Here is a 60,471-nt window from a genome sequence, read left to right as displayed (position 1 = left end):
CTCTGAAGATCTGTACATGTGTTTCCTTGCTGTGTGTTCATGAAATCCCTGTTTCCAATCCTTGGCTAAATCCATTCCTTTTATTCTGTCTCTAATCTTCCTTTTTTGCTATGCATACTTCATTTAATTATTTTCCACATTTTAAAAAGCCCCAGAGAAAGCAAGTATGACTGGGGGCAAGTGGGACTGGTCTAAGTCACAAGTTCTTAAGCCCTGCCTCTAAATGTTTAATGTGAAGCCTGTTATTTTGTAAACACTGGGGGTATAAATGCAGAGTAATATGGGAGGTTAGTCTGGTTTTGCTAAAACTACTTGATGCACTGATGTTAAGTGCCTAACAGTAAACCTATCATGTTTTTTTTAATCCAGAAGGGAAGGTTTGTTACAAAAAAAAATAAAGGGATGCTTAGACATAAGCAAGCAGAAAGCTGCAAAGGGAAAAGATTTGTGGAAAACACCAGCATAGTCACAGGCAGGACAGCTGCCTCTCCCATCACAATTGACATTTCTGTTTTACCAATTTGAGCTGAGTGATAAAGGCACTGGACAGGCAGCTTCTTCCCCCAAAATCACCTTTTCTCCAATTTGAAATGTATGAAATAATGTCTCTAATTAGCAGTGTTTTGGCGAGGGTGAATTTCATGTGAAAGGCATGTAAATTTACTGAGCTAATTTTCAGAAATGGATTTTTACTTGAAAATCTTACATTAGTACATTGATTTGTTACACTGAATATAAAGATTTTCCTCATTCATCTTTCATGTAGAAGCTATTAACAAATCTGATGGAGGAGATACTTTGTACACTCCTGTGTAATTTATACATGGAAAATGGTAAACCTGTGGTGTAGTTAAGTACACAAATTAAGTCAGCTGGCATCACATTAGAAAGCGGATAAGGAAAATGTTCTAGTTGATCAGATTTAAGAAACAAACATGACAGAACTGTATACAAGACCAAGTCAGTAACTTTAGAACACTGCAGATTATAATGGAGTAACAGGTTTGGGAGGCTGTAGTGCGGAGTAAAATAAAATGGCAAGGAAAATATAGAAAGGCTGGAATGAGGGATTTTCACCAAAGGAAGTTAAATTCTTGACAACTTCCGAAACAAAACAGTTTATAATAATAAACTAGATATGTTATGACAGTTTTTGTGTGGCAGCTAAAGTTAGAATTTCTTCCCTGGTGCATATGCATCATTAGTAGTCACAGTAAAGTTATTTTTGGCATTTGCTGAAATTCAGGTATGTTTTAGGTGGCGAATTAATTTTATATCCTGCAAAAACGTGAAGACAAGGTTCTTTCTGTGCCACAGGATGACCGACGACCTTGTTTATTAATTGCTCTAGCCCCTCCCTACTGCCTTCAATAAAGTTGAATATATTTAGATATTCCATCACCTTCCTCTAAAAGGAAGTTGACACAAAAATGCTTTCCTCGGTAGCAGGGAAACAATGTTGCTTCTCTAGTTTACTTAGTCATTCAAACATCTAACAGCTTCTTTCAGCTGGAATAGAGGCAGATTTGTCTTGACTTTGTAGCTGGTGAAGCGGCCCTACCTGCACACTTGGGTCCAGAGGTGTTGCTGGATGACCCAGGCGTCATTCAGTTTCTGTGATTTTGTGAATCTGCCTTGGGGCCTTAGCCACAGTCTGGCCATTGCACTACTGCAGCCCTCGCCACCAAGGGCTCCCTCCGCGTCCCACAGAGGCCTCCATGCCCTTGGGCACACGCCAGGCGCCAAAGTACTGAAGTCCCGCGGCTCGCAGGCGGGAGGTCACGTGACGATCACCCACCCGGGGGGCGGAGCTCCTCCCCGTGCCCTTGGCTTCCGCGTCTGCTCCAGGAGCCCAGAAGGCCCAGTGTAGACTGGGAAAGTGGACTGCGCGGTCACGTGACGATCACCCACCCGGGGGGCGGAGCTCCGCCCCGTGCCCTTGGCTTCCGCGTCTGCTCCAGGAGCCCAGAAGGCCCAGTGTAGACTGGGGAAGTGGACTGCGACTTGGTGGCTGTGAGGCAAGGTGACAGGGTCTCTCTGTTTCAATGTTTACCAAGATGTTTTGAGTTATGTTAACTTTTATATAGAGGCAGCTATAAAGTTCATACAGTTTTTAAGATCTCTCATTTTCAACAACACAGTGTCCTATGTTAATATAGCATTACAAGTTCATTTTAATTATAAAAGGCATAGAATAGACGGTCCCTAAAAGTCACAAATGCCCAACTGGTCATTGATTTGAATCCAGAAATTTAAATTCGAATTGTTTATGTGAGTGGTTGTCAACCTGGCTGCACGTTGGAACCACATTTTTTTCCCCCTTAAATTATCACTACCTGTACCTTACTCCAGTACAGTTAAACTAGAATCTCCAGAGTGTTCACTGGACAGAAGGAAAATAGAACTAAGGAAAACTATTCTCTTTTTATCATTGGGCCAAAGTCCACGTAGAATATAAAGTGGGAGCAGCTCATTGGTCTCTTTATATCTCAGAGTGGCACTTGTCCTAGTGGGGAGTGTTGTAAAAGTTTTAGATTTCAATCTCACATTTTCAAAGTAAGAGGAGAAAGCTTCGATGGATCTGGTTGTGGTCCTGGTGCTCTGTCTCTCCTGTTTGCTTCTCCTTTCTCTCTGGAAACAGACTTCCGAGAGAGGGAAACTCCCGCCTGGCCCCACACCTCTACCCATTTTTGGAAATATTCTGCAGTTAGATGTGAAGAACATCAGCAAATCCTTAAACAACGTAAGTATGTTTTATGTCCCTCCTGTGGCTTTGAAAGGGTAAGTAAATTAGCTTGAACTTTGACAATTTACTCATTCACTACCCCAATTTTAAAAAGAACAGTATTTTCCCAGTAGCATGCTGTTAAAATAGGTTATTTTAAGTTAAATTTCTCCTTTTAATTTTTGGTATTTCTCTTTCCTTTTCCAGTCTTTTGTTGTTATAAATAGTGGAATGAGTAGACAAAATAGCTTTTTGGGTGGCAGGATCAAAATAATTAAAGTGACAAAAGATGGGAGTGTTGCTTCCCTTCGTTTTACTACCATTTGTTTTTATTTTGGTTGAAGGTAAATGGTAAGGGAAGTGTTTTGTGGTTATAGATTTTATTCTGAAAGTCATCTAATATTTATATAAACCATGTATTTTGTTCCGATAACCTCCCTGAAGAAGCAAATTTTGTTCAATGTCAGCCAATAGCTCTGGGCTCAGGATCAGCATGAGTGAATGAAAGGAAGTAATCAGTCAGGACCCAACTGTAGGAACATCATTTACCTGGTGTCTGATCTCCGTGACAGATGTGTTTCAGGGTGGAAGAAATTGTTCTTCCGTGAGATGTCTTCACCTCGACAATGCCTCTGTGGTGCCCACTCTGTCTGTGATAGTAATACCAGCAGATGACAAGCTGGGCTGGGCATAGAATTACCAGATTTGAATTTTAAATTAAGATTTCTAGTATTCATTACAGGGCTACTGTATCCAGAATCCCACAGGAGGACTCTATATGTGATCCTGAAGGAGTCAGCTGGGTTTGGTCCAAAGGTGAAAACTAGGGATTGATAAGTTAGTCAAGGATTAGAGAACAATTAAGAGGTTCAAATTTGGATCTCCTATTTACTGGCTGTGAGACGCTAGATATGAATTCAGATTGTCTTCTCTCAGTTTCCTTATTTGTAAGTGGGGCAAAGAAACTGTGGGGTATTGATATGGGGATATTTGTAACCAGTGTACCAATTACTGGGCCATTTCCTGCCACCCAGGTCATCCTTAACTGGCAGTTATAATACAATCACTCATATTTATGTCTTAAATTCAGAAATATTTCAGGCTATGTGGGGCAGCCTAACAGATATAAAAATAGAATTCTGATTTAGGCATACTATATTATCAAATAGTGACTTTCTGTGTTATTATATGCATATTCTTTCCCAGCTCTCCAAAGCCTATGGCCCTGTGTTCACTCTGTATTTTGGCATGAAGCCCACTGTGGTGTTGCATGGATATGAAGCAGTGAAGGAAGCACTGATTGATATGGGAGAAGACTTTGCTGGAAGAGGCTATTCCCCAGTGGTCGAAAAACTTAATAAAGGAGATGGTAGGTGTGTGTGTGCACATATACACCATTGTTTATGGGAGTGGGGAGGACAGAAAATGGAGACTTGAATATCTCAGTGTTCTTTGTCCAACCCCATGGATGTCAAGTGTCAGTTTCCTCTTACACTAGGACCCATCCTAGTTTATATGTCTCCTACTAGTTGGAATCGTTTTCAGCAATGGAAATACATGGAAGACGATTCGCCGCTTCTGCCTCATGACCCTGCGGAATTTTGGCATGGGGAAGAGGAGCATTGAGGACCGAGTTCAAGAGGAAGCCTGCTGCCTTGTGGAGGAGTTGAGAAAAACCAGTGGTGGGTGATTCTCTGCTTTGTAGCTGTGACCTTAACATTCTCTAGTGACATAGTTGGGAACATTTCAGGGTGGCAAAGTCTTTCATGAGGAGTAGTGGTTGTTAACTCTTGTGCAGAGATGGAGAATTTGCAGCACAGAGTCAGGGAGCTTTGTATATGTATGCTTGTGTGTGTTGTCGGGGTGTGTGTGTGTGTACTCATGATTACAGTGTCCGTATACAAGGTCATTTCATCTCTTTCTCTCCTGAGGTCTGTTTAGTTTGAGTCATTCTCTGTAAGAGTGAGAGAGCTGTGTTTCATATTGCAGCATATTTCACCAAGGCTGCTAGCCAAGTGTTGTGATGGGAACAAGAGACATGTGTTTTTACTTCTTTGGATATGTTTATATTGTCAGAACTCACACCCATATGACCTTCACTTCCCCAGCCCAGGGCTAAAGTTCTGGCCAGTAATAATGCCATCTAGGTTTTATTCACATAGGCGTGTCTTGGTGCTAATCTCATCAATAATTATTTCTCTTTTTTATCATTTGTTGAGTTTGAAGGTCATTTTCTCACTTTACAAAGTTCTTTGTTCAGTCAATTGCTTTTACTCCATTTCAATAGGATCACTTTCTAGATATTGATTTTATTCCTTTGGAATAGCCATGTTTTCTTCTTCCTTGTATGTTTTGTAATTTTGTGTTGAGATCCAAAAATGTGAAAATAGCCATTTCTGTCAGTCTCTATGGGTTGATTCTGTAAAAGGCAATAGCCTCACCATTCATCCTGTCTTGAGATTCTGGAAACTCTAAACCATTTTTCTTTCGGTGGATGCAATTTTTTTTGCATCTGTGCATATGTTTTTATAATTAGTGAAGCTACTAGTTTGTTTATCAGGTGCTTATGATCTTCTGTTCTTTGTTATCTGACTGCAGCACTATAAGTTCAAATTTCCTGTGAATGAAATCATCCAGTATTTGTCTTTCTACTTACTTTGTGCAGCCCAGTCCCCTTTAGTTCTGTCCATATTGTTGCAGAATTTCAGCATTTTTTTTGTAGCTGAATAGTATTCCATCATCTCTTCTTTATCCATTGCTCTGTTGTTGGATACCACTGTTGTTTTTATGTCTTGGTTACTATAAATACTGCTTCAATGAACATAGCAGTGCATAATATCCCTTTAAATTAGTTTTATTGCATTCTACGGGTAGATACCTAGGAGATACAATGCTAGATCATATGGTAGATCTGTTTTTTTAATAGAAACCTTATACTATGTTCCATGGAAGCTGTGTTAATCTACATCCCCTGATATGTTAATTTTATACATTTTGAATATATTGCTATTGGAGGAATTAATATGCTAGATATTGCTTTAACTTTCTTAAATTATGTTTACCTGTTATCTCAAAACAGTGTTTCTTATATGTGTATATATGTATGTGTATATATGTGTATATATGTATGTGTGTTCACATGTTCACATGTATTTATAAATATTAGTACATATATTTTTTAAATTATGTTTTTAATTGTTTTTGGTTTTTAGGTTCACCTTGTGATCCCACTTATATTCTGGCTTGTGCTCCCTGCAATATTATCTGCTCAATTATTTTCCAGAATCGTTTTGATTATAAAGATCCAATTTTTTTAAACATAATGGAAATACTTAATGAAAACATCAAGATTTTTAGCTCTCCATGGATGCAGGTGAGGCCAAGATCTTGTTTTCCAGAGAAATCGTTTAGGTTCTTTTCTCTAAAAAGTCCTGACCTCTGGATGCACCAAGCTATGAAGTGAATGTGTGAGCAGGACAGTCCTGCTTAGACTTCAGTCTCAGAGAGCGGGAAAGATGACCTAGACAATTACAGATAGATAGAAAACATATGCTCAGAATACAGAACTGGAGTCCAATCCCATTGATCCTATTTCGTGTTTCGTTTACTATACTCCAAAACCCAGATTCCTAGTCCTCAAGTGCTCATTCTGTGTTTAAGGCAACTAGACATATAGAAATAGCTGGATGTACTCCGCTTTATAACAGGTTGCCCAACCTCCGTTAATCTCTGTTGTCTGAATTATACTAATTTATGCCATCCTATATCTCCAGAGTTGATGTCAACAATGAGAGAATTGATATAAAGATGCCTTTATACTATCAACATGATGTGTGATAATAGGAAATGATTATTTTGATTCTCTGGCCAGAAATTTTTCTCTCTAATATGTCTATCTGCAGATAAAATTAAGTATGTATAAAATAAAAGTTTTCCCTTAAGACAGATCATTAACATTTATAGTAATCTCTAACCTAGGCTTGGCACATGGCATAATTCTTCACGAAATATTTTGTTTTTTAATAAACTCTAATTTTCTCTTTTAGATCTGCAATATGTTCCCTGTTTTTCTTGACTTTTTTCCAGGGAGTCATAACAAATTATTTAAAAATATTGCATATATAAAAAGTTATATTTTGGAGAAAACAGTGGAACACAAAGCATCTCTAGATGCTAATAATCCTCGGGACTTTATTGATTGTTTCCTTATCAAAATGGAACAGGTAAAATATTAATGACAGTTGGGTTATTTGATTGCTTGTGCATGTTGTGGTTCATGGAATTGTTCTGTATTTACCTGGAATGTTTCAGTGGTCAGGCAGTTAATGCCTCCCAGCTCTTTAGTACCTACTGTGTATGTGCCTCTACACTGAGCATTATGGAAGGGGTAAAATTAATTTTCTAAATAAGTGGAATGCATTGATCTTGTTCTTTAGGTTCTTAATAATCTACATGGGAGGGTCAAAGTGACACTTCAGGTGAAATGGAAACAATTACAAACAATTTAGAAAATGCAAAATCTCATGCCATGATATGAAGATGGGCACGGTCTTTGCATACAGTATATGAGAGAATGGAAGAAGTGACTCAGCCTGGCTGGACTTCTTGTATGTCTGCTGATTGGAGATAAATCTTAATATACTTCCAGTAATGACAGGGTAGGGAATTTTACATATGTAAATGATATATGCAGAGGTACAGAGGTGTGTGGTGGGTAAGAGCTGATGGAATGAAGAGAGAAGTTAACTGATAATATTGGCACAGATATGGTGTTGGAGGTTTATATCTGTAAGCACAAATCCTGTACCATTTGTTGAAAAGACTATTTTTCTCACATGAGACATCATGGCGCTCTTGTCAATAATCAGTTGACTGAAAATGTAAGGGCCCTTTTTTGTGTTGATGAAAGGTATTTCCTAGGTATTTCATTCCTATGTCATTAGTACATCCTCTGGTAGTCTTAAATGCTACCTTTATAGAAGTTTTTTTTTGAAATTAAGAAACCTGAGTCCTTTTTTGGAATTTTTCAGAATTATTTTGACTGTGCTGGCTCCTTGAATTTCATTATGTTTAGAATAAAGTTGTAATTTCTGCCAAAAAGCCAGTGAAGATTTTAATTTATCTTGCTTGCCTTAGGGGTGAGCATTGGAAAATGATGGTTGAATCCACTCATTTCCAGTGTTTTATACCATATCGGAGTTTTTCTAAAACTGTTTATTTTTGCCTTACTATTTATTTTGGGGGTGAATTTTATAATAATATGACTTACTTTGGATTAACTGTAATTTTGGCAAATTAATTTGCTAAGTAATTTCATCAAATCATTCCTAGGAGGAGCATATTCAAGAAGTGAAGTTAACTTTAGGAACCTTGGCAATTACTGTACTTGATTTGTTTGGAGCTGGGACAGAGACTACAAGCACCACCTTGAGATATGCTCTCCTTCTGCTGCTGAAACACCCAGAGGTCACAGGTATGACAGAGTGAATTTCAGGGAAGTTGCTGAAGGACTTTGCAAGTGCTGCATTCTCTCCTCTTTCTCTTAGAAGCTTCATTATTTATCTATCTGACCAGCTTAATGTTTCCAAGTTTAATGAAGAAATAATACAGGAGATTGAGTAGGAGGAGTGAAGACACCATGGACAATAGGAAAATGCAGTGACTGCATTTCATGAGAGCTTGTTTATGGCAGTGTTTATACTGGGAGCCAGTATGAATCTGCCTGGGACTGCTTATCAGGGATGCTGGTAGAAACAGGAAAGGAATGACGTGCATAGAGCCTACCTGAATGCCCGGGGGTTAACATCTCAGTGCTCTCGAGCTGTAAGCAACTATGGTGACATGAGTTCCATCCCTGTCCAGGGAGCTAACCCACATGGCCTGTCTCACCCACTGCTCCCCTCGGCAGTGTATTTCAATAGATGCCTGTTCTGCTCCCCACTCTGTCTCTGGTAGATCCTGTCACCCCCTGCTCCTCTGGCCTACACCCCAGTTTTTCTATGTATAAATAAATTAAAATGAATCTTTTTTTTTAAATATTTATTTATTATTTTATGCACACAAGAGCTGGGGTACAGGCCAGAGATGCAGGGGGTGAGAGGATTCGCAGAGTCAGAGTGGGGAGCAGATCAGGCAGAGTGAGTGAAATATACTTTTGAGGGGAGCAGCAGGTGAGACAAGAGAGGTCTACTGCACCATGTGGGTATCTCCCTGGTGGGCCAGGATCATACTGGTGCTGCAGTGGCTGCACATTGCTTCATAGTGCAGTGCTTAACCAGGGAGAAAAAAATAGCAAGTTATTTTGATTTATGTATGACATAATTGGGTCATATGTGAAGGATAAGGCTTAAAAATAACTATCAAATTTGCATGAATTAAAAGAGGATGTTAGCAGAAATGTATATTTGAAAAAAATGTTCTTCCTCTTTTCCTTTTCTATCCTAATTTCTGAAGTCATGTCAGAGGGAAAATTGGCTCCAGGAATCAGGATGTATTGTGAAAGAAAATGAATATCAAACGGGTTGCTAGAGGGCCTCCCTGGTGGCGCAGCGGTTGAGCGCTGGGTTGCAAAGCTGCCCGCAGCCTCTGCAGTGCTTGTTCAATCCCCGGCTGCTCCCCGGCCCCGGAGGAGGGTCCCACATGGCGGGCAAACCTCTCCTGCCGCCCGCTGCTCCCCTCAGCAGTGTGCTTCAGTCCTTCTGCCTGCTCTGCTCCCCACTCTGGCTCTGGTGAATTCTCTCACCCTCCCGTGCTTCTGACTGTACCCAGTGCCTGTATAAATAAAAAAATAAATCTTTAAAAAAATGATCTTTAAAAAAATATATATATACACCATAAATGAAACATAATTATAATCATCTTATAGGAAGAATTGTTTGTATGTTCAGAATGGTGGTACAATGAATATTCTAACAGTCAAAATTGTGTGAACATATTAGTGGAAAAGGAATAAAGGGAGAGAGCAAGAGAATGTGCTTGTGTGTGTGTGTGTGTGTGTGTGTGTGTATTTTGTATGAGATGGGTATGGAGATGTAAACTCTTACCTCCCATTCCAGAAAATCAGATACTTTCTAAAAACAGGTTAAGAAATAGAAACAGAGGTCCCTGTTTAGAAATGGAGCATAAATTTCAGAAGAAACTGCTAGAAAATTGGTAGCATTTGGCACATGGTAGGATGAATAGTCCTATTATAAGTTGAACACATGCATACAATATAGATTCATGTAGATTCAATATAATTCATTTTTCAACTCTTGTGTTATTTTGATGTTTGATTCCTTTTTTCCTGCAGTGTCTGTAATTTCTTGACATAATTATTTTCCTTTTTTTGAGCTATGAACTCATAGACATTTATTTTACAAATCAAATTTAAGACATGTTTATGTGCATATGTGTTTTTGTATATATCTATTTCCAACTATAAAACAGTTTATAACATGCAACTTTCAAAATAATGATCCTTATGACTATGTGATGCTTTGTGTTGTGTATTTATTTGATTGAATTGTCTGTGGACATTTAGGCTGCTTTCATGTTCTTGCTATTTTAAGTAATGTGCTGTGAACATTGTGGAACATGTAGGATTTTTTCTCGATGGTGTCATATTCTGTGTATATGTACCCGAGTGGAATTGCTGAGTTATGCATTATTTCCTTTTTAGATTTTTAAGGTAATTCTATATTGCTTTCCATAATGATTGCAACAGTTCACATTCCTACCAATAATAGTATACTATTGGTGTACAGCATTCCTTTTTCACCCCATTCTCGTCAGTATGTTTGTGGGGACCTTTTTACCATGAGCCATTCTCACAAATGTGACTTGCTATCTCATTGTGTTGAATAGTTTTAATATGCATCTCTCTTTTTAGGCTTGATGATGAACCTTTTTTCATGCATGTTTTGGCCTCTGGGTAACCTCTTGGGTGAATTGTGTTCTTATCTGCTGCCCATTTATAATTGGATTATTTGTTTTTTTTTTTTTTTTAAAGATTTATTTATTTGTTTATACAAGCACTGGGTACAGTCAGAAGTGCGGGGGGTGAGAGAATTCACCAGAGCCAGAGTGGGGAGCAGAACAGGCAGAGTGATGAAATACACTGCTGAGGGGAGCAGCGGGCGGCAGGAGAGGTCTGTGCGCCATGTGGGACCCTCGCCCGCGGCTGCGGCCGGGGATCGAACCGGTGCTGCAGAGGCTGCGGGCAGCTTCACAGCCCGGCGCTCAACCGCTGAGCCACCAGGGGAGGCCCGGATTATTTGTTTTTGATTGTTGAATTGTATAAATTTATTTTTGAATTTATATATCTTGAATATTAATTCCTTATCAGTTATATATTATGTGAATATTTTCTCCTGTTTAGGATGGTGTCTATTTAATCATCTTATATTTTCTTGAAGCTCTTTGATAAGGTAATCTCAATTGTTTATTGTTGTTTTTAATTCCCTTGCCATGGATAGTAAGTCACCAGAGGTATCTTTACTGTTGATAGGATGGAACATATCACCAGTGTTATTTTTTTGTGTGTATTTCATTGTTGTAGGTCTTAATTTATATCTTATATATCTAAATTTAATTCATATAGAGGTTTTCTTGTGAAGTTGAGTAATGAATGCAACTTTATTTTTTTTATATGGCTTTCGAGTTTTCTCAGCACCATTTGTTCAAAAACTGTCTTGTCCCAGTTTTATGGTCATGAAAGTTTTATCATAGATTTGATGCTTGTACCTCTATGGATTTATTTCTGGGCTTCCAAGTCTCTCTCATCAGTCTGTGTATCTGTTTTTGTACCAGTAACATCTTGTTTTTAATACTGTTGCTTTGTAGTAAAGTTTTAAGTCAGGTAATGTGATATCTAGATTTCTCTCCTTTATTCTTTGGGTTACTTTTGCAATTTTAGACCTTTCATGGTTCAATATAAATTTCACTATTTTTTGTTTCATTTCTTTGAGAAGTATTGCTGGTATTTTTATGGGGATTTCATTAAGTTTGTGAATCATTTTAGACATGATAGTCATTTTGATTCTATTGATTTTCCTCATCCATAAGCATGGGGTACCCTTCTATATCCTTTTGTTGTTCTCTAGGTGCTTTAATGACATTTTCTACTTCGCATTGTATTGGTCTTTTACCTCCTTTGTCAGGGTGATTCTGAGGTGTTTAATTCTTTTTGAAGCAATTATAAATGGAGTTATTGTCTTAGTTTCTTTTGCTACATATTAATTATATATAAAAGACCATTGTTTTTATATGTTGATTTCGTAACATGTCACTTTGCTGTATTCACTTAATTGTTTCTAATAATTTTTTTTAATAATAAATTTTATTTTTATATTCCCCATACAGTTGCACAATTGCAACCCCCTTATTTCGACCCCAATCCCTCCCCTCCCTCCCCTCCCACCCTCTACCCCCTATAGAGTGTCTCTGGTTCCTAGATTTTGTTGATTTTCGCTTTCTTATAGTTATTCATTTTCCTGGTCCCTTATTTAAGTTTTCTAGATTCCTGCTATGAGTGAGAACATCCGGTATTTTTCTTTTTCTTTCTGGCTTATTTCACTGAGCATGATCCCTTCCAGCGCCTTCCATGTTGCTGCAAATTGCATGTGTTTATCTTTTTTGAATGCTGAGTAATATTCCATGGTATATATGTACCACATCTTCTTGATCCAGTCATCTATTTTTGGGCATTTGGGTTGTTTCCAAAGCTTAGCTATTGTAAATAGTGCTGCTATAAACATAGGGGTGCAAGTGCTCTTTGGTATTGATGTTTCTGTGTCCTTTGGGTAAATACCTAGGAGTGGAATTGCTGGATCATATGGAAGTTCTATGTTTAGTAGGTCCAGAAATCTCCACACAGCTCTCCATAGTGGTTGGACCAGTTTGCACTCCCACCAACAGTGCAGAAGAGTTCCTTTTTCTCCACACCCTCGCCAACATTTGTTGTTGCTAGTTTTTTTAATATGTGCCATTCTCACTGGTGTAAGATGGTATCTCATGGTAGTTTTGATTTGCATTTCCCTGATTACAGGTGATGTTGAACATTTTTTCATATGCCTGTTGGCCATTTGCATTTCCTCTTCAGAGAAGTTTCTTTTTAGCTCTTCTGCCCATTTTTTGATTGGATTATTTTCTTTATTGTTGTTGAGTCTCATCAGCTCTTTGTAGATTTTTGTGGTCAGTCCTTTATCATTAGTGTTGTGTGCAAAAATGTTCTCCCAGTTGGTGGGTTTCTCTTTGTTTTGGTTATTGTCTCTTTTGCTGTGCAGAAGCTCTTTAGTTTGATGTAGTCCCAGCTGTTGATCTTTGCCTTCACTATCACTGCTTTGGGTGATGAGTCTGTAAAGATGTCTTTGATGTGCATATCACGTAGTGTTTTGCCCATATTTCCTTCTATGTATTTTATGGTTTCAGGTCTTATGTCTAGTTCTTTAATCCATTTTAGTTGGTTTTTGTGTATGGTGTGAGGTAGTAGTCAAGCTTCATTCTTTTGCATGTAGCGACCCAGTTTTCCCAGCACCATTTATTGAACAAACTTTCTTTGCTCCAATGCATAGTCTTTGCTCCTTTGTCAAAGATTAGTTGACCATAAATCTGTGGGTTTATTTCTGGATTTTCTATTCAATTCCATTGGTCTGTATGTCTGTTCTTGTTCCAATACCATGCAGTTTTGATGATTATGGCTTTGTAGTATAGTTTGAAGTCTGGGAGTGTGATGCCTCCATTTCCTTCTTTTTTTTTTCAGGAGAGCTTTGGCTATTTGGGGTTTTTTGTGATTCCATATAAATTTCATCAGCAATTGTTCTATTTCTTTGAAGAATGACATTGAAATTTTGATTGGAATAGCATTGAATCTGTATATTGCTTTTGGTAGGATGGCCATTTTTATAATGTTTATTCTTCCAATCCATGAGCAGGGGATGTCTTTCCATTTCTTTGTGTCTTCTTCTTTTCTTTTAACAGTGTTTTATAGCTTTGTTTGTATAGGTCCTTTACCTCTTTTGTTAGATTTATTCCCAAGTATTTGATTTTTTTTTTTGATAATAAAAGGGATGGTTTTTTTGATTTCTTCTTCTTCAGATTTGTTTTTTGTGTATAGGAAGGCTACTGACATTTGCGTGTTGATTTTGTATCCTGCCACTTTACTGAACTGATTGATTAGTTGAAATAGTTTTTCTGTGGCGTTTTTGGGGTTCTCTAAGTATATTATCATATCATCTGCAAATAGAGATAGTTTGACTTCTTCTTTTCCTATTTGGATTCCTTGTTTGTCTTTCTCTTGTCTCATTGCTCTGGCTAGGACTTCCAGTATTATATTGAAAAGCAGTGGTGAGAGTGGGCATCCTTGTCTTGTTCCAGATCTTAATGGAAATGCTTTCAGCTTTTCACCATTGAGAATGATACTGGCTGTTGGCTTGTCATATATGGCCTTTATGATGTTGAGGTATGTTCCTTGTATCCCAAGAATTTCAAGGGCTTTTATCATGAATGGGTGTTGCACTTTGTTGAAAGCTTTCTCAGCATCTATTGATATTATCATATGGTTTTTATATTTCTTTTTGTTGATGTGTTGGATAACTGATTGATTTTCAGATGTTGAGCCATCCTTGTGTCCCTGGAATGAATCCTACTTGGTCGTGGTGAATTATCTTATGGATACATTGTTGGATTCTGGTAGCTAAAATTTTATTGAGGATTTTTGCATCAGTGTTCATTTGGGAGACTGGCCTGTAGTTTTCCTTTTTTGTGTGTCCTTGTTCAGTTTTGGCATTAGTGTAATGTTGGCTTCAGAGAAGGTGTTTGGTATTGTCCCTTCCTTCTCAATTTTTTGGAAGAGTTTGTGAAGAATAGGCACTAAACCGTCTCTGAATGTTTGGTAGAATTCATTTGTAAATCTATCAGGTCCTGGGCTTTTGTTTTGGGGGAGGTTTTTGATTATCATTTCATTTTGCTGCTTGTAATTGGTCTGTTTAGGTGTTCTATTTCTTCTTACTAGCTTTGGGTGATTGTAGAGTTGTAGGAATTTGTCCATCTCCTCTAGATTGTTGAAATTGTTTCCATATAACTGTTTACAGTAGTTACTGATTATTCTTTTGATTTCTGCTGTGTCCGTTGTGATTTCTCCTCTTTCATTTATGATCCTGTGTATTTGTGCTTTCTCCCTTTTTCCTTTGTGAGCCTGGCTAGAGGTTTGTCTATTTTATTGATTTTGTTGAAGAACCAGCTCTTGGTTTCATTGATATTTTGTATTGTTTTTTTAGTTTCAATTTTATTCATTTCTGCTTTGGTTTTTATTATTTCTTTTCTCCTACTGGTTTTGGGGTTTTTTTGTTTTTCTTTTTCTAGAACTTTGAGCTTTGAGATTAGGTTGTTTCTTTGAGTTCTTTCTTGTTTCTTGATGTGAGCCTCTATTGCTATATATTTTCCTCTTATTACTGCTTTTGCTGCATCCCATACATTTAGGAAATTGGTGTCCTCCTTGTCATTCAACTCAAAGAATTTTTTAGGGCCTCCCTGGTGGCACAGCGGTTGAGCACTGGGTTGCGAAGCGGCCCGCGGCCTCTGTAGCGCCGGTTCGATCCCCGGCTGCTCCCCGGCCACCGGAGGAGGGTCCCACATGGCGCGCAGACCTCTCCTGCAGCCCGCTGCTCCCCTCAGCAGTGTACTTCGGTCCTTCTCCCCGCTCTGGCTCTGGTGAATTCTCTCACCCTCCCGTGCTTCTGACTGTACCCAGTGCATGTATAAACAAAACAAACAAATAAATAAACATGCCTCTATTAATAAAAAAAAAAAAAAGAATTTTTTAATTTCTTCTTTGATCTCCTCATTAATCCAGTGGTCTTCCAGTAGTGTGGTTTTCAATCTCCACGAGGTAGGAGAGTTCCTTGCCTTCTTTTTATGGTTTATTTCTAGTTTGATGCCTTCATGGTCAGAAAAGATGGTTGGTATGATTTCAATCTTGGGGTATCTGTTGATGTTTGTCTTGTGTCCCAGTATGTGATCGATCCTGGAGAATGATCCATGTGCACTTGAGAAAAATGTGTACTCCGTTTTTCTTGGATCTAAGCCCAAGATCTCTAGATCCTTATTTAGAGCGTTAGTGTCTTTACTTATTTTTTGTCTCGTTGATCTATCCATTGTTGATAGTGGTGTGTTGAAATCTCCTACTACATATGTGTTTTCTCTGATGTCTGTTTTCAGAGATGACAATAGTTGTCTGATATATATTGGTGCTCCTTTGTTTGGTGAATATATGTTAATGAGTGTTATTTCTTCTTGAAGTATTGTCCCCTTGATCATAATGTAGTGACTGTTGGGGTCTCTTTTTATCTTTTTGAGTTTGAAACCTGTTTTATCTGATATAAGTATAGCTGTTCCTGCTTTCTTTTTTGGTCCATTTGCTTGTAGGATTGTTTTCCATCTTTTAACTTTGAGTCTATTTTTATCTTTTGTAGCTAAATGTGTTTCCTCGAGACAGCAAAAGGTTGGATTTTGTTTCTTAATCCAGCCTGCGACTCTGTGTCTTTTTATTGAAGAGTTTAGTCCATTTACATTTAGAGTTAATATTGATATGTTAACGTCTGTATTTGCCATTGTGTTTGTCTTTCCTTTGATTTTATTTATTTATTCTTTTAATAACTTTTTTTTTTTTGGCCTTCTTTCGTTGTTATTCATCCCTCTGAGGTTCTGGCTTTAGGATTCCTTGTAGTATTTTTTGGAGTGGTGGTTTAGTCGTAATGAAATTGCAGAGTTCCTGTTTGTCTGGGAAAGTCCTTATTCTTTCTTCATAGTGGAAGGAGAGCTTTGCGGTATAGAGTATTCTTGGTTGGCATATATATATATATATATGATGCAATTACCTCTTTATGTCTAGGTGTATTTCTTGGTACATATTGATGCTAATAATGATGTCGGGGGACTGATATAATAGGTGTTCTCTTTTCTCATCAGTCTTACTTGTGTTTTGTCAGCTAAGGCGCAGGAGGAGATAGAACGAGTGATTGGCAGACACCGGAGCCCCAGCATGCAGGACAAGAGCCACATGCCCTACATGGAAGCCTTGGTGCATGAGGTCCAGAGATACATTGACCTCCTCCCCGTGAACCTGCCCCATGCAGTGACCCGTGACACCAGATTCAGGAACTATCTCATCCCCAAGGTAGGTTGGTTGTATCTTTACTGACATCATGATTCTGCTCAGAAGTTCCTCTTTTCACAGCATGGGTCCAGTCCTCCAGACAAGCTGAGCAAAATATAAAAATCATATATGTGACAAGTTGATGAGTTTTGTGTTGTTTACATTTGAGACCACGAAGTTTGATGTTAGTTTTGGGCATCGGCACTATAAGTCTTTCACATTTGTTCTGTCTCTTTAATGAGTGGCTACTCTTACTATTTATATTACCAAATAATGTTAGCACCACTGAGTCAATATTCCAAAAGGGAGTTCTGGATTATATTAGATCAATTCAGAGTTATTGAATTTTTCTTTAATATTCTCTTTATTTTAGTACATTGGCTTGTAAATTTAGTTTTTGATTTTTCCTAAATACTTAATGTTATTGTTGTCACAATAATCTTTTTTTTTTCCTTAAAGATTTATTTATTTATTTATACAAGCACTGGGTACAGTCAGAAGCGCGGGAGGGTGAGAGAATTCACTAGAGCCAGAGCGGGGAGCAGAGCAGGCAGAAGGACCAAAGTACACTGCTGAGGGGAGCAGCAGGCGGCAGGAGAGCTCTGCGCGCCATGTGGGACCCTCCTCCGGTGGCCGGGGAGCAGCCGGGGATCGAACCGGTGCTGCAGAGGTTTTGGGCAGCTTTGCAACACAGAACTCAACCGCTGCGCCACTGTGGAGGCCCTTGTCACAATAATCTTTAAGTCCCTTTACATTACTTTTATCTGTCATAGTGAAGTAAAATCACTTTCAAACTCTGATGACCTTACACGGACAACCTTTTTATTTTGTTAAGATTTGTTTATTTATGCATACAAGAACTAGGGTACAGGCCAGAGGTGCAGGGGGTGAGAAGATTCACCAGTGACAGGGTGGGGAGCAGAACAGGCGGATTGACTGAAATACACTGCTGAGGGGAGCAGCAGGTGAGACAGGAGATGTCTGCTGTGCCATGTAGGTCACCTCCCTGGACAGGGATCAAACTCATGCTGCAGAACTCGTGCTGCAGTAGCTGCGGATTGCTTCATTGTGCTGACACTTAACCACTTGCGCCACCAGGGCGGTCCAAAAACCTTTTAACTTTAGAGTGATTACTGATACTTTGTTCCTAGACTACTTTGTAATTTCTGCATATATCATGCTGCTATCTTTATTTCCTTTCTGATATGTAGGAGAGTGGAAATTTATCATCTCACTGTTGGAAAGGTTGTCTTTTGTATATCTTGGAAGATACTCTTCATCATATTAGGAACTGTATCCTCTTATTTTTTATCATTTTTTGTCAGAATGTATATCAAGTTTATAATATCAGTTTCTGTCTCTGTTGGTATGGCTTTCCATATTCGCCTCACTTTTCCTGGTAGATATCTCTTTTAAGTATACACACGGCTTGATTTGAGTGGCTACATTTTGTTCAGGACTTTCCTATTTCTATTTGTAAGAGACTTCTGTGAGATGGTGGTCTACTTTCATTATTTTGCATGGGGCTGTCCAGTGTTCCCAGCACTATTTACTGAAGAGATTTTGCTTGTTCTATCATTTACTGTTGACTTCTTGGTCTTGATTAATTCTCCTTATGTGTTGGGGTGTATTTCAGGACTCTCAGTTTTCTTCCATTGATCTGTGTGTTCTTATTCCATCCAGTGCTTTCTAATGCATAATTTCTGTGTCTATTCACACCTCCCACTTGGTATTCTGCAAACTACTATTTAATTTGAAGCCAGGATATTTACTATTAAAATTTAAAATGAGGGCCTCCCCGGTGGCGCAGCTGTTGAGCGCTGGGTTGCGATGCAGCGCAGGTTCGGTCTCTGGCCACCGGGCGAGGGTCCCACATGGTGCAGCAGACCTCTTCTGCCGCCCACTGCTCCCCTCAGCAGTGTATTTCGTCAGTCTGCCTGTTCTGTTTCCCGCTCTGGCTCTGGTGAATTCTCTCACCCTCCTGTGCTTCTGACTATACCCCGTGCTTGTATAAATAAATAAATCTTAAAAAATAAAATAAAATAAAATATATAAAAAAATAATAAAATTTAAAAATGAGATAAATTAACATTAGTATTTTGTTGAGGAAAGAATATAATAAGATGCAAGACTAATGCTCGTCTTTGGAGAACAGAGAATTAATGGCTTTACTAAGAGATCATGGGACTTGCCTGATAATTGCAGCTTTGTTTCAAGGATTAGGATCACATTCACTGTTTTCACCAAAGGACATAATGAAGAAAATACTTCCTGTGTTTATAGTTGGGTCAAAGAGTCATTGAACTCATTCTCCTATTTCAAGGTCAATAATAATAGGGCCTGGGGGTAAGTAGGATTGTCCATCTTTCCCATTTGCTCTGATTGGGAATGATCATTCCCCTCTGCTTGGGATACACTGACATAGAATATGCAATACTGCGCAGCTGAATGTGCCTTCTATCATTACATAATGATTTCTGCTCTCAAACCTGGATCCATGGACCAAGGTATGGTCTAAGACAGACGTTGGTAAAAACTTTCTCTAGTGGGCCATACTGTAAACATTTTAAATTTTATGGTGCTTGGAGCTTCTGACACCAGTGCTGATCTGCCATTGTAGCGTGGAATCCATCAACGTTTTACCTCCTTTGTTTAGTACTGATCCGTTCAAGTAATTTTTACTTTGGTAAAAGTAGTGTTGAAACAGTGGTCATGATTCTGTATGAATATCCATTGTTTGAACAACATTTGATGAGAATATATTTGCTGTATCTTTTTATTTTTGAGGGAGAAAAGGTGTTTTTATTTAATGGGTATAGAATTTGTTTTACAAGATGAAAGAATTCTGGAGATGTGTTTCACAACAATGACATATTTTACACTACTGAACTGTACACTTACAGATGGCTAAGGTGGTAAGTTTTATGTTTATTATCATAATTAAAATAAAGTACACTCAAAAAACATTTTTCATTGCTGATATGTTGATAGTAAATTTGGTGTTGTCCACAAATATGTTGACCTTGATCTGGAAAGATAGCAGGGACACCGATTTTCTCTCACTTCCTCCCTGTCTTTTTTTTTTTTTTTTTTTTTTTTTTTGGATAAGAGAGTATAACTATCTTTAATCTGCCATGGTTATTTTGCTGGCTTTTAAAATTTTTAAAAAAATTTTCTTACATTGTTCTATTTTGTGCCGCTTTTTTTAAAAAAGATTTATTTATTTATGCATACAAGAGCTGGGGTACAGGCCAGAGATGCAGGGAGGGAGGGTGTGTGTGAGAGGATTCACCAGAAACAGAGCAGGGAACAGAACAGGCAGACTAACTGAAATAAACTGCTGAGGGGAGCAGCGGGCGAGACAGGAGAGGTCTGCTTCGCCATGTGGGTTGCTCCCTGGCTGGCCGGGGATCGAATTCGTGCTGCAGAGGCTGCAGGTTGCTTCTTAGTGTGGTGCTTAACCCCTTGCGCCACCAGGCAGGCCCTGTACCGTCTATTTTTATATTCTTACATTATTCATTTTCATACTATATTTGATTTCTCAGCTCAGGTCTAGTCCCCATAAATCTCCCACCACCACACCACCCATGAACCATCACTACAGTCCCTTGTGCTCTCCCCTCCCCTTATCTGAGCCATCTCTCTCCCCCTCCCTTGCTGCATCCCTACATCTATAGTTTGCCTGCAAATTTTCCCTTTCTCTTTTTTTTGACCCTTAGTTTGGTTTCCCTATATTCTTCCTGTAAATTGAAAACATCTGATATTTTTCTTTTTCCTTCTTACTCATTTCACTGAGTATAATCCCTTCTTGTGCCATCCATGTTGCTGTGAATGGCATGAGTTTATCATTTTTGATTGCTGAAAAGTATTCCTTTGTGTATATATATACACACATCTTGTTAATCCAGGAATCTGTTTTGGGGCATTTAGGTTGTTTCCATATCTTACCTATTATAAATAATGCTGCAATAAACATAGGAATGCAGGGTTCCTTTTCAGTTAATGTTTAATGTTTTTGCGTCCTTTGGTTAGATTCCTAGCAGTGGAATCTCTGGGTCATATGGTAGATTGATTTTCAGTCCTTTGAGGAGCCTCCACACAGTTTTCTATAGTGGTTGGACCAGTTTACATTTGCGCCAGCAGTGTAAGAGGGTTCCTTTTCTCCACATCCTTGCCAGCATTTGTTGTTGCCAGTTTTTTTAATATAGGTCTTTGTCACTGGTGTGAGGTGGTATTTCATTGTGGTTTTGATTTGCATTTTCCTGATTATAAGTAATGTTGAGCATGTTTTTATGTATCTTTTGGCCATTTGCATTTCTTCTTTGGAGAATTGCCTTTTTATTTGCTAAGCCCATTTTTATTTATTTATTTTTTTTAATGAGAAACAGCTCAATTTTTATTTTATTTATTTTATATATTTTTTACATCTTTTTCATTTTTGCACAGTACGCAATATGCATTTTCATCTTGTTTATAGTCCCCATACAGTTCCTGCCCACCTTATTTTGACCATAATACCTCCTATCACCCTCCTCCCCCCATATAGTATGTCTCTGGTTTATAGTTGCTTGTCGATTTTGATTTTTTTCATTATTATAATTAGTCTTTTTCCTGGTCCCGTATTTAGGTTTTCTAAATTCCTGCTATGAGTGAGACCATCCCGTATTTTTCTTTTTCTTTCTGACTTATTTTACTGAGCATGATCTCTTCTAGCTCCATCCATGTTGCTGCAAATTGCATGAGTTTATCTTTCTGATTGCTGTATTCCATTTTGTATATGTACCACATCTTCTTGATCCAGTTATCTATTTTAGGGCATTTGGGTTGTTTCCATAGCTTAGCTATTGTAAATAGTGCTGCAATAAACATAGAGGTGCAGGTGCCCTTTTGAATGAATGATTCTGTGTCTTTTGGGTAAGTACCTACAAGTGGAATTGCTGGATCATATGGAAGCGCCATCTTTAGCAGGCTGAGGAATCTCCACACAGCTTTCCATAGTGGTTGGAGCATTTTGCACCCCACCAGCAGTGCAGGAGTGTTCCATTTTCTCCTTGCATTTGCGCCAACATTTTTTAACTGGGTTGTTTATTTTTCCTGAGTTTTGTAAGCTCTTTGTAGATCTTTGATTTAAGTCCTTTATCGATTGTGTGGAGTACAGATATTTTGTACCAATCTGTGGATTGTCTTTTTGTTTTGATATTGTCTCTTTTGCTGTACAGAAGTTTTTAGTTTGTAGTAGTCCCAGCTGTTTATCTTTTCCTTCATTTTCTGTGCTTCTGGGATGAGTTCTGAAAGATGTTTCTGAGATGTATGTTGTGGAGTATTGTGCCTATGTGTTTTATTCCATATATTTTCTGGTTTCAGGTCTTACATTAAAGCCTTTTTTATAAAGAATCATTCCTTTATTGTAAGATTTTTATTTATTATATTTATTATGTGTAGAAGAACTGGGGTGTAGACCAGAGGTTCAGGGGGAAGGGTGAGAGGATTCAACAGAAAGCGTAGGGAACAAAAAAGGCAGATCTACTAAGGGGAGGACTGGGTAAAACAGGAGATTTCTGCTGCCCCATGTGGATTAGTTCCCTGGCTGGGGATCAAACTCAGGCGCTCTCCATGGGCCTTCATGGTGGTAACGCTGAGACTTAACTGCTAGGCCACATATACATTTTTCTCCAGGTGGAGTTGATTTTTTTTTTTTATAGCTTTTTTTTTATGCATGTAAGAACAGGGACATAGGCCAGTGAGTAAGCAGATTCAGTAGAGACATATCAGGGAGGAGAGCAAGCAGATCTATTGAGATACTCTGCTGAGGGGGGCAGTGACCGAGACAGGAGAGGTCTGCTGCAGGATGTGGGTTAGCTCCATGGCTGGGGATCAAGCTCACACTGCAGTGGCTGGCAATAGCTTGATAGTCCTGAAACTTTAACCTCTACGCCACCAGGGAGGTCCCATCTTTTATTTATTTATTTGTTTATTTTTTTAAAAATTTATTTATTGTCTTAATGTGGGATCATTTTTTTTTAAATTTTATTTTTATATTCCCCATACAATTGCAGCCCCCTTATTTTGACCCCAAATCCTCCTTTCCCCGACCCCCACCCCTCATAGAGTGTCTCTGGTTCATAGTTGTTTGTTGATTTTGATTTTCACTTTCTTATAGTTATTCATTTTCCTGTTCCCTTATTTAAGTTTTCTAGATTCCTGCTATGAGTGAGACCATCCAGTATTTTTCTTTTTCTTTCTGGCTTATTTCGCTGAGCATGATCCCTTCCAGCTTCATCCATGTTGCTGCAAATTGCATGTGTTTATCTTTTTTGAATGCTGAGTAGTATTCCATGGTGTATATGTACCACATCTTCTTGAGCCAGTCATCTATTTTGGGGCATTTGGGTTGTTTCCAAAGATTAGCTATTGTAAACAGTGCTGCTATAAACATAAGGGTGCAGGTGCTCTTTGGAATTGATGTTTCTGTGTCCTTTGGGTAAATACCTAGGAGTGGAATAGCTGGATCATATAGAAGCTCTATGTTTACTAGGTCAAGAAATCTCCACACAGCTCTCCATAGTGGTTGGACCAGTTTGCACTCCCACCAACAGTGCAGGAGAGTTCCTTTTTCTCCACATCCTCGCCAACATTTGTTGTTGCTAGTTTTTTTAATATGTGCCATTCTCACTGGTGTAAGATGGTATCTCATTGTAGTTTTGATTTGCGTTTCCCTGATTACAAGTGATGTTGAACATTTTTTCATATGCCTGTTGGCCATTTGCATTTCCTCTTCAGAGAAGTTTCTTTTTAGTTCTTCTGCCCATTTTTTGACTGGATTATTTTGTTTTTGTTGAGTTTCATCAGCTTTTTGTAGATTTTGGTGATAAGTCCTTTATCAGTGTTGTGTGCCAAAATGTTCAGGGAGGCCCCATTTTAAGTTGAATTTTGTGTGTGCTGTGAGGTAATAATCTAGTTTCATTCTTTAGAATTTAGCGGTCCAATTTTGCCAGCACCATTTATTTAAAAGATTTTCCTTTTTGCACTGCGTAATCTCTTTTCCTTTGTCACAGATCAGTTGACCATATATGTGTGGCTTTATTTCTGGGTTTTCAATTCAGAGTTATGTTTTCTAGAGACTAGATTCCCATTATGATTTTGCCAAGAGAAGCACATAAGTGCTCTGTATGGCCCACTGAAACCCAATGAGGCAGCTGAGGGTACCTGAAGTCACTTATTCCATTATGGCCATGCTATGTTCCCCTCATGATAACATGGTACTTGTCAGATCTCTCCCTTGGCAAAGGTTGTGGATTTTACATTCATTAATCAAAATCTGTGTTATGGTGCTTTAGGAATATGTGAGTATCGTGCTGTCTAATCATTCCTCCAATACTAGAATCCCTTGATCACACTCGATTAAATTAGTGATCCTAACAGAATTGTTCAAAATGACTATATTTCTAATTTTGTCATCCTTTCTGTGTTTGTGGCTGGGATCAATCTGTGATGAAATCAATGCCATATATTTTTTTGAAGTTTTATTTATTCATACAAAACTGGGGTACAGGCCAGAGATGTGGGGGGTGAGAGGATTCACCAGAGACAGAGTGGGGAACAGAACAGGCAGATTGACAGTGCAGAGGGGAGCAGCGGGCAAGTCAGGAGAGGTCTGCAGCGCCATGTGGGTAGCTCCCTGGCTGGTGATCGAAATTGTGCTGCAGTGGCTGCAGATAGCTTTATAGATTGCGTCTTAACCCCTTGTGCCACTAGGGAGGTCCTATGCCATATTTTTGAATTAATACAAACAGCTCGCTGGGGCCATGATAAAAAAGCAATGAGTTGTTACTGTACTTACTTTATTATCACATAAGTTATTTTTAATTCGATTGTCTATTTACAAAAGGTCTACAACTCCAAACATTTCAAACTTGGATAAAGATTTCCATTTGCGATCATAATCCATGTATGAGATGAGTAAACACTGAAATGATAAAATCAAGATACTGGCAAGGAAATACCCCCAGGTCTAAATGTGATGAGCAGGATGGCTTCAGAGGTCTGGCACTGAGGGTCTGGGTACTCAATACTACAGATGCCACTTAGCAGCATCAGGCCACTGGTGTTATGCTGGTTCTTATTTATTGCTTGTTCTCTCTGACTTAGAATGTCCTTTCCTTCGTGGTTAGGTTTTTTCTTCTTTAAATGGTAAGATTTGACTGACTGATTTGTACCTTTTCGTGGGCATAGTTTAAATAATTTTTTCCAGGGCACAACCATATTGACGTCGCTGACTTCTGTGCTGCATAGTAGCAAAGAATTCCCCAACCCAGAGGTGTTTGACCCTGGCCACTTCCTGGACGAGAGTGGCAACTTTAAGAAGAGTGACTACTTCATGGCTTTTTCAGCAGGTAGTGTATCTTTTGTATTCTTTGTGCATCTGAAGACAAAATACCTTGTGAGGATTGTTTGGAACTTCCATAGAAACCTTCCAAGGCTGGTGCAGGTGCTCTTGACCATTAGCAGGACATCCCTGTGTCCATGCACTTTCCCTCCTCATGATGCAGTTTTTTTATTGAGCCAGATCACTGCAGAATTGGGGAATTAATCCAGTTCTTCAAATTGAGAATTGATTTAGATCGAGAAAATATAAGATTATAAGATTAGTGCATCTGAAAATATAAGATTAGTGCATCTTGTGCAAAGGAACAGCACTGTAATATAAAACCTGAAATTTCACGGTGTGTTGGAGATTGCTAAAGAGCAGGTCTACTTGGAGTGGAGAACTGAGACTATGAAGACGAGGAAGATCATGAACACCAGATCCATGCAGCAGAAAACAAAACAAAGTATGTGTTTCTAGAAAAATATTGATGGAAAATTGAGTTGTTCAACAGGTGATTGTAATGTGAGAATACTTAAGTGTTTGGCACAGTAATGATAATAAGTAAACATTTGTTGAAAGGAGGATACCTATTCATTAACATTAGATGGATTGCACTCCTGTCCGCCCTTTGTCCATCTATCTATCCAACCATCCTGCCTTCCATCATACCTCAGCTTTCATCAAATAGTTATTGCACATTCTCTTTCTGAGGCCAGAAACACAGTGTTCAAGGATCATCTCCTCTGTGTGCTTGTTATTTTCAGGAAAACGGGCATGTGCAGGAGAGGGCCTGGCCCGCATGGAGCTGTTTTTATTCCTGACCACCATCTTACAGAAGTTTACCTTGAAGTCTGTTATTGACCCCAAGGACATTGACACCACCGCAGTTGTCAATGGATTTGTTTCTGTGCCTCCTCCTTACCAGATCTGCTTCATTCCTTTGTGAGGAAGGACAGACCATCAGGCTTCTGCTGTGATGTCCACAAGTCCCATTCAGCTGACGCCCCTGTCATCTCCTTTTCTCTTCCTTCCCCTTCTGGTAATGTTGTCGCCGACCTCTCCTCTCCTTGTCACCCCATTCTGTCAGGATCCAGGCACGAACATCCCATCTCCAAAGTAGGATTTCCAAAGTTCCATGGTACAAATATATGTATAGCTTCTCCTTGCTCTGTAACATTGTATTGGGTAGCTCATATGCCAATACTTATCTGGTATTGAGTAGTTAGTTCTGTGTCATCAGTGGGACAGAGTGAGATGGTTGGTGTATGTAATACAGACATTTCTCCTCTATATGTTCTAAATAAAACTCACAATCTGATGAACCATTTCTCATGCTGTCCTCCTTTGTGTGTAATGCAGATAACAAATGGAAGAAAATATTATAAAAGGAGGCCCTGCTCAGACAAGGACAAAAGGCTTGAGGGCAGACCAGCGTGTGACCTAGAATTACTTGGGGTTTGGATTTGCAAGTGAGAGAAGTTGTATTCAGGAGCAGCTTCATGTGAAGAAAAATATGACATCAGCGATTCAAAAGTGTCTATTTCTATTGCGTTCTAGAAGCGGCAAAAGTAATCCGTCGTTCTAGAATCCCGAGCTGTGTTGATTCAGAGGATGGTTATTCTAGGTAAAGATCTGGGGTGCTTGTTCAGGGTATTGGGATTTTTCTGTGCCTTGATGATTCGTTACTTGGTTGTTGGTGCTTTAGTATGATATTAGCTGTAGTTTTGTCTCAACCACTGATCAGTTGTTGTCAGGGGTGGGATAGAAGAGATGAGTAATGCAGCACCGATTTTTAGGACGGTGAATGTATTCTTGTGATACTATGTTAAATACATGTCCTCCTCTTTTTATCTCTCACCCTCCCACGTTTCTGACCTGTACCCCAGCTATTTTATAAATAAAAAATAAATCTTTTTAATTTTATTTTTATATTCCCCAACAATTGCAACCCCTTATTTTAACCCATTTCCTCCCGCCCCCCGCCCCCATAGTGTATCTCTGGTTCATAGTTGTTTGTTCATTTTGATTTTTTCTTTCTTACAATTACTCTTTTTCCTGGTCCCTTATTTAGGTTTTAAAAAGTAAATCTTAAAAAAATAATCCATAGAATGTGCATCACTTGAGGGAATACTGATGTAATCTATGCATTTTATATATAAGGTCAGTGTTGTTACATCAGTTGTAAGAAATGGAACACAACAGAAGGTGAGGTTCCTAATGGTCGGAGAGACTTCATGTGGGTGGGGAGGGGACATATGGCAACATGTACTTAATATTTAGTTTTGCTTTGACCCTAAAACTTAAAAAAAACTCAAAAACCTATTAAAAAAAGAAAATCCTTAAATCACAAGTCTAGCCAAGGTGAGGTTTACATTACTCTGTGACACCAGAAAGCTTAATGCCCTCTTGTTCGTAGGATAGGGATTGGATGGCTATTTGATATGAGATATCATTGAACTGGGAGGGAAATCTGAGATTAGAAGAATAGAATTTTTTTTTTAGTAAATACATTTTTATATATATAATTTATTTATATATAGTTTACATCATTGTTCGTCTGTACAATGTTTGCTTTCTTCTCTCATTGTAGTCCCTATATTCACCCATGCAACATCACCATAGTCCCTTGTGCCTGCCCTTCTCTGTTTTATTCCCTCTGCCTTCCCCTCCCCTGAAGAATGTCTGATTTATTATTGCCTACTAATTTTTAAATTTATTGTTATTATTTTTTTCCCTGATCCATTTTTGGTTCCCCTATATTCCTTCCTATATGCGAAAGCATCCTATATTTTTCTTTTTGCTTCTGATTATTTCACTGAATATAATCCCTTCTAGCTCCATCCATGTTGCTGCGAATGGCATGAGTTTATGGTTTTTCGTTGCTGAATAGTATTCCATCGTGCATGTATACCATGTCCTTGTGATCCAGTCATCTATTTTTGGGCATTTGGATGGTTTCCATATCGTTCCTATTATAGGTAGTGGTGCAATAAACATAGGTGTGGAGGTATCCTTTTGAATTAATATTTTTGTGTTGTTTGGGTAGATTTCTAAGAGTGGAATTGCTGGGTCATATGGTAGCTCCATTTTTAACCTCCACACAGCTTTCCATAGTGGTGGACCAGTTAATATTACCACCAGCAGTGTAGGAAAGGTCCTTTTTCCCACATCCTCACCAACATTTATTGTTTCCTGTTTTTTTAATATGTACCATTTTTTTTTTTTTTTTTTTTTTTTTTGTGGAACCCTCCCTCGCCGGCTGCTGGGGAACGAACTGGCTCTGCAGAGGCTGCGGGCAGCCTCGCAGCCCAGGGCTCAACCACTGTGCCACCAGGGGAGGCCCAATATGTACCATTCTTACTGGTGTAAGGCGGTATCTCATTGTTTTTTTGATCTGTATTTTGCTTATTATAAGGGATGTTGAACACTTTTTTCATATACTTGGCCATTTGCATTTCCTCTTTGGGAAAGTGTCCTTTTGGCTCTTCTGCCCATTTTTTTGACTGGATTGTTTACTTTGTTTTTGGTGAGTCATGTGAGTTTTTTGTAGATCTTTGTGATCAGTCCCTTTTCAGTTGTGTTGTGTGCAAAATTTTCTCCCAAACAGTAGGCTGTTACTTTGTTTTGGTTAATGTCTCTTTTGTTGTACAGAGCTTTTTAGTTTGATGTACTCCCAACTGTTCATCTTTTTCTTCACTTTCTTTGCTTTGGGGGATAAGTCTTTAAAGATGTTACTGAGATATATTCATGTAGTGTTTTACCTATATTTTTTTCTCTATATTTTGTGGTTTCAGGTCTTATGTTCAATTTTTTTACCATTTTGGGTTGATTTTTGTGCATGATAAGAGGTAGTGGTCTAGTTTCAAATTTTTGCATGTGGTTCTCCAGTTTTCCCAGCACCATTTATTGAACAAACTGTCCTTGTTCCAGTGCATAGTCTTTGCTCCTCTCCCAAAGATTCGTTGTCCATATATGTGTGGCTTTATTTCTGCATTTTCTATTCGACTCCATTGGTCTGTGAGTCTGTTTTTGTTCCAGTATCATACTGTTTGAATTATTATGGCTTTGTAGTATAGTTTGAAGTTTGTGATTCCATGTGAATTTCATCAATATTTGTTCTGAGATTTTTATCAACATTGCGTTGACTCTATATATTGCTTTCATTAGGATGGCCATTTTAGTAATGTTACTTCTTCCAGTCGTGAGCAGGGATGTCTCTCCATTTCTTTGTGTCTTCTTCTATTTCTTTAACAATGTTTTATAATTTTCTTTGTATAGGTCCTTCACCTCCTTCATTAAGTTTATTCCCAGGTATTTGATATTTTTTGTTTCAATTTTAAATTGGATGGTTTCTTTATTTCTTTTTGTTCTAATGGATTGTTTGCATATAGGACAGCTTCTGATTTTTGTGTGTTGATTTTGTATCCTGATACTTTACTAAAGTGGTTTATTATTTTAATTAGTTTTTTTTGTGGAGTTTTTAGAATTCTTCATTATCATATTGTCTGCATATAGTGATAATTTTACTTCTTCTTTCCCCATTTGAATTCCTTGTGTCTTACTTTTGTCTTATTGCTCTGACAAGTATGTCCAGCGTTATATTGAACAGCAGTGGTGAGAGTGGACACCTTTGTCTTGTTTCTGATTTTTTTTTAAAGATTTATTTATTTATACAAGCACTGGGTACTGTCAGAAGCGTGGGAGGGTGAGAGAATTCACCAGAGCCAGAGTGGAGAGCAGAATAGGCAGACTGATTAAGTACACTGCTGAGGGGAGCAGCTGGCGGCAGGAGCGGTCTGTGCACCATATGGGACCCTCGCCCCGAGGCCGGGGATCGAACTGGTGCTGTGGAGGCTGCGGGCAGCTTCACAACCCAGCACTTAACCGCTGTTCCACCAGTGGAGGCCCATTGTTCCTGATCTTCATGAAAAGGCTATTAGCTTTTCACCATGGAGAATCATATTGGCTATGACTTTGCCATAGATAGCTTTTGTCATGTTAAGCTATGTTCCTTGTATCTTTCGAGGGCTTTACTTATAAATGGATGTTGAACTTTGTCAAATGCTTTCTCAGAATGTATTGATAACGATCATATGGTTTTTCTTTTTCTTTTTGTTGTTGTGTTCGATTACATTAATTGATTTGTGGATTTTGTACCATGCATGTGTCCCTGGAATAAATCCCACTTGGTCATGGTGTATCATCCTTTTGATGCATTGTTGGATTCTGTTGGCAAGGATGGGTTTGAGAATTTTTGTCTAAGTGTTCATTAGGAAGATTGGCCTGTAGTTTTCTTTTTTGTGTGTTGTTTTTGTGTTAGTGTAATGTTGACTTCATGAAACATACTTGGTGATACTCCTTTCTCAATTTAAAGAAAGAGTGTGTGTAGAATAGGCACATTCAGAACGTTCATTTCTGAATATTATGTAAAATTCATTTGTGAAGCAGATCTGGTCCTGGCCTTTTGTTTTGGGGGAGGGTTTGTACTGTTTCAATTTCACTGCTTGTAATTGCTATGTTTTGGTGTTCTATTTCCTCTTTATCTAGCTTTGGATGATTATATTATTCTAGGAATTTGTCCATCTCTTCTAGATTGTTGAACTTGTCTGCATATAACTGTTCACATTAACCTCTGATCATTCCTTTGATTTCTACTGAGTCTGTTCTACCTTCTTGCTTTCAATTATTATGCTATTTTTTGTGTTTTCTCTCATTTTTCTTCATTATCCTGATAGAGGTTTGTCTATTTTATTTTTTGAAGAACCAACTTTAGGTTTCATTGATCTTTTGGATTATTTTTCAATTTTATTTCTGTTTATATTTTTATTATATCCTATAGAAGAAAAGGTCTTGTACTAATGCAATGGTGATTCTCTATCTTACTGAGTCACAACTGCTCATTTAAAAAAATAAAGGTTAGTTGCTTTGTATCTTTAAAATATGTGTGACTCTCATAGAAGAGGGATGTTTAATTCTCAAAGGATAAAATAGATGTTCGAAGAATGTGAATTTCTTTTATACAAAATAAGTAGGTGAGGTTCTTTTAGACTATAGAACTATGTGAAGAAGCCATCAAATTGCTGCTTTTCTTTGTTCTGGGCAAGGTTACATTGAGTCTTGGACTTACTCAATTTGCAGGGTTTTATGGGTAAACTTCTCTGACCCCCATTTTAGTTAATAATGTAATTATTAACTAAACTAATACAACTGGAAGGTCACCATGAGGATGAATCATGCAATGTTGATTCATAGCACACATTAAGTAAATATGATGATCTGATGAACTGCATGTTTGCTTGGAGGGGATTGTGCATGACAAGAGATGTGGGTTCTAGTCTCAGACCACTACCTGTAGGTACCATGCCTGGTACAAGTTTTGAAGTTTTCAGGCCAAGTTTTCTCATCCCTAACATGGGACTAAGTTTATCTCTAGGAAGGTAATGAGAGAATCAAAAGAGAAAAGATGGGCATGAAAATTCATGAGCAATAGAATTTTTTAATTTGGTCTTGGAAAACAACCTCATTTTTCTTACCAATGGAGCTTAAAAACTGTACTAATCAAGTTTGAACACGGGCCTCCCCGGTGGCGCAGCAGCTGAGCGCTGGGTTGCGAAGCTGCCCGCAGCCTCTGCAGTGCCAGTTCGATACTTAGCTGTTCCCCGGCCACTGGAGGAGGGTCCCGCATGGCACGCAGACCTCTCTTGCCGCCCGCTGCTCCCCTCAGCATTGTCTTCGGTCCTTCTGCCTGCTCGCTCCGCGCTCTGGCTCTGGTGAGTTCTCTCATCCTCCTGCAATTCTAACTGTACCCAGTGCTTGAATGAATGAATGAATGAATGAATAAATGTTAAAAAAAAAAAAGAAAAGACTGAACAAACATGACCATATCCTTATAGAACTTATGTTTCTATAGCATTGTCTTTACTGACCTAGTAATGTATCATAGATATTCCACTGATATTTAGTCTTATGACCACTAAGTACCATTTCTTTTTTATCTTTATTTATTTATTTACTTATTTTTTCACTCAAATATTTTATTTATTTACTTTTTGTTTGTTTGTTTTTAATTCTATTTTTATATTCCCCATACAATTGCAACCCCTTATTTTGACCCCAATCCCTCTTTCCCTCCCCCGCCCCCTATAGTATGTCTCTGGTTCATAATTCTTTATTGATTTAGATTTTTTTCTTTTTTTTTAATTTTATTTTTATATTCCCCATATAATTGCAACCGCCTTATTTTGACCCCAATCCCTGCTTTCCCCGCCTGTCCCCCCCATAGTGTCTGGTTCACAGTTGTTTATTGATTTTGATTTTTTCTTTTATAGTTATTCTTTTTTTTTTTAAATGAAAAAATTTTTAAGATTTATTTATTTATACAAGCACTGGGTACAGTCAGAAACACGGGAGGGTGAGAGAATTCACCAGAGCCAGAGCAGGGAGCAGAGCAGGCAGAAGGACCGAAGTACACTGCTGAAGGGAGCAGCAGGCGGCAGGAGAGCTCTGCGCGCCATGTGGGACCCTCCTCCGGTGGCCGGGGAGCAGCCGGGGATCGAACTGGTGCTGCAAAGGCTGCGCAACACAGCGCTCAACTGCTGCGCAACCCGGGAGGCCCTCTTATAGTTATTCTTTTTCCTGGTCCCTTATTTAGGATTTCTAGATTCCTGCTATGAGTGAGACCATCCGGTATTTTTCTTTTTCTTTCTGGCTTATTTCGCTGAGCATGTTCCCTTCCAGCGCCATCCATGTTGCTGCAAATTGCATGTGTTTATCTTTTTTGATTGCTGAGCAATATTCCATTGTGTATATGTACCACATCTTCTTGATCCAGTCATCTATTTTTGGGCATTTGGGTTGTTTCCAAAGCTTAGCTATTGTAAATAGTGGGTGCTATAAACATAGGGGTACATATGCTCTTTGGAATTGATGTTTCTGTGTCTGTTGGGTAAATAACTAGGAGTGGAATTACTGGATCATTGGAAGCTCTCTCTTTAGTAGGTTGAGGAATATCCACACAGCTTTCCATAATGGCTGGACCAGTTTGCACTCCCACCAGTAGTGCAGGAGAGTTCCTTTTTACCCACATCCTCGCCAACATTTGTTGTTGCTAGTTTTTTTAATATGTGCCATTCTCACTGGTGTGAGATGGTATCTCATGGTAGTTTTGATTTGCATTTCTCTGATTGCAAGTGATGTTGAACAATTTTTCATATGCCATTTGTATTTAGTCTTAAGAGAAGTTACTTTTTAGCTCTTCTGTCCATTTTTTTGACTGGATTATTTTCTTTGTTTTTGTTGAGTCTCATCAGCTCTTTGTAGATTTTTGTGATCAGTCCTTTATTATTAGTGTTGTGTACAAAAGTGTTCTCCCAGTTGGTGGGGTTTCTCTTTGTTTTGGTTATTGTCTCTTTTGCTGTGCAGAAGCTCTTTAATTTGATGTAGTCCCAGCTGTTTATCTTTGCCTTCACTATGACTGCTTTGGGTGATGTGTCTGTAAAGATGTCTTTGATGTGCATATCACGTAGTGTTTTGCCTATATTTCCTTCTATGTATTTTATGGTTTCAGGTCTTATGTCTAGTTCTTTAATCCATTTTGAGTTGGTTGGTTTTTGTGTATGGTGTGAGGTAGTGGTCAAGCTTCATTCTTTTGCATGTAGCGACCCAGTTTTCCCAACACCATTTATTGAACAAACTTTCTTTGCTCCAGTGCATCTTCTTTGCTCCTTTGTCAAAGATTATTTGACCATAAATCTGTGGGTTTATTTTTGGGTTTTCTATTCAGTTCCATTGGTCTCTAAGTACCATTTCTTATTAAGGTCTGCATATGTGGTTTGTGCTGTGGGTCTGTTTAGTAAAGTCCCTGACTCTAGTCCTCCACTGGATGCAAAACTCTTACTCTCTCTCTCTAGTCTCCTTACCTTGATCTGCATACTTCATTATTTTTTCCCACAATACAGATTCAAAAGCCCATTGAAAAAGCAGCTGTGCTGGGAGAAAGCAACTGCAGATCAGGGAAGTCATTCTTTTTTTAATCCTTACCCCTAAATTCTCTGCACTTGGCTCTTCCAATTTCTTATAGTGAGCAAGTTTCACCATAGTGATACAGAGGGGAGAATCTTTTTCCCAATTTTAAATATCTTGAGAATCTATGACCCCTTTATTCTTGGAATCAAGTGACAAGTAAGCCTGTTAATTTTGTGCCCAGAATGGGGGATAGGGGCGCAGAAGGGAGTAATGATTTTGGGAGATTAGTTTTGGTAAAACTGTTCTTGATGCAGCTGGTGTATGAGAGTATTCAATGAACCTCACATCTCATTTTGAATCCTGGTTTAATCAATTTGAGCTGTGTGATAGGACACTGTACAGACATCCTGTTTACCCAGAGACACCTTTCTCCCCTTTCAAATATCTCTTTTATAGTGTTTTCAGAGTTTGGGCAGTAAGAAAGGATAACATGGTAAAAGACATGGAAATCTATTTAGCTAATTATTTTATTTTACTTTCAAATTTTTTATTGAGATCACTTTAGTTTACATTGTTCTAGTATTTTGAAAATATGGGCTCTCCCTCGTAGAGCTGTTACCACAGTGCTCCCACCACCAAAGTACTCATCCTCCACCACCATAAATCATTGTGCTCCCTCCCGCTGTGTCCTCACCACTTCCCCATCCCCTCAATACCAGAATGCCTCAGTTCTCTAGGGAGCTTTCAAGGGTTAGTTCTTAGGTAGTTGTTAGTTCTTAGTAGTTGTGTGCTTGGTCATTGAAGTTTAAGTTAACTATTTTCTATATAGGCAGCTGTAATAGATATACAGTATTTCAAAATATTTAAGGACCCTTCAGTTTCCACAAGAAAATATCCTATGTTAATATAGCTTGAACTTAGTTATTTTCAATATAAAGTTGTAGAACACCAGATTCTCCTGAAATTAAAATATTCCCAGTTGGTGATTGCCTTGCGTCCAAAGATTTGAGTCATTTTGGTATCAAATTATTTTCAACAGTGGTTTTGAACCCTGGCTGCACATTGGAACTGGTTTTTCTTTCTTTCTTTCTTTTTTAAGTTATCAATACAGTCCTTAGTCCAATATAGTTGAACTAAAGGTCCAGAGTGATGACTGGAGAGAAAGAAAACAAGATGAAAGAACAATTTTTTTTTATCCTTATCAGTGGACCAAAGGCCACTTAGAGAAAATATGAGTAGATGTATCTGATTGGCCTCCTTGTATCGCAAAGCAGCGTAAGTTGAAATAACAAGGGGTGTTGTTATAAAAGCTTTAGAATTCACCCTCAGTTTTCTGATAAGAAGAGAAAGCTACAATGGACCTGAGTGTGGCCCTAGTGCTCTGTCTCTCCTGTTTGCTCCTCCTTGCTCTCTGGAAACAGACTTCTGAGAGAGGGAAGCTCCCACCCGGCCCCTTGCCACTTCCCATTATTGGAAATATCCTCCAGTTAGATGTTAAGGATATCAGCAAATCTCTAAGCAATGTGAGTATGTTTTTTGTTCCTCTGTGGCGTGCAAATGGTAAGTAACTTAAATGCAATTAAAAAAAAGTTCTTGTTTGCCCTTCAGTTCTAATAATAAAATATTAGCATGGTGGCATGCTATCCAAGAAGGTTTTGAAATTCAAATGCTCCCAGTCATTTTGCTATTTCTCTGCATTTAGTGAGTAGACAAACAGGTTTTGGATGGTAGAATTGAAAATATAAAGTGACAGAAGGGAGGAGTGTTCTTTGTTCTGCTGCCATTTGCTCTGATTTTGGTGGATGGTGAATGGTGGAAGAAGTGTTTTGTGATTACAGATGTTATTCCAGAAGTCATCTACTACATGGCTGTGTGTTTTGTTGAGATTGTTACTAAATTTAACTTCTGTAAAGAAACACATTCTGTCTGTATTAAGAGACGACTCTGGGCTCAGGAAGAGCGTGAGTCAACCAAAAGATGAAAAGACGTAACCAGTCACGTTCAAACTGTGGGAACATCATTCATTTGGGTCTACACAGCTGGTGTCTGATCTTAATGACTATTTCGGGGTGGAAGAAATTATCCTTCCTTCAGATGCCTTGGCCCTGACAATGCCTCTATAGTGCCCACACTTTGTTACTAATACCAGCAGATCACAAGCTGGGCTGGGTATTAGAATTAACTGAATTGATCCTTTAAAATACAAATTTTTAGGATTCATCATAGGGCTACTGTATCAGTTTCCTCAGGAGGACTCTGTAGGTGATCCTGAAGCAACGAGCTCGGTTTTGGTCTATAGATGGAATCTGAAGTTATTTGTCAAGGATCAGAGAACCGTCAAGAAGCTCAAATTTGAATCTTCTGTATAGTGGTCAAGGGATCCTAGAAATACATTGAAATTGTCTGATTTTAGTTTCCTTATTGTAAGCAGGGCAAATAAACTTGGTGAAGGTTCAAATGTGAGGGTAATAGTAAACAATGTGTCAAATACTTATTTAGGCCATTCCTGGCACATCCCAAGCCATCCGGAAGTGGCAACTCTAATAACCACCCATACTGATGTCTTAACTTCAAAAATACTCAGGCTTTGTGGGGCAATCTACCCAATATGAAAGTAGTATTCCAAATTAGGCACAATACATTACCAAGTAATGACTTCTTTTGCTATATGCACGTGCTTTCCCAGCTCTCCAAAGCCTATGGCCCTGTGTTCACTCTGTATTTTGGCATGAAGCCCAGTGTGGTGTTGCACGGATATGAAGCAGTGAAGGAAGCGTTGATTGATATGGGAGAGGACTTCGCTGGAAGAGGCAATTTCCCCCTTGCAGAAAGAATTAATAAAGGAGAAGGTATGTGTGGGTGTGACACGTGCACTATGATTATTGTGGTGGGGAGGACAGAAAATGGGGCTTGAAGATCTCATAAATATTCTTTGTCCATCCCCTGTCAAGTGTCTGCTTTCTTCTTCCCTCGGACCCCATCCCTGTTTATATTTACCGTCTGTTAGGAGTTGTTTTCAGCAATGGAAAGAAATGGAAGGAGATTCGCCGTTTCTCCCTCATGACCCTGCGGAATTTTGGGATGGGGAAGAGGAGCATTGAGGACCGAGTTCAAGAGGAAGCCCGCTACCTCGTGGAGGAGTTGAGAAAAACCAGTGGTGGGTGATTCTCTGCTTGGTCGCTGTGACCTTAACACACTGTATTCTCTGGTGTCATCCTAGGGGACACATCAGGGTGGCCCAAATCTTCCATTAGGGGTGGTGGTTGTTAACCCTTGTGTGGAGACAGAGAGTTTGAAGCACAGAGTCAGGAGCATTTGTGTATGTATGCTGTGTGTGTGTGTGTGTGCGTGTTCGTGAGTGTGTGTATGTGTTCATTCATGATTGTGTGTACAGTGTAGGTATCAAAGGTCCTTTCATCTGTTTCTCTCCTGAAGTCTATTTGTTTTTAAATGAGAAATCACGAGGAATATTTTGAGTCATTTTCTGAAACAGTGAGAGAGCGGTGTTTCATACTGCAGCACATTTCACCAGGGCTGCCAGCCAAGCATGTAGTGGGAGTGACCTCGGGAAGCAAGTGACATGTGTTTTCACTTCACTCGATGTGTTTAATATGGACAGAACTCACACCCTTATGACAGACACTGCCCCAGACCAGGTCTGTAGTTTTGGCCAATAATAATGCCGTCTGTTGATAGATTTTAATCAGGTAGGCATGTTCTTTTGCTAATCTAAGCAATTATGGTTTCTCATTTAATTTCATTAGGAAATACTTTCTCACTTTTCAAAATTCCTTATGTAGGTAATTGCTACTATCTCTGTAAGGGATCACTTTCTGATATTTCTTTCAGACCTGTTCTGGGAGATGTTTCCTGAATTCTTGTGTTTTTTTTAATTTTGTGGGGATCCAACATTTAAGTAAATGTACAATTTCCCTGTCTTTATGGATTGCCTTTTTGTAAGGCAAAGTCCTGCCAAGTATTCCTAGTTAGATTTTCCAGGAGAGTCTGAATTTTCTTTATTTATACATGAAATTTCTGTGTGACACTGTGTACACCTTCACAGTTAGTGAGGCTATGGGTTTTGTTGTAACGGGTGCTTGAAATTTGTGCTCCCCTGTAGTACTGCAACTCCATAGCTGGCTTCACAAAATGTGCTAGGAGATTTTCAGACTCTCTGTCATTGCTAAATCAGTGTTTTCATGTGAGAATAATTGCTGGTACTTTCTATTCTGCCAATTTCTTTTTTTTTTTTTTTTTTTTTTTTTTTATAGAGGCATGTTTTTCTTTATTTATTTGTTTGCTTGTTTGTTTGTTTTGTTTATACATGCACTGGGTACAGTCAGAAGCGCGGGAGGGTGAGAGAATTCACCAGAGCCAGAGCGGGGAGCAGAGCAGGCAGAAGGACCGAAGTACACTGCTGAGGGGAGCAGCGGGCGGCAGGAGAGGTCTGCGCACCATGTGGGACCCTCCACCGGTGGCCGGGGAGCAGCCGGGGATTGAACCGGCGCTGCAGAGGCCGCGGGCAGCTTCGCAACCCAGCGCTCAACCGCTGCGCCACCGGGGAGGCCCATCTGCCAATTTCTTGATGTCACTGTTATGCAATACATTGATTCAAATCTTTCGTAATGACATCTACAGGGGTGAATTTTAGACCTTTACCTTAAACGATCTTTCAGTGGTGATTAAGTTGCCACAGTGGGGTTTACCGATCTCTTACCAAGGAAATAAACCTGTTTTCCCTGTATAATTTCTTTACTGAGTGTCGAATTGACCTAACCTTGATTTGGAAAAATTTTAAAAATCAATGAAAATACTACTGTTTTTCTTCTTACTGAACATAATCTTACAAGTTTATGTAGCATAACTTTTCCCAAATAAATAATTGTTGCTGATGAGTAGAAATGATGGATATTTGATTTCTAGGGACGGTAGTTTATTTCCAGTGATGTGAAAAAATGAAAACTAACAATTTTCATTTTTGGTTTCAGTTTCTGGGATTTATATTGGAAATGCAAATTTCTCTTTTGATTTCTGCTTTGAACAAAGTGTCCTATAATTTCTTTCTTTTTTTTTTTTTTAAGATTTATTTATTTTTTATACAAGAATCTGGGTACAGGCCATATTCGTGGGAGGGTGAGAGGATTCACCGGGACAGAGCTGGGAACAGAGCAGGAAGACTGACGAAATACACTCCTGAGGGGAGCAGCAGGCGGAAAGGAGAGGTCTGCTTTGTCATGTGGGATTCTGACTGGGATCGAACCAGCACTGCAGAGGCTGCGGACAGCTTCATAGTGCGGTGCTCAACTGCTCGCACCACCAGGGAGGCCCAGTGTTTTATAATTTCTATTCACTTGTTCAGTTTCTTGTAGGTCAGATTGATGTGTCCGACTCTTTTGTATTTATTCTTTCAAGTACATGAGTTTACCCATAATCTTTCCCTCTCTTTTCTTTGCCCTCTGCTGATACTGTGTATTTCATGTGTTTATTTATTAAACAAAAAGCTTTCAAGTCCTTAACTATTCCCTCTATCTGTATGGAAGCTTAACTCTCTGTAGACTTTGTGTACAAGTGAGGTACAGCACTGATAATTTTATTAATAGTTATATAAAAATGGTTTTAAGGCCTCACTGGTGGCTCAAGGGGTTAAGTGTCAGCACTACACTGAAGCCATTCCCAGTCAGGGAATTACCCACATGGCTCAGCAGACCTCTCCTACCTTGTCCCCTGCTCCCCTCAACAGTGTGTTTCAGTCAGTCTGCTAGTTCTGCTCCCCACTCTGTCTCTGGTAGACCCTCTTACCCTCCACACCTCTGGGCTACACCTCTGCTCTTATATGCAGAAAGAAATAAAATAAATCTTAACAATAATTTTTTTTTGTTATTTTCTTTCTTTTTGCCTATTATTAAGTCAACCTGATTGGAAAGTGTATGAACAAAGACAATGGAAGTAAATAGAATATTCAAAAATAACCACTATTTAACTAGCTAGGTTGAACCATATGTCCCAGGTTAATGAAAAAGTAATAGGTTGATTTCAATTTTTATGATCATTGTTATGGAGACCATGATTTAAAACTGTGTATGCTTTAGGGCTATAGCTTCACAGTGCTGCCATCGTATGTTGCCACACCATGCTTCCCACCCAAGCACCCTTATTCCTTCACCATGTACATGAGCTCCTTCCTCCTTTCCTCCCCTCTTTTACCTTACTTTCTGGTAGCATCAGTTCTGCAATTAGATTTCAAGGGTTTGTTTGGGTCTGTTCCTTTGCTTTGTTTCTTTATATTCTCATATGCATGAAATCATCCAGTGGATCTTTTATTGTGACTTCTTTTTTAAGCATAATCCTCTCCTTTCCACCTATGTTGTTTCACATGGCAAGATTTCAGACCTGAATACTAGCTGAGTAGTATTCCCTCGTGTATACATATCCCATTTTCATTATCCATCAACTGGTGATAGATACTTAGGTTATATCCAACCGTGGCTATTGTAAATAGTGCTACAGTAAACGTAGAGTGCATATACCCCTTCAAATTAGTGTTTTTGTATTCTTTGGTGACGTTTAGGAAAGAGATTGCTGGATTGTATGGTAGATCTATTATTCAATATTTGGAGAAACCTCCATGCTGTTTTCCATAGAGCCTGCACTAGTCTACATTCACTGATATGTTCCTTTTATAAATGATGTCTCTTGCTATTAAAGGAATTTATATATAAGGCAATGAACTTTCTTAAATATTTTTTCCTGTTATCTAAAAACAAAGTGTTTTCCTATCTGTATATATGTGTGTGTGTGTATGTATTTTGTTTAATAGTGTTTTCAAATTGTTTCTGATTTTTTAGCTTCACCCTGTGATCCAACTTTTATCTTGGCCTGTGCACCCTGCAATATAATCTGCTCAATAATTTTCCAGAATCGTTTTGATTATACAGATCCAATGCTTTTAAACATAATGGAAAGATTTAATGAAAATGTAAGGATTTTGAGCTCTCCATGGATGCAGGTGAGGTCCTGATCCTTTTTTCAGAGGAATTGTTTACGTTCTTTTGTCTAAGAAGTCCAAATCTCCTCATGCACCAAGCTGTGAAGTGAATGCGTGAGCACCACAGTCCTGCCAAGATAGATTCAGCCTCAGAGAGTGGTCATCTGGGAACGATGGCCTAGACAATTAAAGATACAAAAGAAATCATATTCTCAGAACACAGACCTGGATCCAATCCTATTGACACTATTTCGTATTGTTTCTACTACACTCCAAAACCCAGATTCCATGTTCTTTGGTAACTTCCTCAAACCATGTCCAAAAAATGAAATAGACCCCAGGTTCTTGTTGAAAGACTTCTATCCCCCAGAACTCTGTCATCCTGTTAACTCTCAAGAAGTCTAATTCACACTGCTGGCAGAAATAGGCAAATTTAGGAAGAAAAAGAGTATCTCTTTCAAGGAGGACAAATAGTCGAGACAGTAGAAGCTGCAAGGAACACATATTAGGGCTGGGGTGTTTGATGCATCAATTGGGATCCTACCTGTGAAGGTACTTGTTTTGGGGATGATGAATTGATTGATTTTATGGTAACTAGCCCATAACAAATCTCACAATTTCCCCTGTGCTGTTCCAATGTGTTTTGCAGACTGCCTGATACATAATGATATGTCTAGAAAATGTCACTTCACTACAATTGTGCAGTTACATTACACATAAAATGTTGAGGTGTGTTTCCTGGTATCTTCAGTACTCTCCCTATTCTCAAGTACTGATTCTGTGTTTGAGTCTACTAAACATATATAGAAATGGCTGAGACTAACTATGCCGAGCTTTATATAAGGTTCCCCAACCTTCATCCTTCATCTCTATTGTCTTAGTCATAGTAATTTATGCCATCCATATTTCCAGTATTGACCTAAGCAAAAAGGGAATTTATATAAAATTAGCATGTAGTACAAGTGTGATGTTTGAGAATGGAAAATGATACCCTGATCAGAAATGTCTCTCTCCAACACTCTTAGCTGTCTATAAAATTATACATGTGTTAGATAAAAATTTTCCTCAAGATAGAGACCACATTTTATGAGTATTTATAATGTAGTCTCTACCCAAGCCTTGTCTATGTCATATAAGTTTTCAGTAATTTTTTTTTATTGAGTAAACTCTAATTTTCTCTTCTAGATCTGTAATATGTTCCCTATTCTCCTTGACTTCTTTCCTGGGAGTCAAAAAAAAATATTTAAAAATAGTGCATATATAAAAAGTTATGTTTTGGAGAAAACATTGGAACACAAAGCCTCTCTTGATATTAGTAATCCTCGCGACTTTATTGATTGTTTCCTTATCAAAATGGAAAAGGTAAAAATTAATGACAGTTGTTTTTCTACTTAATTGCTTGTGTATATTATGGTTCATGGAATTGTTCTGTATTTATCAGGGATGTTTCAATGGTCAGTGACTAAGACTTCCAAGCTCTTTCATACCTACATTGTATGTGCCTGTACACTAAGTATTATGGAAGTCATAAAATTAAACAGCTAATTAAGTGGAATACATTCATCTTGTTTCTAGATACTAATTTCAGTGTTGTTTTGGATGTTCTGGTTCCCGTGTATTTCATTATGAATTTAGCATAATGTAATTTCTGTAAAGAAACCAGTGAAGAGTTTGATACACCTTGCTTGCCTTACATGTGAGGCAGTAGAAAATGATACTTGAGTCTACTGACCTCCAGTGTTTTGAATACCATATGGGAATTTTTTTAGAACTGAACATGCAGTTGATTTTTTGGTGAAAAATTCGTAACAGTCTGAGTATTTTTGGACTAACTATAATTCTGGCAAAATAATTTGTCAAGTCATTTCATCATTCCTAGGAAAAACACAATCAAGACTTGGAATTAACTCTAGAATCCTTGGCAATTACTGTATTTGATCTGTTTGGAGCTGGGATAGAGACTACGAGCACCACCCTGAGATATGCTCTCCTCCTGCTGCTGAAGCACCCAGAGGTCACAGGTATGACTAATGTGGTGGGCAGGGTGAGTTTCAGGGAAGTTGCTGAAAGACACTGCAAGTGCTCATTGCCTCCTGTTTCTCTTAGAGAACCTTCATTATTTTATTATCTATCTGACGCGCTTAATGTTCCCAAGTGTAATGAAGATATAATAATGGGACATCTTTATATAATATGGGAGGATGAATAGGAATGAAGTCTCCATGGGCAGTCAGAAAAGCCATCAGGGGGCTTCCCCAGTGGCGCAGCGGTTGAGCGCTGGGTTGCGAGGCTGCCCGCGGCGGTTCGATCCCCGGCTGCTCCTCGGCCACCGGAGGAGGGTCCCACATGGCGCGCAGACCTCTCCTGCCGCCCGCTGCTCCCCTCAGCAGTGTACTTCGGTCCTTCTGCCTGCTCTGCTCCCTGCTCTGGCTCTGGTGAATTCTCTCACCCTCCCATGCTTCTGACTGTACCCAGTGCATGTATCAACGAACAAACAAACAAACAAATAAATAAATAAATAAATAAAACATGCCTCTATTAAAAAAAAGAAAAGAAAAGAAAAGAAAAGCCATCAGGTAGTGATTGCATTTCACGGGAGCTTATTTGTGGCAGGCACGTCCATATGAATCAACCTGGGACTGCATATTGGTTTTCCTAAGAAAAGGTCCCTTAGAAAATAAGTAAATTATCTGAGATCTCTCCTATTCTGAAAATGCATGTTCTAAAGCCGGGTTAAAAAAAATGAAAATTTCCCTATTAAACATAAGTGGAAAGCTTTGAAATCTTGTTGTCTGCCTGAGATAATTTCTGCAGTCAAGGAAGTGGTCAAAAAATTAAATCACATATGTGTGTTTCTACAACTCAGTCTTAAGATGTGCATGAAGGTTTTGAATTCCGAAGTCTGTGTCCAGTAACGTGATATTTGCCAAAATTAATTTTATGGGCCCGTGCTTTTCTGTCTTTTACAAAGATCTTTATGTTTTACATTGAATAAGTTGCAGTTATGCATTATGGATAGAAACATGCATTATATTATCCTGTGAGGAACCTGCTGAAATGACTATAGCCAATGAAAAATGAGAATGTGTCCTTGAAATCTGGACAGACTAACTCAGGAAACAGTTAACAAATACAGTTTCTAAAACACAAATAGCATTTTGATTAGTGATGATGACTTAGTAGAAAGGTGGAAGTTGTCATGTAAATGTCAGAAGAAGACATATATGAAGAAGTCATTTGTATCCCTCTAGGTTGTAGCATTTGGCAGTGTCAAAAAAGAATGAGGAGAAGTAGGCAGAAGGTAACTTTCCCTGCCCAGATTCCCTCCACAACTCGTTTTATCAGGTATTTGTTTTGATCCAATAGAATGAGAGAAGTTTAATATGTAGAGAAGTTGGGGGCCTCCCCTGGTGGCGCAGCGGTTGAGTACCGGGCTGCGAAGCTGCCCGCAGCCGCTGCAGCACCAGTTCGATCCCCAGCCGCGGGCGAGGGTCCCACATGGTTCGCAGACTTCTGTCACACCCACTACTCCCCTCAGCAGTGTATTTCGTCAGTCTGCCTGTTCTGTTCCCCGCTCTGGCTCTGGTGAATTCTCTCACTCTCCCACGCTTCAGACTGGACCCAGTGCTTGTATAAATAAATAAATAAATAAATAAATAAATAAATAAATAGGAATTTAAAAAAATATGTAGAGAAGCTGAACCTAAAAGACCTTGCCCTCCGGACCTCCCCTGCTGGTGCAGGTGGTTGATCTCCACACTGTGAAGCTGTCCGCAGCCTCTGCAGCGAGGGTCCCAGATGGCACTGCAGACCTCTCCTGTCACGCCCGCTGCTCCCCTCAGCAGTCTATTTCATCAGTCTGCCTGTGCTGCTCCCCACTCTGTTTCTGGTGAATCTTCTCACCCTCCCACGCATCTGGTCTGTACCCTGGTTCTTATATTAAAAAAAAAAAAAAAAAAGAAAGAAAAGACCTTGCCCTCAGAGAAACTGGCAGGTGGAAATAGGTTAAGTAAGAAAATCTATTTCTTGAATTCAGAGAATCTTAGCTCCCTTTCTAGCTTGTTTCCTGAAATTCAGCAGTAGGAGAATAAAGTCCAGAGAGTGAACAACTCTGGCATTATAGATAGGAAATTTGCTTTTGTGCTAATATATAAGTATTAAATTTATACCTTAATCCTAGCTTATAAGAGAGTTATATGTATCTATATTGTGGCTATTATCCCTCTAGGTCTAGGTGTGTTTCTTGGTACAGGGCTGAAGTTTTTAATGTTGTGAGACTGATACAATGCTTCATGAGTCCCTTAACTGATATACAGATGTGATAGGTGTTCTCATCAGTCTTACTTGTGTTTTGTCAGCTAAGGCGCAGGAGGAGATAGAACGTGTGATTGGCAGACACCGGAGCCCTAGCATGCAGGACAAGGGCCACATGCCCTACATGGAAGCCTTGGTGCACGAGGTCCAGAGATACATTGACCTCCTCCCCATGAACCTGCCCCATGCAGTGACCCGTGACATCAGATTCAGGAACTATCTCATCCCCAAGGTAGGTTGGTTGTTCTTTTACTGACCTCATGATTCTACTCAGAAGTTCCTCTTTTCACAGCATGGGTCCAATCCTCTGGACTAGATGAGCAAATTATAAAAATCATATATGTGGCAGCTTGATAGGTTTTGTGTTGTTTCTGTTTGAGACCAAATTTTGATAATAGCACCTTTCTATTTATATGTGTAAGAGACATTTGTGATTGGTGGTGTACTTTCCTGATGATTACAGTTTGTTCCAGGGGTTAGGATCAAATTCACTGTTTTCAACAAAGGACATAATGAGGAGAAGAGTTCTTTTCAAATATTGGGGTCAAAGAACAATATTTAATTGAACTCATTCTGCTATTTCAAGGCCAATAACAATGGGGCAGTGGGCTAAGTAGGATTGTACAGGTTTCCCATCTGCCCCAATTGGGAATGATCATTCCCCTTTTTTTGGGATACACTGACATAGACTAGGCAGCACTGCAGGGCTGAGTGTGCCTTCTACCATTTACATAATGTTTTCTAATCCAAACCGGATCCATGGATCAAGGTACAGTCTAAGACAGAAGTTGGTAAAAAAACTTTCCCTAGTGGGCCAGATTTTAAACATTTCAAATTTTATGGGGCTTGGAGTATCTGATGCCAGTGTTGACATCTGTCATTGTAGCAGGGAATCCATCACAGACATTTGTAAACAAATGTGGGTGACAACTTCTCAATTCTATGAAAGCCCAAGTTTAGACTTCATACACTTTTCATGTGCCAAAGATATTTATTCTGCCTCAGTTTTTTTCAATGGAAAATGCTTACGTCCAGGGTCAACCAAAAACATAGGATAGACTTGATTGCACATTGGTTGTTATTTTTCTCTAACAGCACGCTTTGAAATGATGTGAGGTAATTTGTGGTTTTTTGGGACCCATCTAAAGGAAATTTTCCAGCACAGGGTCCAAGGTTTACCTTCATCTATTTTTGAAACTTATCATTTTAGTTCCTATGTTTCATACTGATCCATTCAACTAATTTTTACTCATGCAAAAGCAGTGGTGAAGTAGTGGTCATGCTTCTGTATGAGTATCCATTGTTTGAACAACACTTGATGAGATTATATTGGCTGTATTTTTTTTTTTTTTGCTTTTTTGTATCTTAAAAACGTTTTTCATATTTGATTATTTCAATATAAACAGAATAATTTTTCCAATAGAGATATAGAATTTTTATATGGTAAACTTAGGGAATGGAATTTTCTACAAATTTGCATTAAATTTAAAAAAATCTGAACACATTAAAGGTATATACATATATATGTAATGGATGAAACCATCTACCCTGCATACCCCAGGTCTTCAATGTATATATCCAAATAACGATTTTTAGATAGAAAAGCAGATTTCACTAGAGTTACCATTATGAAATAATGTTTAATGTGCAGCCTATGTAGTGTTCCCAGCTTCCCTAAACTATCCGAGAATAACTTCTTTTATTTGTATTCCATCAAGGAACCACAAATAGTTTGCTTGTCTTTTCCATTTATTCTTCTGGGTCAGTTGCCTTTGCTCTGTTTGTTTCTTTCAGTTCATTCAGCTTTGTGAAGAGTCTGGCTGTGGTCATAAAAATATTCCTCAGAGTTATGTTGTGCGAAGTTTCCTAGGGACTAGCTTCCCATTATGATTTTGCCCAGAGAAGTACATAGTGCTCTGAATGTCCCACTGAAACCCAGTGAGGCAGCTGAGGGCACATGAAGTCACTTATTCCATTATGGCCATGCTATGTTCCCCACATAATATCATGGTACCTGCCAGATTGTGAATATGGTGCTACCGAACCGTTCATCCAATCCTAAATCCTTTGATAACAATCAGTTGAATTAATGATCATAAGATAGTTGTTGCAAAATGACTATATTTCTCTTTTTGTCATCCTTTCTGTCTGTGGCTGGGATCAATCTATGATGAAATCTATCCTATATATTTTTTTTATTTTAACGTTTATCATTTTTAACATTTTTTAGACAATATTTGCTTCCCCCACCCCCTCAGATTGAGTCCCCCCTAGAATTTTCTTCCCTATGGTACACATGCACCATCACCACAGTCTCCTGTGCTCCTCCCTCCATCCCTCTCACCCCTCTCCCTCCTCCTACCCTGCAGTATGTCTCTGGTTTATAATTGTCTGTTTTTGCTTTGTTGTGGTTTGTACTGTAATTATTTTTTTTTACACTGATGTCTTATTTGGTTCCCCTACATTCCTGTTAAAAGTGAAATCATCTGATATTTTTCTTTTTCCTTCTGGCTTATTTCACTGAGCATAATTCCTTCTAGCTCCATACCCCATATTTTTGAATTAATAGAAACCACCTGCTGGCACAGTGATAAAAACACTGTAGTTGCTACTGTACTTACTTTATTATCACATAAGTTATTTTTAATTTGATTGTCTGATTCCAAAATGTCTATGGATAACTACAGACATTTCAAGCTTAGATAGAGATTTCCATTTGTAAGCATAATCCATATATGAGATGAGTAAACAGTGAAATGATAAAATCAAGGTACTGACGAGGAAATAACCCCAGGTCTAAATATGATGAACAGAATGACTTCAGAAGCCTGGCACTGAGGGTCCGGGCACTCACTACTTCAGGTGCCACTTAGCAGCATCACTGCCACTGGTCATATGCTCATTCTTGTTATTACTTATTCTGGCTGACTTTAAATGCCCTTTCCTTCATGGTGTTAGGCTTTTTTTAATCTTCAGATGCTAAGATTGGACTAAATGACTTGTAGTTTTTCAGGAAGCTCCACAGCTTCAGAAGACATTTTAAATCTTTTCTTTCAGGGCACCACCATATTGGTGTCACTGACTTCTGTGCTGCATGATAGCAAAGAATTCCCCAACCCAGAGGTGTTTGACCCTGGTCACTTCCTGGACGAGAGTGGCAACTTTAAGAAGAGTGACTACTTCATGGCTTTTTCAGCAGGTAGTGTATCTTTTGTATTCTTTGTACATCAGAGGACAAAATACCTTGTGAGGATTGTTAGGAGCTTCCACAGTACCCTCTCCAAGGCTGGTGCAGATGCGCTTGTCTGTTAGCAGGAGCACCGAACCCTGTGTCCATGCACTTTCCCTCCTCATGATGCAGTCTTCTCGTTGAGCCAGATCACTGCAGAACTGGGGAATTGATCCAATTCTTCAAATTCAGAAATGATTTAGTATGAGGGCCTGAAAATATAAGAGTCATGCATCTTGCCAAAGGAACAGCACTGTAATATAAAACTTTGCGGTGCATTGGAGAGTGGCAGAGAGCAGGTCTATGTGGAGTGCAGAACTGAGACAGTGAAGAATGAGAAGATCATGAGCCACCAGATCCATGCAGAAGAAAGCACGGCCAAAATATGTGTTTCTAGAAAGATATGGCTGGAAAATTGAGGTGTCAAACAGGCAGTTATAATGTGAGAATCCTTAATGAACTATTCAGTACAGGGCTGATACTGAGTAAACATTTGTTGTAAGGAGGGTACCTGTTCCTTTAACATTCAAGTCAGAGCACGTGTTTCAACCCTTTGTCCAACTATATCCAACCATCCCGTTCCATCCATCCATTCACCCTGTCATCAAATATTTATTAAAATTCCCTTTCTCTTTTTTCCATTTCCACTTTCCAATACATCATCGTATTCCCCATAGTTCTCCTGCCACTCTATCACCCACCAGCCATCACCATATCCCTTGGATTCATCCCTTCCCTCTTTTGCTTCTTCCCCAGTTCCCTTCCCATCCTGTGTTGTGTGGCTGAGTTCTGTGGTCAGCTGCTAGTTTTGACTTTTCTTGACCTTTTGTTTGGTTTCTCTGTATTCTCCTTGTAAGTGATACCATCCAGTATGTTATACATTCCTTTTCTGACGTCAGAAACACAGTGTTCAAGGATCATCTCCTCTGTGCGCTTGTTATTTTCAGGAAAACGGGCATGTGCAGGAGAGGGCCTGGCCCGCATGGAGCTGTTTTTATTCCTGACCACCATCTTACAGAAGTTTACCTTGAAGTCTGTTGTTGACCCCAAGGACATTGACCCCACTCCAGTTGCCAATGGGTTGGCTTCTCTGCCTCCTCCTTACCAGATCTGCTTCATTCCTTTGTGAGGCTTCTGCTGTGATGTCCACATCTCCCACTCACCTGATGCCCCTGTCATCTCCTTTTGTCTCCCTTCCTTTTCTAGAAAAGTCATCTCCCACCTCTCCTCTACTCATCACCCCATTCTGTCAGGATCCAGGCAGGAACATCCATCTCCACTAAAGGAGGATTTCCAGTTTCACTAAACAGATACATGTTTCACTTAACAGATAGAGCTATTCTCCTGCTCTGTAACATTGTATTGGGCATCTCAAATGCTAATACTTAATCTGGTATTGAGTAGTTAGTTCTGTGTCATCAGTGTAACAGTGAGATGACTGGTGTATGTAATACAGACATTTTTCTTTTGCATGTTCTAAATAAAACTCACAATGTGATGAACCAGTTCTCATGCTTTCATTCCTTTGTGTATAATGCAGATAGCAGATGGAAGAAAATATTTTACAAAGAGACCATGCACAGAAAAGGACAAAATCTTGAGGGTTGACCAGCATGTCACCTAGAATTACTTGCGATTTGGAAATGCAAGTGCGAGAATGTGTTCAGGAGCAGCTTCATCTGAAGAAAAAGATGACATTAGCGATTCAAAAGTGTCTATCTCTATCGAGTTCTAGATGAGACAAAAGTAATCTGTGGTGCTAGAATCCAGAGCATTGTTAACTTTGAGGAAGGGGAGTGACTGGGAAAGATCTTGGGCCTTTTCATGGAATTTGGATTTTTTTAAAAAAGTTTATTCATTTCTATACAAGAACTGGGGTACTGGTTAGATGTGCGGGAGGATGAGAAGATTCACCAGAGACAAGTGGGGAATACAACAGGCAGATGGACCAAAGTATACTGCTGAGGGGAGCAGCAGGTGAGACAGGAGAGGTCTGCCCCCCCATGGGGTTATCTCCCTGACCGAGTGAGAATCGAACCGGCGCCTCAGGGCTGCAGACAGCTTCACAGTGCTGCACTGGGTGGCCCGAATTTGGATTTTTCTATGCCTTGCTCTGACTGGTTTCCTTGGGTGTTGGTGTTTGAGTATGATGTGAGCTGTAGTTCTGTCTGAACCACTGACTGATCAGTGGTTGTCAGAGTGAGATAGAGGAATGGTGAGAAATGGAGCCCAGGATTTTTAGGACAGTGAACGTATTCTGTGTGATACTATAATGTTGGATACATGCCCTCCTATATTATCAAAATCCATAGACTATACAACACTTGAGGGAACACTGTGCACTTTATTTTTTTTTTTTTAAGATTTATTTATTTATTTGTTTGTTTGTTTGTTTATACATATAAGCACTGGATACAGTCAGAAGCGCGGGAGGGTGAGAGAATTCACCAGAGCCAGAGCGGGAAGCAGAGTAGGCAGATGGACCGAAGTACACTACTTGAGGGGAGCAGCGGGCTGCAGGAGAGGTCTGCGCGCCATGTGGGACCCTCCTCCAGTGGCTGGGGAACAGCTGGCAATGGAACTGGCGCAGCAGTGGCCGCGAGCAGCCTCGCAACCCAGCGCTGAACCACTGCGCCACCAGGGAGTCCTGTATGCACTTTATAAGGTCAATGTTGTTATATCAGTTGTAACAAATGCATCACACTGGAGGTGATCTTCCTATTGTTGGGAAGACTCATGTGGGTGGGGAGGGGTATGTGGGAACGGTACTTAATGTTTAGTTGTGCTTTGAACCTAAAACTTTAAAAAATATATAGTCCTTTAACAAAAAGAAAACCCCTACATGACAACTCTAAGCCAAGGTGAGGTTTACATTACTCTGACCACAGAAAGCTTAATGTCCTGTTGGTCATTGGATAGAGATGGGACGGCTATTTCATATGAGATGTCACTGAACTGGTAGGGGAAATCTGAAATTAGAAGAAAAGGTCTTGTACTGATAAAATGGTGATTCTTTTTTTCCTTTTATTTATTCACGCATACAAGAGCTGGGGTGTAGGCATGCTACCACAGTGCTCCCACCATCGAAGTACTCATCATCCACCACCGAAAATCATTGTGCTTCCTCCCGCTATGTCCTCACCACTTCCCCACCCCCTTAATCGCGGAATGCCTCAGTTCTCTAGTCAGCTTTCAAGAGTTAGTTCTTACATTTGGCTTTATCTTTAACCAAAGCTTTGGTTGGTTTCTCTGTATTCTACACGTAAGTGACACCTCTGGTATTTGTATTTCTCCTTCTGACTTATTTCACTTTAACTAGTTGTATGCTTGGTCACTGAAGTTTAAGTTATTTTAACTAACTTGTATGTAGACAACTGTAGTATAAATACAATATTTAAAAATATTTAAATCCTTTCATTTTCCACAGGGAAATAACCTATGTTAATATAGCTTGAACTTAATTATTTTCAATATAAGGTCATAGAATACAGATTTTCCTCAAATTAAAATTTTTCCTATTGGTCATAGCCTTGAGTCCAGAGATTTGGTCATTGGGTATAAAATTATTTACAAGAGATGGTCTGAATCCTGGCTGCATTTAGATCCGGTTTTTCTTTCTTTCTTTTTTTTTTTTTTTAAAGTTCTCAATACATATCCTTAGTGCAGTACAATTGAACAAAAGGTCCAGAGTCATGACTGGAGAGATAGAAAAGACTAAAGAACAATTTCTTTTTATCTTTATCCGTGGACCAAAGGCCACTTAGAGGAGAATATGAGTAGATGAAGCCTATTGGCCTCTTGTATCTCAGAGCCGCACATGTTGAAATAACAGGGGTGTTGTTAAAAAAGTTTGACAATTTACCCTTTATTTTCTGATAAGAGAGAAAGCTACAATGGACCTGGGTGTGGCCTTAGTGCTCTGTCTCTCCTGTTTGCTCCTCCTTGCTCTCTGGAAACAGACTTCTGGGCAAGGGAAGCTCCCACCTGGCCTCTTGCCACTTCCTATTATTGGAAATATCCTCCAGTTAGATGTTAAGGATAGCAGCAAATCTGTAAGCAACGTGAGTATGTTTTATGTTCCTCTGTGGCTTGTAAATGGTAAGTAAATTAAGTGCAATTTTAAAAAGTTCTTTATTTTCCCCTCAATTTTACTAATAAAATATTAGCATGGTGGCATGATAATAAAGTAGGTTTAAAAATCAAGCGCTCCCTGTTATTTTGAATTTCTCCTATTTTCGAGCCTTTCATTGTCACAAATGGTCCAGCAGCACACAGCTGGTGTCCGATCTCAGTGAGTGTTCCGGGGTGGAAGAAATTGTTCTTCCGTGAGATGCCTTTGCTGGACAACGCCTCTGTGGTGCCCACTCTGTCTATGTTAGTAATACCAGCAGATCACAGGCTTCTTCCCCCAAAATCACCTTTTCTCCAATTTGAGATGTATGAAATAATGTCTCTAATTTGCAGTGTTTTGGCGAGGGTGAGTTTCATGTAAAAGGCATGTCAATTTACTGAGCTGATTTTCAGAAATGATTTTTACTTGAAAATCTTACAGGAAACTGGCAGAAGGCTCCCAGAGGAGTCAGAGGTGAGCTGGGAAGTTCGCCCAATCCAGGCTCCTTCTGGCCAGCAATCGGAGCCCAGAGAGGGAGCAGGCACCCAAGGCTGGGGCAGACCGGGCACATTGAAGAGTGTGCCTGTCTCCGAATTGCCATTTTAGAATAGGGACCATTCTTCAGTAAAGACTGTTTGAAACTGGCAGAAGCTCCCAGAGGAGTCAGAGGCGGACGTGGGCACCCAAGGAGACAGAGGGGAAGTGGGCACCCAACGCCGGGGCAGACCGGGTGCGCAGGGGAGTGCGTACCTGCATCACCTTTTTGGAACAGGGACCTTTCTTCAATAAAGACTGCTTAAAATCAGCAGAAGGCTCCCGGAGAAGCCAGAGGTGAGCTGGAAGTTTCCCCATGCAAGGCCCCTTCTGGCCAGCAGTCTGAGCCCAGAGAGGGAGCGGGCACCCACAGCCAGGGACAACAGGGCGCACAGGAGAGTGCCTCTGTCTCCGAATCGCCATTTTAGAATAGGGACCTTTCTTCAATAAAGACTGCTTGAAACCAGCAGAAGGCTCCTGGAGGAGCCAGAGGTGAGCTGGGAAGTTTGCCCAGGCCAGGCCCCTTCCGGCCAGCAGTCTGAACCCAGAGGGGAAGTGGGCAACCAGGGCTGGGGCAGACCAGGCACGCGGAAGAGTGTGCCTGTATCCGAATCGCCATTTTAGAATAGGGACCTTTCTTCAATAAAGACTGCTTGAAACCAGCAGAAGGCTCCCAGAGGAGCCAGAGGGGAGCTGGGACGTTTGCCCATGCCAGGCCCCTTCAGGCCAGCAGTCCAAACCGAGAGGGGGAGCGGGCACCCAGGGCTGGGACAGACCAGGTACGCGAAGAATGTGCCTGTCTCCAAAGTGCCATTTAGAACAGGGACTTTTCTTCAATAAAGACTGCTTGAATTTAGCAGAAGGCTCCCCGTGGAGCCAGAGGGAGAAGGTTCCCTGCGCAGTCAAAGGTGGGCTGAAGCCCTGTCCCACCTGGCAGGAAGTCGGAGCCCAGAGGAGGATCCAGAGATTTGGAACCCAGAGTGCAATCCAGCTGCCCCACCTGCAGGGAAGTCTGTGGGACTTCAAGACACACCTTTTTAACTAAACACAGAAGGAGGAGAGATTCTGTGACAGTAACCATTAACATACTCAAAGTACCACTGCCTCACTAGACTTCTGGCATAACAGTTTTTGACTCATTTGGATTGCCAGTTTCTGAAAATCCCAAAAGAACATACCAAAAAGATGCCAGCCAGTACCAGTGGCACAGTGTCCCAACACATAAGGCAAATTAGAAGACAGACAGCAGGGAAAAGAAAAGCTACAAGCAAAGTAGCAATGCCTCAGAAAAAAGACACACCACAAAAAAAAAAAAAAAAAAACCACCCACCAGCTTGCAACTATGGTGACTTGGAAGAACTTCTGAGCCTTCCAGAAAAAGAATTTAAAATTGCCATGATGGAAAAACTGATGGAAGTCATTAAGGAAAACAACGCTCAGAAGAATGAAATTGAGTCCCTAAAGAGGGAAATAAAAGAAATGCAGGAGATCAAAGAATGGAGGCGCTAAAGAACTCTGGGAAATTCAATGAAAGCAGAATAGATAAAATGGAAGAAAGAATAAGTACTCTTGAAATCACAGAAATAAAAAGAACCAAAACAGAAAAGGAAAGAGAAGTACGAAGGAAAAAGACCAAAGAAAGACTTTGGGAACTATCTGACTCCAGGAGGAAAGGAAATATAAGATTATAGGAATCCCAGAAGGAGAGGATAGAGCTGTAAGAACAGAGAAAATATTCAAGGAAATAATTGAAGAGAACTTCCCAAATGTGAAGAAGGAGCTGAAAATTGATATACCAGAAGCAAGAAGAACACAAAACTTCCATGATGAAAGGAAAAATACAGCAAGACACATAATAGTAAAGCTCCCAAGAATCCAAGACAAGGAAAAAATAATGAAACTGACAAGAGGGAAGAAACAAATAACATTCAAAGGAAAACCAATCAGGCTGACATCAGACTTCTCCGAAGAAACATTATGGGCAAGGAGAGAGTGGAGGGACATAGTCAACAGACTCCAAGAAAACAAATGCCAACCAAGAATACTCTATCCCTCAAAGCTCTCCTTCCTCTATGAAGAAAGAATAAGGACCTTCCCAGACACACAGAAACTCTGGAATTTCATTACGACTAAACAGCTACTCCAAAAAATACTACAAGGCGTCCTAAAGCCAGAACCTCAGAGGGACGAATAACATTATACTAATACCAAAACCGAACAAAGACAACACTAAAAAAGAAAACTACAGACCAATCTTGCTAATGAACACTGATGCCAAAATCCTCAACAAAATCCTTGCCAACGGAATCCAACAATGTATCCATAAGATAATTCACCACGACCAAGTAGGATTCGTTCCAGGGACACAGGATGGTTCAACATCTGAAAATCAATCAACGTTATCCAACACATCAACAAAAAGAAATATAAAAACCATATGATAATATCAATAGATGCTGAGAAAGCTTTCAACAAAGTGCAACACCCATTCATGATAAAAGCCCTTGAAATTCTTGGGATACAAGGAACATACCTCAACATCATAAAGGCCATATCATTCTCAATGGTGAAAAGCTGAAAGCATTTCCATTAAGATCTGGAACAAGACAAAGATGTCCACTCTCACCACTGCTTTTCAATATAATACTGGATGTCCTAGCCAGAGCAATAAGACAAGAGAAAGATATACAGGAATCCAAATAGGAAAAGAAGAAGTCTAACTATCACTATTTGCAGATGATATGATAATATACATAGAGAACCCCAAAAACTCCACAGAAAACCTAATTTGACTAATCAATCCGTTCAGCAAAGTGGCAGGATACAAAATCAACACGCAAAAATCAGTAGCCTTCCTATACACAAACACTAAATCTGAAGAAGAAGAAATCAAAAAACCCATCCCTTTTATTATCAAAACAAAAAAAAAAATCAGGCCTCCCTGGTGGTGCAGCGGTTGAGCTCCGGGTTGTGAAGCTGCCCACAGCCTCTGCAGTGCTGGTTTGATCCCCGGCTGCTCCCCAGCCACCAGAGGAGGGTCCCACATGGCGCGCAGACCTCTCCTGCCGCCCGCTGCTCCCCTCAGCAGTGTACTTCGGTCCTTCTGCCTGCTCTGCTCCCCGCTCTGGCTCTGGTGAATTCTCTCACCCTCCCGCGCTTCTCACTGTACCCAGTACCTGTATAAATAAATAAATCAATCTTAATAACCAAAACCAGGGCCTCCCCGGTGGCGCAGCGGTTGAGCGCTGGGTTGCGAAGCTGCCCGCAGCCTCTGCAGCGCCGGTTCAATCCCCGGCTGCTCCCCGGCCACCAGAGGAGGGTCCCACATGGCGCGCAGACCTCTCCTGCCGCCCGCTGCTCCCCTCAGCAGTGTACTTCGGTCCTTCTGCCTGTTCTGCTCCCCGCTCTGGCTCTGGTGAATTCTCTCACCTTCCCGTGCTTCTGACTGTACCCAGTGCTTGTATAAATAAATAAATAAATCTTAAAAAAAAAAAAAAAAAAGAAAGAGGAAAAAAAAAAAAAGTCTGTAAAAAAAAATAACCAAAACCAAAACAAAACAAAAAATATTATTAAAAAAATCAAATGCTTGGGAATAAATCTCTCAAAAGAGGTAAAGGAGCTACACAAAGAAAACTGTAAAACACTGTTAAAAGAAATAGAAGAAGACACAAAGAAATGAAAAGACATCCACTGCTCATGGATTGGAAGAATAAACATTATTAAAATGGCCATCCTACCAAAAGCAATATATAGATTCAATGCTATTCCAATAAAAATTCAATGTCATTCTTCAAAGAAATAGAATAATTATTGATGAAATTCATATGGACTCAACAAAAACCCTGAATAGCCAAAACTCTCCTGTAAAAAAAAGAAGGGAATGGAGGCATCACACTCCCAGACTTCAAACGATACTACAAAGCCATAATCATCAAAACTGTATGGTATTGTAACAAGAACAGACACACAGACCAACGGAATTGAATAGAAAATCCAGAAATAAACCCACAGATTTATGGTCAACTAATCTTTGACATAGGAGCAAAGACTATATGTTGGAGCAAAGAAGTTTGTTCAATAAATGGTGCTGGGAAAACTGGGTCACTACATGCAAAAGAATGAAGATTGACTACTACCTAACACCATGCACAAAAACCTTCTCAATATGGATTAAAGAACTAGATATAAGACCTGAAACCATAAAATACATAGAAGGAAATATAGGTGAAACACTACATGACATGCACATCAAAGACATCTTTACAGATGCATCACCCAAAGCAGTGATAGTGAAGGCAAAGATAAACAGCTGGGACTACATCAAACTAAAGAGCTTCTGCACAGCAAAAGAGACAATAACCAAAACAAAGAGAAACCCCACCGACTGGGAGAACATTTTTGCACACAACACTAATGATAAAGGACTGATCACAAAACTCTACAAAGAGCTGATGAGACTCAACAAAAACAAAGAAAATAATCCAGTCAAAAAATGGGCAGAACAGCTAAAAAGAAACTTCTCTGAAGAGGAAATGCAAATGGCCAACAGGCATATGAAAAAATGTTCAACATCACTTGTAATCAGGGAAATGCAGATCAAAACTCCAATGAGATACCTTCTCACACCAGTGAGAATGGCACATATTAAAAAAACTAGCAACAACAAATGTTGGCGAGGTTGTGGAGAAAAAGGAACTCTCCTGCACTGTTGGTGGGAGTGCAAACTGGTCCAACCACTATGGACAGCTCTGTGGAGATTTCTTGACCTCTTAAACACAGAGCTTCCTTATGATCCAGCAATTCCATTCCTAGGTATTTACCCAAAGGACACAGAAACATCAGTTCCAAAGAGCACCTGCACCCCTATGTTTATAGCAGCAGTATTTACAATAGCTAAGCTTTGGAAACAACCCAATGCCCAAAAATAGATGACTGACTCAAGAAGATGTGGTACATATACACCATGGAATATTACTCAGCATTCAAAATAGATAAACACATGCAATTTGCAGCAACATGGATGGCGCTGGAAGGGATCATGCTCAGCGAAATAAGCCAGAAAGAAAAAGAAAAATACCAGATTTTCTCACTCATAGCAGGAATCTAGAAAACTTAAATAAGGGACCAGGAAAAAGAATAACTATAAGAAAGAAAATAGTGGGCGGGGAAAGGAGGGATTTGGGTCAAAATAAGGGGGTTGTAATTGTATGGGGAATGTAAAAATAAAATTGAGATAAAATGTGAAAAAAAATAAAATCAGACATAGAAACGTTAAAAAAAAAAAAGAAAAGAAAATCTTACTGACATTAGTACATTAATTTGTTACCCTGAATATAAAGATTTTCCTCATTCATCATCCATGTAGAAGCTATTAACAAATCTGATGGAGGAGATGCTTTCTACACTCCTGTGTAATTTACACATGGAGAATGGGGAACCAGTGGTATAGTAGTACACAATTTAAGTCAGCTGGCATCCCATTAGAAAGCGGATAAGGAAAATATTCTAGTTGATCAGATTTAAGAATCAAACATGACAGAACTATATACAAGACCAAGTCAGTAACTTTAGGACACTACAGATTATAATGGAGTAACAGGTTTGGGAGGCTGTAGTGCGGAGTACAATAAAATGGCAAGGAAGAGCTAACTATCTAGAAAGGCTAGAATGAGGGATTTTCATCAAAGGAAGTTAAATTCTTCACAACTTCCAAACAGAACAGTTTATGACAATAAACTGTAGACATGTTATGCCAGTTTTTGTGTGGCAGCTAAAGTTAGAATTTCTTCCCTGGTGCATATGCATCATTAGTAGTCACAGTAAAGTTATTTTTGCAGACTGAGTGAAATACACTGCTAAGGGGAGCAGCGGTCGAGACAGAAGAGGTCTGCTGCACTATGTGGGTATCTCCCTGGCAGACAGGGCTCACACTCATGCTGCAGTGGCTGTGGATTGCTTCATAGTGCAGTGCTTAACCCCTTCGCCACCAGGGAGAAAAAGTAACAAGTGATTTTGATTTACTTATGACATAATTGGGTCATATGTGAAGGATAAGGCTTAAAAGTAACTATCAAATTTTGCATGAATTAAAAGAGGACGTTTGCAGAAATGTATATTTGACAAAACTGTTCTTCCTTTTTTTCCTTTTCTCATGCTAATTTCTGAAGTCATATCAGAGGGAAAATTGGCTCCAGGAATAAATGTCTTTTGAAAGAAAATAAGTATCAAATAGGTTGCTAGATACCAGGCCTAGAAAAAAAAATGTATATATAAATGGATTAAGTGGATAAATAGTTGTGAGAGAGCGATAGCAAAAGCAAAAGATCAATTTCATGAGATTTTTTAATATTAGGGAAATTATTAGGAGTTTGAAACATGGGTATTTGGAATACCCATGGGTTGAAAAATTGAGATACAGGAAATATTGAATTGAACTAAGGAGACATAGTTAAGTTAAAAAATATACCAAAATTGAAACATAATTATAGTCATCTTATAGGAAGAATTGTTTGTATGGTCAGAATGGTGTTACAATGAATATTCTAACAGTCAAAATGGTGTGAACATATTAGTGGAAAAGGAATAAAGGGAGAGAACAAGAGAATGTGTGTGTGTGTGTGTGTGTGTATTTCATATGAGATGGGTATGGAGATGTAAACTTTCACCTCCCATTCCAGAAAATCAGATATTTTCTAAAAACAGGTTGAGAAATAGAAACAGAGGTCCCTGTTTAGAAATGGAGCATAAATTTCAGAAGAAACAGCTAGAAAATTGGTAGCATTTGGCACGTGGTAGGATGAATAGTCCTATTATAAGTTGAACACATGCATACAATATAGAAAAGCACTAGAGCACATTCATGTAGATTCAATATAATTCATTTTTCAACTTGTGTTATTTTGATGTTTGATTCCTTTTTTCCTGCAGTGTCTGTAATTTCTTGACATAATTATTTTCCTTTTTTTGAGCTATGAGCTCATAGACATTTATTTTACAAATCAAATTTAAGACATGTTTATGTGCATATGTGTTTTTGTATATATCTATTTCCAACTTTAAAACATTTTATAACATGCAACTTTCAAAATAATGATCCTTATGACTATG

At 39.2% G+C, this 60,471-nt stretch overlaps 1 protein-coding gene across 5 annotated transcripts; it reads left to right on the top strand.

Annotated features, from left to right (window-relative positions):
• The first annotated feature begins 1,843 nt into the window (after nt 1-1,843).
• On the top strand, nt 1,844-50,248 carry LOC119234519 (cytochrome P450 2C19-like). 5 transcript variants are annotated; one of them, XM_037497504.2, is made up of 16 exons: nt 1,844-2,023; nt 2,562-2,743; nt 3,932-4,094; nt 4,255-4,407; nt 5,938-6,098; nt 6,772-6,948; nt 8,057-8,198; nt 16,693-16,880; nt 36,878-37,040; nt 37,199-37,348; nt 41,037-41,197; nt 42,362-42,538; nt 43,056-43,197; nt 45,535-45,722; nt 48,548-48,689; nt 49,667-50,241. In XM_037497504.2, exons 2-16 carry the CDS (start codon nt 2,576-2,578, stop codon nt 49,846-49,848), a joined length of 2,457 nt encoding a protein of 818 aa, XP_037353401.1. In that variant the 5' UTR covers nt 1,844-2,023; nt 2,562-2,575; the 3' UTR covers nt 49,849-50,241. The 5 variants fall into 5 exon arrangements, 4 of the variants coding, with proteins under 4 accessions (XP_037353401.1, XP_054546184.1, XP_037353405.1 ...); XR_005122642.2 differs by lacking the exons at nt 37,199-37,348; nt 41,037-41,197; nt 42,362-42,538; ... (2 more) ...; nt 48,548-48,689; nt 49,667-50,241 and adding exons at nt 25,111-25,252; nt 25,992-26,851 and having other exon boundaries at nt 1,846-2,743; nt 36,878-36,898; XM_054690209.1 differs by lacking the exons at nt 36,878-37,040; nt 37,199-37,348; nt 41,037-41,197; ... (3 more) ...; nt 48,548-48,689; nt 49,667-50,241 and adding exons at nt 25,111-25,252; nt 25,992-27,021 and having other exon boundaries at nt 1,846-2,743.
• Nucleotides 50,249-60,471: the final 10,223 nt, after the last annotated feature.

Source organism: Talpa occidentalis, unplaced genomic scaffold (genome assembly GCF_014898055.3).
Source record: "Talpa occidentalis isolate TD23 unplaced genomic scaffold, MPIMG_talOcc4v2.1 talOcc4.8, whole genome shotgun sequence".
Taxonomy (NCBI): domain Eukaryota; kingdom Metazoa; phylum Chordata; class Mammalia; order Eulipotyphla; family Talpidae; genus Talpa; species Talpa occidentalis.
The sequence above is the reverse complement of the archived record's forward strand: the minus strand, read 5'-3'. Positions and strand labels throughout refer to the sequence as shown.

Coding starts and splice junctions, on each gene's coding strand:
- LOC119234519 (XM_037497504.2), top strand. CDS start 2,576: ATGGATCTGGTTGTGGTCCTGGTGCTCTGTCTCTCCTGTTTGCTTCTC. Junction 6,099..6,771: donor TTAGCTCTCCATGGATGCAG/GTGAGGCCAAGA, acceptor TTTCTCTTTTAG/ATCTGCAATATGTTCCCTGT. Junction 45,723..48,547: donor GGAACTATCTCATCCCCAAG/GTAGGTTGGTTG, acceptor CTTTTCTTTCAG/GGCACCACCATATTGGTGTC.